General features: G+C 37.8%; 1 protein-coding gene across 2 annotated transcripts; it reads left to right on the forward strand.

Moving 5' to 3' along the window:
• Positions 1–18571: 18571 nt before the first annotated feature.
• On the forward strand, positions 18572–46640 carry SOX30 (SRY-box transcription factor 30). 2 transcript variants are annotated; one of them, XM_027604501.1, is made up of 5 exons: positions 18572–19886; positions 21882–22121; positions 23357–23536; positions 28015–28507; positions 46216–46640. In XM_027604501.1, exons 1-5 carry the CDS (start codon positions 18878–18880, stop codon positions 46595–46597), a joined length of 2304 nt encoding a protein of 767 aa, XP_027460302.1. In that variant the 5' UTR covers positions 18572–18877; the 3' UTR covers positions 46598–46640. The 2 variants fall into 2 exon arrangements, with proteins under 2 accessions (XP_027460302.1, XP_027460303.1); XM_027604502.1 differs by lacking the exon at positions 28015–28507 and having other exon boundaries at positions 46216–46334.
• The last annotated feature ends 25449 nt before the right edge of the window (positions 46641–72089 follow it).

The following is a 72089-nucleotide window of genomic DNA, read 5'->3' on the forward strand; positions in this document are numbered from 1 at the left end:
TATGGCCTTTCCCAGGTGTGTTCTCAAAGACGGTAGGGAAGAGGAGAGAGCTCTCTGGTGTCTCTTCTCAAAAAGACACTAATCCTACTGGATCAAGGCCCCATCCTTATGGCCTCATTTAAGTTTATTTACTTCTGTAGAGACTCTATCTCCAAATATAGCTATACTGGGAGTTAGGGCTTCAGTATATGAATTTGGGGGGGAGGAGGTCACAAATATACAGTCTATAATACTGTTTTAGTGGATTCATTTTAAGTAAACTTCTTAAGGGACATTTGTGACCTTAGACAGTTTTGTTATTATTTTAAAATTTCTGTTTAAAAGGTAAGCTGTATAAGGGAAGAGAAATTGTTTTATCCCGTTATATTCCTAGTACCTAGCACAGAGCTTAACACATTTTAGGGGTTCATTAAATATTTGCTGAATGAATAAATTAATTAATCAGTGATTGGAAACTCTCCTCTAGGCTTTCAGTCAATGGATAGTAGCAGTCACAGAAAATGACCAATCCCAGAATTTTCTGTTGCACATTCTCTATTAAGAAAAGAGAGAGAAGAAAAGAGAATACATTAGTTTTCAAGGCTGCTGTAACAAAGTACCACAACCTGGGTGGCTTAAAACAAAGAAATTTGTTCTCTCCTGATTCTGGAAACTAGTACTTTGAAATCAAGATGGAGGCAGATTGATTCCTTCTGGAGGCTCTGAGGAAAAATCAGTCCAATGCCTCTTCCTAGCTTCTGGTGGTTCCCAGGAATCCTTGGCATCCCTTGGCTTATAAGAGGCATCTCTCATCCATCTCTGCCTCCTTACATAATCTCCATCTGTCTCTGTGTCCTCTCCTCTTTTTATAAGGACACCAGTCACTGGATTTAAGGTTCACCCAAAAACAGTATGATTTAATCTCAATCCTTAAGAAATTACATCTTCAAAGAACTTATTTCCAAATAAGGTCACATTCTGAGGTTCTGGACATGAATTTTTGGATACACTACTTAACCCACAACAAGGATCTGATTGAAACAGTCACTGCAGACAGATTTCCATCATTAAGTAAATAAATAACACCTCCCGCTATACCTTACATAAATTGTCAAAAAAACAACTATGGAAGTCCATATATTATTTGACAATTACTGATACCCTTTCACGAAAGATGAGAAATGAGAGCAAAAATCTATCAGGCCCACTAGCAAATCAAAAGATAGCTTTTTTGTGAATAGAAATTTACTGTGAAGGGGGTCCAAATGTTGGATTTCACAGACAAAAACTTCAAAGAAAGTATTATAAATATGTTCAAAGAATTAAATATATGATAATAACAAACACATTGGAAATATTAATAAGTAAAAATTATTAAAAATTAAAATATGAGAGTTGAAAAGTACAATTGAAATGAAAATTTCACTAGATAAGATCAACATTAGAATTGAGATGGTAGAATAATCAGTAAGCTTCATGACAGATCAAAAGAAATGATTGAATCCAAAGACTAGATATAGATAAAAAGGATGAAGGAAAATGAACAGAGCATCAGAGACTTGCAGGATAATAGTAAGGATCCAAACATGTGTTAATGGGAGTCCCTGAAGGAAAAGAGAAAGAAAAGGAGTAGGAAAAATATTTGAAGAAATAACGGCTGAAACCTTCCTAAATTTGATTTAAGAGAAACAAACAAAAAACTTACAGAGAATCTCAACAAACCCCAAATAAGATAAACATAAAGAGAACCACACCTAAACTCATGATAGCCAAACTCCTGAAAGCCAAAAACAAGGAAAAAATTATGAAAGCTTCAGAAGAAAAATGACTCATTATGTATGGGGGAAATAAAAATGTAACTACTGGCTGACTTCTCAGAAACAAAAGAGGGTAGTAGAATGACAGATTCAAGGTGCTGAAAGAAAAAACAAAAGAGATCAACTATGAATTCTATATCCAATGAAACTAGTCTTCAAAGATGAAGGTAAAATAAAGACATTTACAGAGAAACAAAAACTGAGACAAGTTGTTGCTAGCAGACCTGTCTTCCAAGACATACTAAAGGAAATGATGCTTGACAATAACTTGATCTGCAGGAAGGAAAAAAGGGCATGGGAAATAGTACATATGTGGGTAAGCATAAAAGACCATGTAATTTTTCTCTCTTTTCTTAGAAAAACATGTTTGTTCAATGCAATAAATATATTATTGTATTATTCCATTTATAACATATATAGGTATAATATATATGATAATAATAGCATAAAGCAAAGAGGAGGAAATGGAGTTCTCCTGGTGAAATATATTTTATCAGAATTAGGCAGTATTAACCTATCTTTGGGAAACCTATTAACCATGTTACACCTAAAGGAACTAGAACAAGAAAAACGAACAAAACCTAAAACCAACAAAGGAAGGAAATAATAAAGATTAGAGCAGAAATAAATGACACAGAAACTAAACAAATAGAACAGATCAATGAAACCAGAGCTGGTTCTTTGACAAGATCAACAAAATGATAAACCTCTAGCCAGACTCAAAGAGAGAGAGAGAGAACTCAAAATCACAAATGAAAGAGGAGAAATAACAACCAACACCACATAAAGGCAAACAGTTGTAAGAAAATATTATTAAAAACTAGATGCCAACAAATTGGACAATCTAGAAAAATTGTATAAATTCTTAGAAACATATAACCTACCAAACTGAAGCAGGAAGAAACAGAAGATTTGAACAGACTAATTACCAGCACGGAGATTGAATTGGTAATCAAAGAACTCCCAACAAACAAAAGTCCAGAACTAGATGGCTTCACAGGTGAATTCTACCAAACACTTAAAGAAGAGTTAATACTTATTCTTCTCAAACTGTTCCAAAAAATACAAGCGGAGGGAAAACTTCCAAATTCATTCTATGAAGCCAGCATTACCCTGATACCAAAGCCAGATAAAGACACCACAAAAAAAGAGAACAAAAGGCCAGTATCTGTGATGAACACAGATGCAAAAATCCTCAACAAAATAAAACCAAATCCAATAACGCATTAAAAAAATAATTCACCACAATCAAGCGGGATTTACTCCCAGGATGCAAGGCTGGTTTACAAATCAATCAACATGATACATCACATCAATAAAAGGATAAAAATCATATGATCATTTCAATAGATGCAGAAAAGGCACTTGACAAAGTATAACATCTATTCATGATAAAAGCCCTCCACAAAGTAGGTTTAGAGATAACATACCTCAACAAAATAAAGGCCATATGAAAAACCCACAGTGAACATCATACTCAACGGGGAAAAACTGAGAACTTTACCCCTAAGGACAGGAACAAGGCAAGGATATCCACTCTCACCACTTTTATTCAACATAGTACTGGAAGTCCCAGCCACAACAATCAAACAACAAAAAGAAATAAAAGGCATCCAGATCAGGAAGGAAGAAGTAAAACTTTCACTATTTGCAGATGACATGATACTATATATAGAAAACACAAAGGACTCCACCAAAAAACTACTAGAACTGATAAATGAATTCAGCAAAGTTGCAAGATACAAAAATCAATGTGCAGAAATCTGTTGCATTTCTATACTCTAACTATGAAGTAGCAGAAAGAGAAATTCAAAAACAAGTCCATTTGCAACTGCACCAAAAATAGTAAGATACTTAAACCTAACCAAAGAGGTGAAAGACCTGTACTCTGAAAACTATAAAACATTGATAAAAGAAATTGAAGAGGATGCAAAGAAATGGAAAAACATGCCATGCTCACGGATTGGAAGATAAATATTGTTAAAATGTCTATACTACCCAAAGTAATCTACACATTCAATGCAATCTCTACTACAATACCAACAGCATTTTTCACAGAACTAGAACAAAGAATCCTAAAAGCTGTATGTAAACACAAAAGACCCTGAATAGCCAGAGCAATCTTGAAAAAGAAAAGCAAAACTGGAGGCATCACAATTCTGGACTTTAGGTTATATTACAAAGCTACAGTAATCAAAACAGTATGGTACTGGCATAAAAGTAGACACATAGATCTATAGAACAGAAATAACCCACAATTATATGGTCAATTAATCTTTGACAAAGCAGGAAAGACTATCCAATGGGAAAAGACAATCTTTTCAACAAATTGTCTTGGTCTCAAAAAGCTGAACAAATGAAAACTGTTCAGCTACATGCAGAAGAATGAAATTGGACTACTTTTTTTTTCCCAGAAAAATCACTTTATTAATGACATATTTTTTCAAATTGTTATGTGTGACTATTCCACTTTGATGTACCTTGATTGGAAGGATAATTGATTAGCAGCTTTTAAAATTGAAATATAATTAACATACAGTGTTATATTAGTTTCAGGTGTACAACATAATAATTTGACAATTCCATACATTACTCAGCACTCACCACAATAAGCATAGTGACCATCTGTCACCAAACAATGTTATTACAATCTTATTGACTATATTCCCTCTGCTGTAGTTTTCATCTCTGTGACTTATTTATTTTGTAACAGGAATTTTGTACCTCTTAATCCCCTTTATCTATTTCGCCCCATCCCCCTCCCCCTACCTCCCCTCTGGCAACCACCAGTTTGTTCTCTGTATTTAAAAGTCTGGTTTTTGTTGTTGTTGTTGTTTATCTCTTTCTTTCTTTGCTTGTTTATTCATTTTGTTTTTTAGATTCCATATATGAGTGAAATCATATGGTATTTGTCTTTTTTTGTCTGACTTATTTCACTTAGCATCATACCCTCTAGGTCCATCCATGTTGTTGCAAATGGCAAGATTTCATTCTTTTTATGGCTGAGTAATATTCCATTGTATATATAACACATGTTCTTTATCCATTCATCTGTTGACGGACACAGGTTGTTTCCATCACTTGGCTACTGGAAATAACGCTGCAGTAAAGATAGGTGTGCATATATCTTTTTAAATAAGTGTTTTTGTTTTCTTTGGGTAAATACCCAGTAGTGGAATTACTGGATTATAAGGTATTCCTATTTTTTGATTTTTTGAGAAACCTCCATAATGTTTTCCACAGTGGCTGCACCAACTTGCATTTCCACCAACAGTGCACCATATTTTCGCCAATACTTTGTTATCTCTTGTCTTTTTGATTCTAGCCATTCTGACAGGTGTAAAATGATATCTCACTGCATTTTCATTTGCATTTCCCTGATGATGAGTGATGTTGAGCATCTTTTCATGTGTTTGGCATCTGTATGTCGTCTTTGTCTATTTAGGTCATCTGCCCATTTTTTAATTAAACAAAACAGTATGGTACTGGCACAAAATTGACACACAGATCAGTGGAATAAAATAAATTGCCCAGAAATAAACCCATACTTATATGGTCAATTAACCTATGACAAAGGAGGTGAGAATATATATAGGAAAAAGGCAGTCTCTTTAACAAATGGTGCTGGGAAAATGGGACAGTTACATGCAAAAGAGTGAAACTTGACCACTTTCTTCTACCATACACAAAAACAAACTCAGAATTGATTAAAGATCTAAACGTGAAACCATAAAACTCCCAGAAAAAAACACAAGCAGCAATTTCTTTGACATCAGCCATAGAAACATTTTTCTAGATACATCTTCTCAGGCAAGCAAAACAAAAGCAAAAATAAACTATTGATACCACACTAAAATATAAAGCTTTTACATCAATGAAAGGATAGGGGCCCATCATAGCTCTTCTTTTGCTATAAAATGGGATCCTTGGCCCAGGGTAACATTATGCAGGACCTCATGTCAGTTTATCAACTAATCTCATAAGCTCATAGATGGTGGTACTAATGGAGTCCCGACAGCGGGCCACCTGGTGACCCAGGTAAGAATCTCCGTCCTTGGACCATTCCTGGCACCAGTGGTTCGCTATGCTTCTCTGGAGCACAAACTGAGATGGAGATCTACACGCAAGGCTTTCACTGGGGCGTGCTCTCAGGATCTCTACCTATAAGGAAGTAAGAGAAAAGGGGGTCCAAGGAGGGAGAAGCTGACCTACAATGCAGTCGTGATAAAGGCCTCAGGCCATCCTGTGGAGCATTCCGGAGCTGGGAAAGCCATCAGAGTCATCCTCACCAAGCCAGACGGGTGAGCTGCTGAAGGCAGGGACGGTGTGGCTGTGGGCAGGGCAGCAACCTTCCCCTAAGGGCCATTCTCAGAGACTGACTCCTGGCCAGACCCCAAAGATCAGCGCTCCTGGCAGCGGGGTAGCGAGGGCCTCCGTCCTGAGGCAGGGATCTGGGCTGCTTAACTCTGCACCCACTCTCGGCACCCACTGAGTGCCTGCATCCCTGGTACCGAGATCAGAGAGGCACCCCGAGTTTGGCTTTTACCATCACACACTCATTACTAGGGATCTTGGAGAAGCCCTGGGTCCAGTTACCTGTTGCGATTGTCATTGTTTTTCTGAAAGGAATTCTAGATAATGAAAGCAGAAAAGTAGCAATGGTTTACTGTCTATAGAAACCTTAAAATCCACTTTTCACAGGTAAAACAACAGGAAGGAAGGAAGGGAAGGAGGGAGGGTGAGAGGGAGGGAGGGAGGAAGGGAGGAAGGAAGGAAGGAAGCGAAATTGGACTACTTTCTTATACCATACACAAAAAATAAACTCAAAATGGATTAAAAATCTAGATGTGAAACCTGAAACTATAAAAATCTTAGAAGAGAGCACAGGCAATAATGTCTCTGACATAGGCTGTAGCAACATTTTTCTAGATATGTCTCCTGAGGCAAGAGAAATAAAAGCAAAAATAAACTATTGAGAGTATATCAAAATAAAAATTTCCTGTACAGTGAAGGAAAGTCAACAAAACAAAAAGGCAACCTATGGAATGGGAGAAGATATTTACAAATGGCATATCCAATAAAGGGTTAGTATCCAAAATACATGAAGGACTCATATAACTCAACACCCCAAAAAACCTCCAATAATCCAATTAAAAAGGGGGCAGACGACATGAATAGACATTTCTCCAAAGAAGACGTAGCGATGGACAATAGACACATGAAAAGATGCTCAACATCACTGATCATCAGGGAAACACAAATCAAAACTACAATGAAATATCACCTCACACCTGTCAGAATGGCTAAAATCAAAAACACAAGAAACAACAAGTGTTGGCAAGGATGTGGAGAAAAAGGAACCCTCCTGCAGTATCAGTGGGAATGTAAACTGATGCAGCCACTGTGGAACCAGTATGGAGGTTCCTCAAAAAGTAAAAAATAGAACTACCATTTCATCCAGTAATTGCACTACTAGGTATTTAGCTAACAAATACAAAAACACTAATTCAAAGAGATACATGTGCCCTTATGTTCATTGCAGCATTATTTATCTTAGCCACATTATGGAAGCAGCCTGTGTCCATCAACAGATGAATGGATAAAGAAAATATGGTATACATACACAAGGGAATATTATTCAGCCATAGAAAAGAATGAAATCTTGCCATTTGTAACAAGGATGGGGCTAGAGAGTATAGTGCTAAGAGAAGTCAGAGAAAGATAAATACCATATGATTTCACTCATATGTGGAGTTTAAGAAACAAAACAAATGAGCAAAGAGAAAGAGAGAAACCAAGAAACAGACTCTTAACTGTAGAGAACAAACTGATGGTTACCAGAGTGGAGGTGGGAGGGGAATGGGTGAAATAGGTGATGGGGGTTAAGGTGATGCACTTGTCGTGATGAGCACTGGGTGATGTATGGAATTGTTGAGTCACTATATTGTACACCTGAAACTAATATAATGCTGTATGTTAACTACACTGGAATTAAAACAATAACAATTTAAAAATGATAAAATAAAAATTTTAGAAATTGACTAATCTCGGGTGCCTGGGTGGCTCAGTTGGTTAAGCAACTGCCTTCGGCTCAGGTCATGATCCTGGAGTCCCGGGATCGAGGCCCGCATCGGGCTCCCTGCTCAGCAGGGAGTCTGCTTCTCCCTCTGACCCTCTTCCCTCTCATGCTCTCTGTCTCTCATTCTCTCTCTCTCAAACAAATAAAATCTTTAAAAAAAATTAAAAAAAAAGAAATTGACTAATCTCTATATTAAGTATGCATGATTTCAGACAAATTTGTAAGTTTGTAAGTGTGCAGATACATATTCAAAAGGAGCTGAGATGACATTTTATAAAAATGTAATAAAATGAATTAAATGCAAGTTCACTGAAACTATAAGGAGGACAAACTGGAGCAACTGCTGAATTTCAAATACATATTTCCTTTGTCCCAAGATGTACCATTCCTTTAAGGTTAAGAAAAAATTATTAAATAGGATGGAACCATTAAAAAATACAATAGATTGAAAGTAATAGGATGGGAAAAGGTATACCAAGAAAACACTAGTCACAAGAAAGCTGGAGAGGCTATATTAAAATAGACTTTAAGAAAATCACTAGAGGGGCGCTTGGGTGGCTCAGTCAGTTAAACGGCTGCCTTTGGCTCAGGTCATGATCCCAGGGTCCTGGGATCGAGCCCCATGTCGGGATCCCTGCTCAGCGAGAGTCCACTTCTCCCTCTGCCTGCCGCTCCACCTGCTTGCGTTCTCTGTATCTGTTCAAATAAATAAAATCTTAAAAAAAAAAAAACTTAAAAAAAAGAAAATCACTAGAGACAGAGGAACATTTCATAATGATAACAGGGTCAATTCATCAAAAAGATAGAGCAATTCCAAATATACTTGCATGTAACAAGAGAACCCCAAAATATGTGAAGCAAAAATTGATACCTTTGAAAGGAGAAACAGACTATTCAGCAATTGCAGTTGGATATTTCAATATTTCTCTCTCACTAACTGATAATAGTAATTGGTAATAAACTAGACAGCAAATCAGAAAGGATATAGAATACCTGAGCAATACTATTAAACAACTAGAACACTCCACCCAACAACAGTAGAATATACATTCTTTCTAGTACACATGAAAGATTCTCTAGAATATACCATATACTAGGTGATAGAACAAGTCACAATACATTTATACAGATTGAAATCATACAAAGTATGTTCTCTCACCATAGTGGAATTAAATTAGAAACCAATAATAGAAGAAAATCTGGAAAATCTCTATCTAGTTGGAAATTAAACAATATGCTTCTAAGTAATTCATGGATCAAAGAAGAAATCACAAGGGAAATTCAAAAATATCTCTACTGCAATTTTGGGGTGGAGTCTTTTGGGTTTTCCACATAGAATATCATGTCATCTGCAAAGAGTGAGAGTTTGACTTCTTCTTTGACGATTTGGATACCTTTTATTTCTTTTTGTTGTCTGACTGCTGAGGCTAGGACTTCTAGTACTATGTTGAACAACAGTGGTGATAGTGGACATCCCTGTTGTGTTCCTGACCTTAGGGGAAAAGCTCTCAGTTTTTCCCCATTGAGAATGACATTTGCTATGGGCTTTTCATATATGGCTTTTATGATATTGAGGTATGTTCCCTCTATCCCTACACTATGAAGAGTTTTAATCAAGAAAGGATGATGTACTTTGTCAAATGCTTTCTCTGCATCTATTGAGAGAATCATATGGTTCTTGTCATTTATTTATGTAGTGTATCACATTAATTGATTTGCGATGTTGAACCATCCTTGCAGCCCAGGAATAAATTCCATTTGGTCGTGGTGAATAATCCTTTTAATGTATTGTTGGATCCTATTGGCTAGTATCTTGGTGAGAATTTTTGCCTCCATGTTCGTCAGGGATATTGGTCTGTAATTCTCCTTTTTTAGTGGGGTCTTTGTGTGGCTTTGGGAGCAAAGTAATGCTAGCCTCATAGAAAGAGTTTGGAAGTTTTCCTTCCATTTCTATTTTTTGAAACAGCTGCGGAAGAATAGGTATTAATTCTTCTTTAAATGTTTGGTAGAATTCCCCTGGGAAGCCATCTGGCCCTGGGCTCTTATTTGTTGGGAGATTTTTTATTACCACTTCAGTATCCTTGCTTATTATGGGTCTGTTCAGGTTTTCTATCTCTTCCTGTTTCAGGTTTGGTAGTTTACACGTATCTAGGAATGCTTCCATTTCTTCCAGATTGCCTAATTTGTTGGCATATAGTTGTTTATAATATGTTCTTATAATTGTTTGTATTTCACCAGTGTTAGTTGTGATCTCTCCTCTTTCATTCATGATTTTATTTATTTGGGGCCTTCCTTTCTCTTTTCTTTTTGATAAGTCTGGCCAGGGGTTTATCAATCTTACTACTTCTTTCAAAGAAGCAGCTCCTAGCTTCATTGATCTGTTCTACTGTTCTTTTGGTTTCTATTTCACTAATTCCTGCTCTAATCTTTATTAAATATCTCCTCCTGCTGGGTTTAGGCTTTTTTGCTGTTCTTTCTCCAGCTCCTTTAGATGTTAGGTTAGGTCGTGTATTTGAGACCTTTCTTGTTTCTTGAAAAAGGCTTGTATTGCTATATACTTCCCTCTTAGGACTGCCTTTACTGCATCTCAAAGGTTTTGAACAGTTGTGTTTTCATTTTCCTTTGTTTCCATGAATTTTTAAATTCTTCTTTAATTTCTTGGTTGACCCATTCATTCTTTAGTAGAATGCTCTTTAGCCTCCATGTGTTTGAGTTCTTTCTAAAGTTCCTCTTATGATTGAGTTCAAGTTTCAAATCACTGTGGTCTGAAAATATGCAGGGAATGATCCCAATCTTTTGGTACCAGTTGAAACCTGATTTGTGACCCAGTATGTGATCTATTCTGGAGAATGTTCCATATGCACTCAAGAAGAATGTGTATTCTGTTTCTTTGAAGGAATGTTCTGAATATATCTGTGAAGTCCATTTGGTCCAGTATGTCATTCAAAGTCCTTGTTTCCTTGTTGATCTTCTGCTTAGATGAGTCCATTGCAGTGAGGGGGGTGTTAAATCCCCTACTATTATTATATTATTATCAATGTGTTTTTTAATTTTGTTATTAATTGGTTTATATAATTGGCTCCTCCCCTATTAGGGGCATAAATGTTTACAATTGTTAGGTATTCTTGTTGGATAGTCCCTTTAATTATTATATAGTGTCCTTTCTCATCTCTTATTACAGTCTTTGGGCTAGAACTCAAACAGGAATTCGGCAAAGTAGCAGGATATAAAATCAATGCACAGAAATCAGTTGCATTTCTATACACTAACAATGATACAGAAGAAAGAAAAATTAAGGAGTCAATCCCATTTATAATTGCATCCAAAACCATAAGATACCTAGGAATAAACCCAACCAAAGAAGCAAAGGATCTGTACTCAGAAAACTATAGAACATTCATGAAAGGAATTGAGGAAGACACAAAGAAATGGAAAAACATTCCACGCTCATGGATTGGAAGAACAAATATTGTTAAAATGTCTATGCTACCTAGAGCAATCTATACATTCAATGCAATCCCTACCAAAATACCATCAACTTTTTTCATAGAGCTGGAACAAATAGTCCTAAAATTTGTATGGAACAAGAAATGACCCTGAATAGCCAAATGAATGTTGAAAAAGAAAACCAAAGCTGGGGGCATTGCAATTCTGGACTTCAAGCTATATTACAAAAGCTATAATCATCAAGACAGTATGGTACCGGCACAAAAACAGACACACAGATCAATGGAACAGAATAAAGAGCCCAGAAATGGACCCCAACTCTGTGGTCAACTGATCTTTGACAAAGCAGGAAAGAATATCCAATGGAAAAAGGACAGTCTCTTCAACAAATGGTGTTGCGATAACTGGACAGCCACATGCAGAAGAATGAAACTGGACCATTTCCTTACACCATACACAAAAATAGACTCAAAATAGATGAAAGACCTAAATGTCAGACAGGAATCCATCAAAATCCTAGAGGAGAACACAGGCAGCAACCTCTGTGACCTTGGCCACAGCAACTTCTTGCTAGACACATCTCCAAAGGCAAGGGAAACAAAGGCAAAAATGAACTATTGGGACTTCATCAAGATAAAAAGCTTCTGCACAGCAAGGGAAACAGTCGACAAAACCAAAAGACAACTGACAGAATAGGAAAAGATATTTGCAAATGTCTTATCAAATAAAAGGCTAGTATCCAAAATCTTTAAAGAACTTACCAACTCAATATCCAAAGAACAAATAATCCAATCAAGAAATGGGCAGAAGACGTGAGCACACATTTCTCCAAAGAAGACTTCCAAATGGCCAACAGACACATGAAAAAATGCTCAACATCACTCAGCACCAGGGAAATATAAATCAAAACCACAATGAGATACCACCTCACACCAGTCAGAATGGCTAAAATTAAGAAGTCAGAAAACGACAGATGTTGATGAGGATGTGGAAAAAGGGGAACCCTCCTACACTGTTGGTAGGAATGCAACTTGTGCAGCCACTCTGGAAAACAGTATAGAGGTTCCTCAAAAAGTTGAAAATAGAGCTACCCTACGACCCGGCAATTGCACTACTGGGTATTTACCCCAAAGACAGAAATGTAGTGATCCAAAGGGGCACCTGCACCTCAACGTTTATAGCAGCAATGTCTACAATAGCCAAACTATGGAAAGAGCCTAGATGTCCATCAACAGATGAATGGATAAAGAAGATGTGGTATATATATACAATGGAATATTACTCAGCCATCAAAAAATGAAATCTTGCCATTTGCACTGATGTGAATGGAACTAGATTATAAATACGTCAATCAGAGAAAGACAATTATATGATCTCACTGATATGTGGAATTTAAGAAACAGAACAGAGGATCATAGGGGAAGGGAGGGAAAAATAAAACAAGATGAAACCAGAGAGGGAGACAAACCATAAGAGACTCTTAATCATAGGAAACAAACTGAGGGTTGCTGGAGGGGAGGAGGGTGGAGGGATGGGGTAACTGGGTGATGGACATTAAGGAGGGCACGTGATGTAATGAGCACTGGGTATTATATAAGACTGATGAATCACTGACCTCTCCCTGTGAAACCAATAATACATTATATGTTAATTAATTGAATTAAATAAAAAGAAACAAAAGAAACAAAAAAGGAATCACTGAATTCTACCTCTGAAACTAATAATACACTATGTTAATTAACTGAATTTAAATAAAAATACAATTAAATAAACAAGAAAAAATATTTACTGTATGAACATAAAATCATGACATATCAAAACTAATGGTATATGGGTAAAGCAGTACATAGCAGGAAATCTATAGCCTTAAATGCTTGTATTAGGAAGGAAACAAGATTTAAAATCAATAATCTAAAAAAATTCAATTAACTAAGTTCTCAACTTAAGAAATTAGAAAAGAAGAGCAAATCAAACCCAAAGTAAGTAGAATGAAGGAAATAATAAAGATCATAGCAGAAATCAATTTTTTAAAAAACAGCAAAACAATAGACAAAATCAATGAAAGTGTTAGTTCTTTGAAAAAAACCTATGGAATTGATCAAATTTTAGTAAAATAGCAAGAAAAAAAGAGAAAAGGTACGAATTACCAAAATTAGAAATGAAAGAGGAAACATTCTGAACCCTACAGAAATTAAAAATGATAAATGAATACCATAAACAGCTTTATGCCAATAATTTAACAACTTAGTTGAAATGGGCAAATTTGCAGACAGAAATGACCAAATTGACTCAAGATGAAATACAAAATCTGAACGGGCCAATATCAAGTAAAGACATTAAATTATTTAATTGAGTTACTGAAAAATAAAGGCAAGTTGAGGCCCAGATGGCTTTCTTTACAGGTTAATTCTTTTTTTTTTTTTTTAAAGATCCACTTATTTGTTTGAGAGAGAGAGACAGTGAGAAAGAGAGAGAGGGAGTATGCAGGGGGAGGAGCAGAGGGAGAGGGAGAGAAATCCTCAGGCAGACTCCCCACTGAGTGCTGAGTCTGATGTGGGGCCCAATCCCAGGAGCCTGAGACCATGACCTGAGTCGAAATCAAGAGTTGGACACCCAACTGACAGAGCCACCCAGATGCCCCTTTACTGGTGAATTCTATCAACATTTAAGGAATTAATAATAGCAATTAAATACAAACCCTTTAAAAAAGAGAAGGGAACACTTTCCAGCTCATTTTACCCTGACATCAAAGCTGCAAAGATATCATAAGAAAAGTACAGACCAATACCCTTCATGTATATAAATGTTAAAATTCTTAAAAGAAAAGTATTTGGATCCAGTAATGTATAAAAAGGATTACATATTTTGATCAAGTAAGGTTTACCCAGATTAGCTTAACATCTAAATATCACTTAATGCAATGCATATATTAATAGAATAAAGTAGGAGTCAGCAAACTACCATCCACAGACCAAATTTGGTATGTCTTTTGTTTCTGAAAATAAAGTTTTATTGGAATATAATTATGCCCATTCATTCATATGTTGTCTATAATTGCTTTCATGCTACAAGAGCAAAGTTGATTGATTGCAACAGAGATCATATAGCTCACAAAACCAAAAATATTTACTATATGGTCCTTTCTGAAAAATGTTGCTGACCCCTGAAATAAAGGATAAAGTCATATGATCATTTCAATAGATGTAGAAAATTCATTTGATAAAATCCAACAAATATAATAAAGCTCTTCACAAACTAGGAATAGAGTAAAACTTCAATTTGATAAAAGGCAGCTATATAAAACCTACAATTAACATCATGCTTAAAGATGAAAGACAATGTTTTCCCTCAATATTAGGTACAAAACAAGGATATCCACTCTTGCCACTTCTCTTCAACATTGGACTGGAGCTTCTAGCCAGTGCAATAGGCAAGAAAATATAATATCAATATTCAACCAACTAGAAATGAAATTAAGAAAAATTACATTTACAACAGTATAAAAATATTCAGGAATAAATTTAACAAAAGAAGTGCAGACTGTATACTGAAAATTACAGGACAGTATCAAGAAAAATTAAAGACCAAAATAAATGCAGATATGCCCCAAGTCTGCAAATCAGAAGACTCAATATTGTTAAGATATCTCTTTTCCCCAAATTGATCCACAGATTTAATGTAGTTCTTATGTAAATACCGATAGATTTTTTTTTTTGGTGAAAACTGATAATCTAACGCTAAAATTTATGTGGAAATCCAAAAGACCAAAAACAGCTAATATGGTTTTGAAAAAGAACTAAGTTTGAGGACTTACTTGACCTAATTGCAAAATTTACCATAAAGCTGTAGTAATCAAGACAGTGCGACATAACACTTCCAGAGAAAAACCTGAGAGAAAAACCTTTTTAACCTTAGGTTAGGCAAAGATTTCCTAGATATGATGACAGGCATATTGATAAACTAGACTCCATTAAAGTTAAAAACTTTTGCTCTTCAAAAGACACCATTAAGAATGAAAAATAAAAAGAATGAAAAAAAGCAAAGGACTGGAAGAAAATATTTGCAAACATATATCTAATAAAGAACCTGTATCCAGAACATATTAAGAAACCCTAAAAAAAATAATCCCTAAAAATCAAAATTAAGAAAACCAACAACCCTATCTAAAAAAATGGGCAAAAAGACTTTAATAGACACTAGGCAATGAAAATATATGAATAGCAACTAAGCAGATGAAAAGACAGTGTCATTATTCATTGTGAAACCTTATTTTTTAAATTATTTATTTATTTGAGAGAGAGAGCAGAGAGCAAGCATGAGCTGGGGAAGGGGCAGAAGGAGAAGCAGACTCCCTGCTAAGCAGGGAGTCTGACATGGGGCTCAATCCCAGGACCCAGGGATCACGACTTGAGCCAAAGGCAGGTGCTTAACTGACTGAGCCACCGAGGCACCCTGTGAAAATATAATTTTAAATCACAATTATTTACTACTACATACACTACATACCCACTAGAATGGCTAAAATTCAAATGACTTATGATACTAAATGTTGGAGAAGAAGCAGAGAAACTGGGACCCTCATATATTGTGAGTGGAAATGTAAAATGGTAAATACATTTTGCAAAACAGTTTGACAGTTTTGTAAAATGTTATACATATATTTACCATATAACCTAGCAATTCTGTTCCTAGGTACCACCAATATTTGTATATGAATGGACATTATGTTCACAGCAGCCAAAACCTGGAAATAATCCAAATACCCATCAGCTAGTGAGTGGATAAACAAGATGAGTGACAGACATCTTACAACAAAATATTTATGTACAATTTGGTATTTCCATACAATGGAATACTACTCTATAATAAAAAAAGAATGAATTACTAATACATTCAACTTGGGTGAACTTCAAAAACATTATGCTAAGTTAAAGAAGCCAACAGTTAAGCTTACATGATTCTCTTTGAATGAAATTTCTAGAAAAGAGAAAATTACAGAGACAGAAAGCACCTGGGGTTGGAGGTGGGGGCAAGAGTTTTACTGCAAATGGAAACAAGAGAGTTTTTTGGGTTTCATTTTTGACCTTTTTTGAGTTGATGGAAATGTTCTCAAATAAGATTGTAGTGATGGTTATACAACTTTATAATTTATTAAAACTTACCAAATTGTACATTTAATTGTAAACCTACAGAAATCAAACCTCAAAGAAGCTATTTTTTGTTAAAAAAAATTGCTTTCTGCTTAAAATATACTCCCCGTATACTATTTGCATTGCTGTTACACAGGACTGTCATATCACCTTTTAAAATTACTAATTCAGATTGGAATATGAACTATTCCTGCACAAAATCAACACTAACTTAATTTATTTCTCTGCCTCTTTTATCATTCTTTGTGCACATACTTGGCTCTTCTATTTAAAACCTAGCTGGTTCAGGGGTTAAAAAGGTGGTTCAGGGGCCAATTCTTTCTGAAAGTCTGCTAGGTTAATACTATTTTCATAATAATTCTAAGACAATATTTGCCTTTTTCACTTCATTCTCTCATGAATGCACCATGAAGCTTTCCATATGACATGTGAATCACAACAGACTGCATGAAGCAGACATGAGAATCCAACTGTTTTCTTTTTCTTTCTTTCTTTCAATTTTTTTTAAATTAACCCAGACTAGATTTACATTGCCACTCCTCTAATTTTGGGGAAAACACAGTTTTGGCATAAAAATGTATTATGTTAATATGTAATGGGTTTCTTATTGATATTTTAAGTGAATTGATAACTATTTTTTAAAGTCCTTAGTTTTTATTTATAATATGGCAAATATTTATAGATAAAACCATATTGATAGATAAAACTACAAATATTGATAAATAAAAGCTCTTTGGAATCTTCAATCATTTTGGTGGGTGTAAATGGTTCCAAGATAAAAAAGTTTGAGAACCACCAATGCCCTTGTCTCCCTGCCAGGTATAAGAACTCCTGTTTACCACATTTGACAACAGGGGATTAGAGAATTGGGCAGATCTTCTTTGAAAGATAACTTGTCTTGGTTGCAAAAATCATTTGCTTCAAGATAAATCTAAAGCTTTTAGTCAGGACATCATTTAGAAATGGAGCAAATGTTAATACAGGATTTCTTTTTCTTGATGAAAATAGCACAGTCCTAGAAAAGGAGAAGCATAGTCATGGAAATGACTTGGAGTAGTGCCTAGTATAAAAGTAAGCCCTTAAAATAGGTAGTAATTACTATGTTATTATTAGACTATGGCAGTCCTTATTTATCTAACAAATATTTATTGAATGCCTACTAAAGCCAGGCTCTAAGGGTCAGCATTGAGGATTCAATAATGAGCAAAACACTGCCTGTCCTCAAGGAGATTACAGTCAAGTAGTGGATTCAGTAGAATAATGACTTAAATACATAATTACGAATTGTGGTAAAAGTTTTTAAAGAAGTGATGGACATATGAGTGCATAAAGGAGATTTGACCTGATTTTCAGAATCAGATAATAAGACTTCTCTGAGAAAGTGACAGTTGAACTGCAATTTAAAAAATGAGCAGGAGGAGGTAAGGAGACACAAGAAAGAAACAGCATTCAAAACCCCTTAAGGTAGAATGATGAGAGGCCAGTGCGGCTGGAGTCCACAGAGCCCAAGCCAAATTGGGGCTTTATATGCTTTGCAAGTATATTAGACCTTTATCATGTGGTCAGTGGGGAGCCATGGGAATATTTAGGATAGTGGGGTGTGACAGAACTAGATTTGCACTTTTACAAAGATCTCTGGCAGTTGGAACATAGTGGAACAAGGGAGAAAAATGGAGACTATTCACACAAGGACGGCAGTATCCAGGTGAAAGATGATGGAAGCTTGGAACAGAGTAATGGTGGTGGAAGCCCAAAGAAGTGGACGAATTTGGGATGTATTTTTGCAAGTAGGGCCCAAAGAACCTGGTGATTAATTGAAAGTTTAACTAGTACAGTTATTGTACAAAAGGGGTAGTTGCAGCCTCCCCCCTTTTCCCTTGACACAGATCCAAAGGCCCAAAGTGATGCCCGGGGCCTTTCTTGTATTAGCCAGGGCAAATCGCACATACAAAGCCTGGGGACTCACTTGACTTTATCCTCTGGAGGTCAGTGGCATGGAACCACACCGTTTCCTGGGCAACACCATTGTCGGGCTCTCTGGGCGGGGGAGGGGTAACTAAGACAACGGCCGGATGAGAACTCCGGAAGAGAAGCAAAGTCAGAAGGGGAAAATGGGCAGCACGTGTCACAGCCCAGGCCATCGCGGGTGATTCGAGGGCTCAACACGAGGAGACAGCGGAGGGCGGAAGGGCCGGAGAATGCGCCTGTGATTGGAGGGCCGGGGGTATCGGGACGCTTGTGATTGGGCGAGGCCAAGACGGAGGGCCGCTTTTTGAACCGCGTAGGGTTCTGGGTAGCAAGGGCCTTGGAAGGGTCTTAACCGAAAGGGGGAGGGGGAAGGTCGCCAACAAACGGCTGAGCTCACAATCCCGGCTGGGACCAGGCCCGGGCGTCCCCCTCCCCCCATGGAGAGAGCCAGGCCAGAGCCGCAGCCTCAGCCGCGCCAACTGCCACGGGCAACCCCGCCGCGCCCGCTCCGCCCTGCTCCGCCCCAGCTGCCGGTCGAAGGCGCCTCCTTTAGGGCTGCGGCCGCGGAGCTCCCGCCGTCGCCGCCCACCCCGTGCGCGGCCGCCATTGCGACCGTGGCCTCGTCGTGCGGGGAGGCCCAGGCGTCGGGTGTACAACTCGCGGCATCGCGGCTGCTGCAGGTGAAGCCGGAGCAAGTGTTGCTGCTGCCGCCTGGGCCACCACTGGCTCAGGCCCGGGACGAAGGCGTCGTCGCCTCGCCCGCGCAAGCACAGCTGCTGCAGCTGAGGCCCGAGCTGTTGCTGCTGCCACCGCCGCTGCCCGCGTCCGACGGCGCCCCCTGCAGACCCGAGTTGCACCCAGTGCAGCCCCGGGCGCTGCACATCAAGGCCGAGAAGCAGGAACAGGGGCCCGGCTTGGATCCGTCGGCGGGGACGCGAAGGCCTGTGGAGGCGGGCCCTAGAGCCTCCAGGGCGGCCAAGGTGGAAGGCCCGGGACCAGCTCTCGACTGCCGCCGAGGGGACGAGAAGAAGGGCAGGTTGGAGGCGGAGGAGGTCATGAGGGACGTGGAGAAAGGCGGGGAAGGCAAAAACCTGGCGACCATCAGAGAAGGAGTCATCAAAACGGAGGAGCCCGAGAGACTCCGCGAGGACTGCAGGCTGGGCACGGAGCCCGCGTCCAATGGCCTCGTCCATGGCAGCAAGGAAATCCTAGCCCAGCCATCCAGTGCCTTTGGGCCACACCAGCAAGACCTCAGGATCCCTTTGACTCTCCACACGGTCCCCCCTGGGGCCCGGATCCAATTTCAGGGACCTCCAGCTTCAGAGCTGATACAATTGACCAAGGTCCCCTTGACACCAGTGCCTATTAAAATGCAATCTTTACTGGAGCCTTCTGTAAAAATTGAAACCAAAGATGTCCCGCTGACCGTGCTTCCCTCAGATGCAGGTATTAGACGGCAGGGGAATCTGGTTTTCAAACTTCGTCTATGTTGCCCCGTAGCTGACATGTTAGCAGTTCAGAAGCCTAAACTAGAAAAATAAAATCATGGAACTGATTCATTACAGGGCAAAGTCTGCACAGGTATCACTTCCAATTGACTTGTACATATACCGGTAAAATACACTAACATGTTCCAAGATTCCCATTTTTTAAAAAAATCTATTTTAAGGTCCAGTGAATGATGAGATTTAGAGGCGACTAATGTTTATACACAAAATAGAAATATTGTCACTATAAACAGTTATTTCAGCCATCAGTTTCTATGCTACACTTTATTATAGTAGTTCAATATTTTTACGTGTATCAAGAAGAAAAAAATTTTTTAAAGATTTTATTTGAGAGAGAGAGTGAGCAAGAGAGAAAGCACAAATGGGGAGAGGGGCAAAGGGAGAGGGGGAAGCAGACTCCCCTCTGAGCTGGGAGCCAGACCTGAGATCCCGACCTGAGCCAAAGGCAGACGCTTAAACGTCTAAGCTACCCAGGAGCCCCAAGAAGAAAATTTTAAGTGTTGTTTAATGAAAAAATGTTTATAATCAAACAGGAAAGTTTATACTGAATTTGGAGGTAATTTGTCTTCTTTAAAAATGAATAGTAAACATTTTTATAAGAGAAAACAGTACATGATTAAATGTAACACTTTAGTATTCTAAAAGCTAAGGATTTATAGAAATATAGAAAATGAAAATAGAATAAGCTAGAAATTGTTTTAAAAAATGTAACAACTACATTTTTTTAGTAACAACTACAAGTATTTTATTGCTATCCATTATTTATGAATATATAGTTAGAAAATTCTTATTTTAAGATTTAATTCAGATAATTTTATGCCAATGAATGTCATGGAAAATCATATCATCAGTTCATTTTTTTCATTAACTTTTATATTTACTGTTTTCTTATTTTCCTTACTGACCCTTTCTCTCCATCTCACCCTCTTGCTTTTATAAACTTCATTTTCTAAAGGAAAGGGAAAGCTTTCTATATAATACTTATTTAATCCTTTGTGCATTTTAAAAACTTTCATATATCAAGTAACTAAAATAAAGAGAAACAATAGAAGAGGTTTATAGACAGTTGTTTTTGATGAATTAGGTAAGAGATGTGAATTTAGCTACCTTTATTGTAATTTCAACTTGTTCTGGGACTCTCAAAAAGTCACTTTTATTATTTTTCTTTTATTTTTTCTCCCAGGACATAGGGTTAGTGTCAATGACCCACCTTGGCAAGAGCTTCACCTTCATAATGAAATAGAATATAGTATTATAAATATTTTTACTTGAACGGACGCTACAGGGGCGTGTAAATGAGTTTCTTTAAACGTTTAGGGAACACCTAGCTAGTGCTAGGATTATAGTCATGAATAAGTTGTAGTTCCTGTCCCCCAGTAATAGAATATTTTATTGGGAAAGAAACTAAATTAATTATTGGTAGAGGTATTACCAAAGCCCAAAGAAGTAATAAGCCAACAGTTTACTGTGTCTTCAACATTATTACTCCTACAATATCTTCAACAATATTATTCTTTTTGAGGAAAAGAAGAGGCATTCTAAGCTATAGTTTAGAATGCTGAGTTCAGGGGTTATGAGGCATTCGGGAATACTGGCAGTTCTTTGACTATATTTTTCCAGTTAAAAAATAAATACAGGGGCGCCTGGGTGGCTCAGTCGTTGAGCGTCTGCCTTCGGCTCAGGTCGATTCCAGGGTCCTGGGATCGGGCCCTGCATCGGGCTCCCTGCTCCTCCGGGGGCTTGCTTCTCCCTCTCCCGCTCCCCCTGCTTGTGTTCTCTCTCGTGCTGTGTCTCTCTCTGTCAAATAAATAAACAAAATCTTTAAAATATATATATATAGAGGAAGGTGCACTTCACTTTGACATTATGTGCGTGTGTGGGTGGGTGCGTGTGTGTGGGACATTAATTCAGTCTCTTAATTTTTGTCATGTAGGAATACCAGATACTCCCTTCAGTAAGGACAGAAATGGTCATGTGAAGCGACCCATGAATGCATTTATGGTTTGGGCAAGGATTCACCGGCCAGCACTAGCCAAAGCTAACCCAGCAGCCAACAATGCAGAAATCAGTGTCCAGCTCGGGTTAGAGTGGAACAAACTTAGTGAAGAACAAAAGAAACCCTATTATGATGAAGCACAAAAGATTAAAGAAAAGCACAGAGAGGAATTTCCTGGTAATCAAATGAAATAAACAAAACTTCTTTCTAATTTCTTTTAAATTTATTTAGGTAAAGATTAGGTTAGGTTGAGAATGAAAGACAAAAATGCGTATTTTTTTCTACTCTGATATGTACAATAAAGAGAATAATGGCTAATATTATAGTAATGATTGAGTTGATACATGGCATACGTTTTCTTAAATAGAACCAAGTAGAGGAATATCTGGTCTCATATTTGCCAACTAATAACAAACCAGGGGACATAATTTTAGTGTGGTTTTGATTAAATATACAGATATGAACTTAATAAAGGTGAAACTCCAAAGTTCCAGGCTACAATTTTGCAAATATACTAGAAAATGAAGAGTTAAAATCATAGCAACAGAAACAAATATGCATCATACACTTAAAGACAATGAGAATGCAGGGATTGACACCATGCTCCATTTTAATGTTATATGGTTATGAGAACATAGTTATGTCTTCTAACTGCCAAATTTATCCTCATCATGATGTAGTTTGAAACAATTTCTGATTTACTCCCCAGCCATGAGGACATTTAGATTAAGCTTGGGTAAAAGCAAAGTGTATGGCCAATATGATCATGCATGATGGGAAAAGAGTTATTTTTTTCTAAAATATGAGCAGAAATGTTTTGGGTGTCAGAGGCAACAGTTACAGAGAACCAGTGATTCCCCTGGTTAGGGGAATAACAGTGGCTGCAAACTGTTAAACTCCACTCTTCTGACTTTGGAAGGAAATTGGGTTGTTTGTGGACTTGCAATTGCCGAGTTTAAGAGAGTGATTCTTCCTAAGCTAGGTATAAAAATAGGGACTGGTCATTAGTGACCATTCCATTGTAAGATAGAGACAGTTATATCTCATAGAAAGTGAGGGAACAGGAGATGAATAATATAGGGGCATTATTTTATAAGTAAAGGAAAAGCTTTGGGATTCAAACTCAATGTCTTTAATGTTGATTTTACAGCAGATTCAATATGTGTCTCTGGTTATAAGACATTTGCCCTAACTCTTCCTTTGAATCATGGGTTACAATATTGACCACTAGTTAGGAGCTATATGGGTATTAAAAAGCACAGAAATCACATAAGTTAGAAAAGACACTTTAGACAATAACTTATTTTTTTAAATTTAGAAGTATTTTGGATTCTTTATTGTGAAAAAGAACTATTTAAAGGCTAAATAGGGTCTTTATGTTGAAATTAAAAATCGCTTATCTTCTTCTGTAGGTTGGGTTTATCAACCTCGTCCAGGGAAGCGAAAACGCTTCCCTCTAAGTGTTTCCAATGTATTTTCTGGTACCACACAGAATATCATCTCTACAAATCCTACAACAATATATCCTTATCGCTCACCTACCTACTCTGTGGTAATTCCCAGCCTACAGAACACCATCACTCAACCAGTTGGTGAGTTTGTTTTATTGTAGATTATGAATTTTTAATAGGTGTATGAAAATTTTACCTTAAGTTGAAATGTTGTTTCTGTTAGCTTAAGAATTTTTAGAACAACAATATTAAGGAAAAAAAATCAAGAAGAAAGTAAAAACATGAAATTGGAGAAGGAAAAATTTCAGAGATTGCCATGTACTGTATTATCCTAGCACATTTTTATCTCATTAAGTCAATCTAGCAATGTAGTTTGGTATTCTCCCTTGTTTTGGTGAATATTTCCATCTCATATGTTTTCGCAGTGTATAGTATATTCCACTGCCATATTTGCATCCCTACCTACCTACCCCCATTACCTAATGTTTATTAAGTACCAAATATAGGTCAAACTCTGTGTTTGAGACAGAATACAAAGGTATCCTTACAGTCTCCTATCAAAGAGCTTATATGGTAGTTTAGAAAGGATAGATACCAATACAAATAATTTTACTATTTCTTTGATAAAATCTATAGTACTTTGTCTGTTATTATTTCTACAACCAATGCATTATGTTCACTCTGTCTTTCACATTTAATGCCACATCCCAAGCTCTTCTCCTGTTTCTTGTTTCCAAAAGTGATTACAGCATGATAGTCCAGAATTCTTTTTAGATATCTTTCTTTTATCAAATGTCTTTGATGCTGGTTATGCCAGCATTTTCATTTTATATTAAATATCAAATTTGTTTATTTTAAAGTCTTCTAGAACTCTGGTGGAAGCTATATTTATTTTAGTCTGGCTTTTAAATGTCACTTTATACATATATGAATTTTCTGGTGAATAATTTTGTTCTCTACATTTTATCTCTAAAGCCTGAAATTGGTTTGCCTTATTATACTGTTACTCAGTTGACATCTTTCATTCTTCTGAATTCATACATTTTCTCTAAATTTTTAATTAAAAAAGTTTACTACTATTTCAGTTGTTTGGTAGTAGACACATGGTGCCTCTTCAGTTTACCCACCTCTTCTTGTTTAACTGAAACAGACAGAAAACGTCCATTTTTCTGATACTATTATAATCCAAAAAAAGCTGCTCTTTGCCTTAAGATCCATTCCAGCAAAGTATCATGTCCATGAGAAACACAAATCCGGCTCAAAAATTCCTTGAAAAGTGATATAGCTCTTTATTGTAGGTTTTCTTGAGGGGCCAGGGAAGGAAGAATCACATGGTTCAACATATAGTAAGTCATCTTGGGGCTCCTCATTACCGTCTTCTCTCTCCAAAGTCCCACTTTTTTTTTTTTTTAATCAGTTGCCTGTTTGTCCCAATTCTCCATTTCCCATCTCCGTCTCTATGTCTCTGCCTGTTACTCTATTTCTCTCTCCTCTCCTTCTGTCTCTGCCTCTTTTTCTCTTTGTTCAGCCACATGCTGTTCCTTCTCTCCTTACTACCTCCATATAGCTTTTTCTTGTAGAGAAATTTGGTCTGTCCTCAGTTTCTGCCATTCTTCACTCCTTCACTATTTATCCCAGTCACACAACAAAAGCCTCGGTGCACCCTCTGTCCAGTCAGCACAGGCAGTGAATTCTTTCCCTTTGGGAGAGGTGGTGGGAGAGTATTGAAAATTAATAACTTTTTTTGTTCCTGTAATACTATACTATACATCTAGAATTCTCTTTATCTCATGTAATGATTAGATTATGCTAGCTGCTTTATAAGCACCTAAACATAATGGTTTAAACAGAATTATGGTTTATTTAAAGTCTAAAATAGGTATTTCTAGTCAGTGTATGGCTCTCTTTGAAGGGGTGACTCATGGGCACAGACTTCTTCCACCCTGTGGCACTGCCATCTTTAATATGTGGCATCCAAGGCCACTGGACTAATGTGCATGAACTTGCAGAAGGGGAAAGAGCTTAGAAGATAATGAATGAAAGGTTTTCAGGGGCCAGTCGCCAAAGTGGTGCACATCTCTTGTAACTTCCATTGGGTAGCTCTTGGACCCATGGCAACTCCTCTGACTGCAAGGGAGGCTGGGAAAGGTAATTTAGCTATGTGCTAGAAGAAGAGAAAACAGGTGACTGGCTAGTCTTTTCCATACCTTATCTAAAGTTTGATACATTAGAGCTCTGCCCTTCCCACAAGTCTTCTCTCTTCACTTACAGTTTATGGAGATGACTGGATGTTGCAGACTTTAACTTCCTGCTTAGCAACCAGAATTTTGACATTTAGGACATCTTCCTTATACTTCTATATAACTCTCTATGCATGCATTTTATTTTTAACCTCAGACCAAAACAGTGCCTGACATATGTTAGTTACTTGGTGAATATTGAATTAAAGGAATGCATGATTTATCATATCATGCCTCATACTGCTTTTTTTTATAGAAGTATCTTTGGTTAAAAAGAACATTTCATGTCAGCTAAAAGATGAGTCCCTTCCTTCTTCAGTAACTGAAATAATATCAGTTGGTCTGTATAGCTCCTTTACTTTGCCTGGGAAGATCATACTTCTTTACTGAGGACTAAGAGCTTCTTGAACTAGCTATAGGGAAGCAAAACCTGTGTCAGAGGAAGATGTTAGGAGCAGATGTCTTGAGTGCAGTGATAATTCAATTACAAATCAGCCTGGCTTCATAGTTGTTTAGAGAAGGGAGTTTTCTTTATATCAGAGTGGTAAAAGTGCTATCAGATATAGATTTATTTGTTAGGGTTTTTTTTTTTTCCATCTAGTCAAAGCTTTCTTAACTATTATTAGCCAAGTTCTGCACCAAAAACTGGGATGCAGACAGGAATGAAAGTGTTCCTGCTCTCAAGCTTCCAGTTTTGTGATTGTGGTAGGGGTGGCAGACAAGCAAATAACAGATATTTATAATATTTCATGATAAGATATAGATTTACATGTTCTGAGGGAACATGGAAGAGGGAAATTACTTTATGCCTGATCAATCAGGAAAGGCCTAGGGCCTGTGCCTCACAGATGGGAGGGCACATAACCCTATCAACTACGAGTCAGGACTGCTTCACTTACACCCTCTCCCTGTGTTATCTGTGCTTCACTGGGTCAGGGGCCATCTTTGAAACAGATAGATTAACAGATAATTACCAGATAATTAGTAACAGATAAGTACCTACCTGCAGGTTTAAGAGGAGTATTATATGCCTTATCTGGAGAGAAAGAAGAAAGGAAAGGCCTTCACTGGGCAAGGCTAAGAGAAGATCCACATTCCTTTCAGCCTCTCACAGAGACATATTTCTAATCATAGAGTCTGTTCTTGGACTGCATCTTCTATATTAACAGAGATCTAACTGCACTGGAATAAACCAGATCATGACTCTCTTGCCATGGCTTCTCTCTGTATTTTTTGGAAAATTTTAATTAAGTTTAGGCTAAATGTGTCATTTGAATAACTTGCTAACTCAATTAGTAGTCCTCTCTTGTTCAAGAACATGATTGTTACACCTCCCTATAAAATTCTGCCATATTTGTTATGCCTCGCTGCAATAATACTACTTTCATATCTGTCAGAAATTGTTGACCTGTGGCAAGTCCTCTTCTCACCTGGGAATTTCGTTCTGTAATCACATTGACACTGAATGCAATAAAGCAAAATAATTTTACTGATTGTTTATTTTTTCAATCAAAAAACTAAATGTCATTTTAATGTCAGATTAATATAGAGAAGTATGTGGGATAGTAGTAAAATGACCCACACACTTCCCTGAAACCTCAAAGTAAGGTTAATATGTTTACACAATAGAAAATTTAAACAGTACCAATAGATGTATAATAAAAGTCTAGCTTTTCTTTTTGCCACATTGCCCTGTCCCTTCTCCCAGATGATTGTTCCTTAAAAGTAACCACTATCTGTAGTTTCATATTATTTTTTAAAGAAACATTTATATATACGCATTAGCATCTGTATGTATTCATCTTTCACTCAGTCACTCAATTTTATTCATTTATTTATCCATTCAGAAATATTTGTTGGGTGCCTGGGTGGCTCAGTCGTTAAGCATCTGCCTTTGGCTCAGGTCATGATCCTGGGGTCCTGGGATCGAGTTCCACATTGGGCTCCCTGCTCTGTGGGAAGCCTGCTTCTCCCTGTCTCACTCCCTCTGCTTGTGTTCCTGCTCTCACTGTCTCTGTCTCTGTCAAATACATAAATAAAATCTTTAAAAAAAAAAGAAATATTTGTTGAGGGCCTATTCTGTGCCATACAGAATTTTGAGCCCTGGAGATACAGCAGGGAGCAAAACAGAATAGGTCTCTCCTCTCATGTCACTTAAAATCTAGATGGGAAAGAGAGACAAAAAATGTAAAATAGGTAAACAAAATGATTTTGATTTGTTCAAATACTATAAAGGAAATAGAGTGGTGTGATGTAGTAATGTTAGTAGGTGAGGTGGTTAGTGAAGGCTTCTGGTTGTACAGCTTATTAAATTCTGAAAAAAGAAAAACATGGAGCAACTCAATTAATGTCAGACCTATGCTATTTTTATTTCTAAAGGTGATGCCCCACCTGCCATCCAGCTGCCCACACCTGCAGTCCAGCGCCCAAGCCCCATCTCACTTTTCCAGCCCAGCGTCTCCAGTACTGCCCAGGTGGCCGTCCAGGCTCCAAGTCTGCCCCTCCGCCCGGCACTCCCACCCCAGCGCTTTGCTGGGCCCTCCCAAACAGACACTCATCAGCTTCATTCCGGAGCCAGTCACTCTGTGAAGAGACCCACTCCGGTCTCTCTGGAGAACACCAACAGGATTCCAACTAGTGCAAGTACTGCCCAGGCCAGATTTGCGGCCTCAACCATCCAACCTCCCAAGGAGTATCCCAGTGTTTCCACTTGTCCCAGAAGTGCTCCAGTCCCCCAGGCTCCTCCTATTCCACACTCACATGTCTACCAGGCTCCTCCCCTTGGCTATCCAGCCATGTTGTTTGGGACACCACCACGATTTTCTTTTCATCACCCTTACTTCCTACCTGGACCTCACTACTTCCCATCAAGGTAAATGAACATTTTTTTCTTTCAACTAAAGACACATATAGCTAATGCATTTTTACCTATGAAGGTACCCATCTTTTTATTTTAAAAGGGACTTCCTCAATTCTGATTGGAATCTGATTTAAATTAGAGGCTGAATTAGGGGCCAAGCAGTTAACATAAAAACATGAAGGAGGCTAGATGAGGACTGGGAGGGCCAAAGAGAAGTTCATGCCCCATCTAATGGGGTAGCTGCTACTGAGCTATAGCTGATTGTTGCCACAAGATAATACAGGGTCTAATGTTATCAGATCTGATTTTTCAGAAAAATCAGTTAGTGAAGGCTTCTGGTTGTACAGCTATAAGGGTCTTTAAAATTATTTAGTTACCCCCCCACCAATACCTTATTGTATAGAGTTGTGTTTCTCAGACTTACTTTTATATGTATATCATTCATATGTGATCTTGTTACAATGCAGGTTCTGAGTCAGTAGGTCTGGGGTAGAGCAGTATCCTATACCAGGGTATAGTAGGCCTGATATTCTGCATTTCTAACAAGTTCCCAAGTGATGCCAGTTCTGTTGGTTTATAGACCAAACTTTGAATAGCAACAGTATAGAGGAGAGTATTTGGTCTCGGAGGTTTAATGACTTGTTCAAAGTTACACAGTGGTCTTTTTAACAACAACAACAAAAAAATCCCGTATAAATTATCAGTAAAAGAATTGATTTTTATAGGAAGGAATCTAGAGAAAACAAATTTGTAACTTTTCACTTTGGAGTGATAGAATTTAGCTTCCTTGCAAGCATTCTAATAGAGTATAACTTCTACTTTTCAATTGCTGGTAAGTGTATAAACAGAGATAGTTTCTACTGAGATTGGAATGTTACATGTCTAATACCAATCTTCTATTGTTACTTATTTAGGAAAGTAAAATTACTTCTCACTTAGGCATACCAACAGCTCAAAGAACTTTTCAGGTATATATTATGTTACTTCAGTTCATAATAGGATTGCTTGTTTTAAAGTCCTTAGCCCAGTTTGCCACAACCATTCCCCATTTTATAGCTTAGTGATGGTCAAGGGGATGGTGGCTAATGTTCTGGTGTGACTTTTTGCTGTTGGAGGAGGCATTATAGACCTTTTATTCCTCAAAGCATTATGGTTGTGCATTTTGACTTAATTTGGTGGCTTCCTGAAGAATTGGTTCAAGGGCTTGCCTTTGTTTCACTCACCTCAAAACACTCGCAGGGTTTGAGTTGTCTTTCAAGTGGTGTTTGTGAAAAATATTCAAAGGCATATACTACCCTCAGCTTTCTGGTGTAAGGGACAACAGATGGGGCAAGCAGCAGGCGACTGAAAAGCCTAGAAGAGACTGGGAAAGGAGGTACATGGGGGAATAAAGGCTTTGAAAAACTCCCATGTATACTGGGAAATATAGAATGGCACACACATGTCCAGGGCTAGACACATATTCAGCAAACACCTGAGAAGACTGTAAGCTTTCACCTCTGACTGATCTTTAGGCTCTGTGTAAATAGGAAACCAAGTCTAAGAAAGAACTGTAAACAGCCTGGCTAAGCACTGAAGGAGTGCCCCAACTCAGAACCAATCTGCAAAGACTGGGAGGGTGTTTTTTGCTCTCGTTTGTTTTGTTTGGCTCTACATGTTTAAGGAAAGCTCTGCCAAATCACTAAATTAATGGAACAGAGACTTAAATAATCACAAAAGGCAAAGAATGAAGTCTTTACAAAAATAATTTAGAAAAGTCACCAATGAAACACACAAGTACAACTCAAAAGAAGCAACCATATCATACCCTGGGGAGGGGCAGAAATCTGATTTTTAGAAATACTACATTATAATACTCAAAATATCCAGTTTTCAACAAAAAATTACTAAGCATGTAAGGAAACAAGAAGGTATGGTATTTACAAGAAAAAAATTAACAGAAACTATCCCTGAGGAAGCCCAGACATTGGATTTACTAGACAAAGGCTTTAAATCAACTGTCTTGAGCTAAAGGGAGCTGAAGGAAACCATGGACAGAGAACTAAATGAAACCAGGAGAACAGAGTACCATCAAATAGAGAAGAACATCAATAAAAATACAGAAATTATTAAAAGGAACCAAATAGAAATCCTGGAACTTAAAATTACAGTAACTGAAATGAAAAATCACTATGGAGATCCAGCGCATATTTGAGCAGGCAGAAGAATTAGTGAATATGAAGATAAGTCAGTTGAAATCATCCAATCTGAGAAGCAGAAGAAAAATAGTTAAGAAAAGTGAACAGAATCTAAGGGACCTGTGGGACATCATCAGATGTACCAACATAATCATCAGAGATCCTGGAGAAGAGGTGAGAAAGGAAAGGGCAGAAAGAATATTTAAAGAAATAGTGGCCAAAAATGATCCAGATTTGAAGGAAGATGTGAATCCAAGAAGTTCAATGAATACTAACTAGGATAAATTCAAAGAGATCCACACTAAGATACATTATAATCAAACTGTTAAATACCAAAGATGAAGAAATAATCTTGAGTGCAGCAAGAGGAAAGTGACTTATCTTGTTCAGGAGATTCTCAGTAAGACTAACAGCCAATTTTGCATCAGAAGCCATGGAGGACAGAAGGCAGTGGGATACATAGTGCTGAAAAAAAAAAAAAACAATCCATCAATCAGGAATTCTATAATTGACAAAGTATCCTTCAAAAATGAGAAATAAAAACCTTCTCAGATAACAAAAGTTGAGGAAGTTCATAACTAGTAGATATGTCCTACAAGAAATGCTAAAGGGACTACTTCAGACTGAAATGAAAAGACACTAGACAGTAACTCAAAGCCAAACAAAGAAATAAAGAACTCCGGTGAAGTTTACTATATAGGTAGATATAAAACCCAGCATTATTGTATTTTTGGTTAGTAACTTCTCTTTTTTTTCCTGTATTATTTAAAAGGAGAATACATAAAACAATTATTATAAATCTATGTCAATGGATACAAAATGCATAAATATGTAACTTATGACAACATAAAGTGGGGATGGTGTTTTATAGAGAGTTTTCATATGCTAATGAAGGTAAATACCAATTTAAATTAGATTGTTATAAATTTAGGATTTTAACTGTAATCCCCAAGGTAACCATTTAAGAAAATAACTTTAAAAATATGCAGAAAGGAAATAGGGAAACAAAATAGAACACTAGAAAAATCCATTAAACATAAAAGAAGACCTTAATGGAAAAACTAAGGAATAACAAAAGAATGACATAAAGAAAGCAAATAGCAAAATGGCAAAATAAGTCCTTCCTTATCAGTAATCAATTTAAATGTAAGTGGATTAAACTATCTAATTAAAAGCAGAAATTGGCAGAATGTATTAAAAATAGGATCAAAATATATCCTGCCTGCAAAAGACTCACTTTAGATCCAAAGACACAAATAGGTTGAAAGAGGGGAAAAAGTAAAAGAAGATATTCCATGCAAAGAGAGATGGGGTGCCTATAATAATATAAGCAAAATAGACTTTATGTCAAAAATTGTTACAGTAGACAAAGAAGGATATTACATATTGATAAGAGTTAATACATTAAGAAGATAAAGTGATTATAATCATATACGTATGCAACAAAGGGCCCCAAAATTGCAGAATTAAATGGAGAAATAGATAAATTTACAATAATAGTTGAAGACTTAAGGATTTTTTTGAGATATAACAACTGATATATAACATTATATTAGTTTCATGTGTACAACATACATTTTTTTTTTTTTGCTTGTGTTGAGAACTTTTAAGATTTACTCTCTCAGCAACTTTCAAATATACAACATGGTATTAACTATAGTCACAACGTTGTACATTATATCTCCAGGACTTATTTATCTTATAACTGGAAGTTTGTAATTTTTGACCACCTTCGCCCATTTTTGCCTATTTCCCACCCCATCCCCCTTCTGGCAACCACCAATCTGTTCTCTATGAATTCATTTTTTTTAAGTTCCACATGTAAGTGAGATCATACCAAATTTGTCTTTCTGTGACTTATTTTACTTAGCATAATGTCCTCAAGGTTCATCCGTATTGTTACAGGATTTCTTCCTTTTTCTATAGCTGAATAATATTCCATTGTGTGTATGGAACTTCTTCTGCAGTGAACATGGGAATACAGTTACTTTTTCAAGTTAGTGTTTTCATTTCCTTCAAATAAATACCCAGAAGTGGAATTGCTGGATCATATGGCAGGTCTATTTTCAATTTTTTGAGGAATGTTCATACTATTTCTCATAGTGGCTATACCAATTTACTTTCCCACCAACAGTACACAAGGGTTCCCTTTTCTCCACATCCTCACCAACACTTGTTATTTCTTGTCCTTCTGATAAAACCAATTTAGCAGGTGTGAGGTGATGTCTCATTGTGGTTTTTATGTGCATTTCCCTGATAATTAGTGATGTTGAGTACTTATCATGTACCTGTTGGCCATCTGTATGTCTTCTTTGGAAAAATGTCTATTCAGATCCTGTGCCCATTTTTTAACTGGATTGTTGTTGTTGCTATTGACTTGTATGAGTTGTTTATATATTTTGGATATTAATGCCTTATCAGATATATGAGATGCAAATATTTTCTCCCATTTGGTAGCTTGCTCTTTCATTTTGTTGCTGGTTTCCTTTGCTGTGCAGAAGCTTTTTATTTTGATGTGGTCCCACTTGTTTATTTTCGCTTTTATTGCCTTTTGGTGTCAAGCCCAAAATATCATCAGCAAGACCAATGTCAAGGAGCTTACTGCTTATGTTTTCTTCTAGGAATTTTATGATTTGGGGTCTTATGTTTAAGTCTTTACTTTTTAATTTTGGGTTGATTTTTATATATGGTGTAAGATAGGGGTTTCATTATTTCCATGTGGCTGTTCAGTTTTCTTAACACCATTTATTGAAGAGACTATCCTTTCCTGATTGTATATTCTTGACTCCTTTGTAAATTAATTGACCATGTATGTGTGAGTTTATTTCTGGTCTCTCTATTCTTTTCAATTGATCTATATGTCTGCTTTTATGCCAATACCATATTGTTTTATTATAGCTTTATAATATAGTTTGAAATCAGGGAGTGTAATGCCCCTAGCTTTGTTCTTTCTCAAGATTGCTTTGACTATATGTGGTCTTTTTTTTTTTTTTTAATGTTATGTTAGTCACCATACAGTACATCACGTAATGTTCCATGATTCATTGTTTGCTTATAACACCCAGTGCTCCATGCAATATGTGCCCTCCTTAATACCCATCACTGGGCTAACCCATTCCCCCACCCCCCCCCCCCTAAAACTCTCACTTTGTTTCTCGGAGTCCATAGACTCATGGTTTGTCTCCCCGTCCGATTTCCCCCCCTTCATTTTTTCCTTCCTTCTCCTTATATCCTCCATGCTATTCCTTATGTTCCACAAATAAGTGAAACCATATGATAATTGACTTTCTGTGCTTAACTTACTTCACTTAGCATCGTCTCCTCCAGTCCCATCCATGTTGCTGCAAAAGTTGGGTAGTCATTCTTTCTGATGGCTGAGTACTATTCCATTGTATATATGGACCACATCTTTATCCATTCGTCTGTTGAAGGTCATCTCAGCTCTTTCCACAGTTTGGCTAGTTTGGACATTGCTGCTATGAACATTGGGGCGCATATAGCCCTTCTTTTCACTACATCTGTGTCTTTGGGGTAAATACCCAGTAGTGCAATTGCTGGGTCATAGGGTAGCTCTATTTTTAATTTTTTGAGGAACATCTACAGTTTTCCAAAGTGGCTGTACCAACTTGCATTCCCACCAACAGTATAAGAGGGTTCCCCTTTCTCCACAACCTCTCCAACATTTGTTGTTTCTTGCCTTGTCAATTATTTGGGGTCTTTTGTGGTTCTGTACAAATTTTAGGATTGTTTGTTCTATTTCTGTGAAAAATGCCATTGGAATTTTCATAGGGGTTGCATTGAATGGATCCATGGGCACAGAATATCTTTCCATTTATTTGTGTTTTCTTCATTTTCTTTTATCAACGTCTTATATTTTTCAGCATACAAATCTTTTACCTTTCTGGTTAAATTTATTTTTAGGTATTTTATTCTTTTTGAAGCAGTTGTAAATGGAACTGTTTTCTTAATTCCTTTTTATAATAATTTATTGTTAGTGTATAGAAATACAAATGATTTTTGTATTTTGATTTTCTATCCTTGAACTTTACTGAATTTGTTGATTAGTTCTAACATTTTTTTCAATGGAATCTTTAGGGTTTTCTATGTATAATATCATGCCAGTCCAATAGAAATAGTTTTACTTCTTCTTTTCCAATTTGGATGCCTTTTATTTCTTTTTCTTGCCTGATAGCTCTGGCTTGGAGTTCCAATACTATGTTGAATGGAAGTGGCAAGTGTGAGCATCCCTGTCTTACTTTCTTTTTTTTTTTAAGATATTATTTATTCAGAGAGAGAGAGCGTGAGGGGGGGAGGGCCAGAAGGAGAGGTAGAGAAAGAATCATAAGAAGGCTCCTTGCTCAGCATGGAGCCTGATGTAGGGCTCAACCCCACGACCCTGAGATCATGACCTGAACAGAAATCAAGAGTTGGTTGCTTAACTGACTGAGCCCACCAGGTGCCCCTCTTAATCTTGATCTTAGAGAAAAAGCTTTTAGCTTTTCACCATTGAGTATGATGTTAGCTGTGAATACTTTAAATAATGGATAGATCATTCCTCCAAAATGAAGGAAGATTATAAGGAAATAGAAGACTGTACAACACTGTAAACCAACTACATAACAGGCATATATAATGCTTCACCCAATGACGGAATATAGATTCTTCACAATTGCACATAGGAAAGACCATATGTTAGATCACAAAGCAAGTCTCAAAAATGCTTTAAAAAATTTGATCATACAAAATTTCTTCTCCAACCATGATAGAATAACAGAAAAATTATAGCTGCAATGACCTACATTCAAAAAGGAAGATCTCAAATCGACAACAACTTTACACCTTAAGGAACTAGAAAAAGAAGAGCAAACAAAGCCTAAAACCTGCAGAAGGAAATGATTAGAGGTAAGTAAAGAATAGAAAAACAAGAGAGTTTAATGAAATAAAAGAAAATCAACAAAAGTTAGCTTTTTAAAAAGATCAATTGAATTGATGAAACTTTAGCTAGACTGACAGAAAAAAAGAGAAGACATAAATTATTAAAATGAGATGTGAAAGTTGGTTACATTGCTACCAACTTTACAGAAATAAAAATGATTATTGGAGAATATAGTGAATAATTGTACACCAGCCAGTTAGATACCTGGATAAAGTGGACAAATAAGTGAATTACCAAAACTGACTCAAGTACAAATAGCAAATCTGAACAGACCTATATTAAGAGATTGAATCAGTAATCAGAAACCTCCCAGCAAAGAAAAGCCCTGGGCTAGATAGCTTCATTGGTGAATTTTACCAAATATTTAAAGAGGAATTAATACCGATTCTCAAATTCTTCCAAAAAATATGAAGGAACACTTCTAGAACCAGCATTACTCTGCTACCAAAGCCAGACAAAGATATCACAAGAAAGAATATTACAGACCAATATATCATATGAATATAGTTGTAAAGTATGCTCAATAAAATACTAGCAAACTGAATCCAGCAGCATATTAAGAGGATTATATACCAAGACCAAGTGAGATTTACCGCAGGAATGTGCACGTGGTTCAACATCTGAAAATCAATGAGTGTAATACACCTTATAAATAGAATGAAGGAACAAAACCACCTGATCATCTCAATTGATGCAGAAAAAAAAGCTTTTGATAAAATCCAACACCTTTTTTATTATTAAAAACAATTCCTGATTTCAAAATTGAATTGTCAAACTAGGAATAGAAGAGAACTTCCTCAACATGATAAAGGGCATCTCTGAACAAAACCCACAGTTAATATCATCTTCACTGATGAAGGACGAAAGGCTTTCCCCCTGAGATTGGGAACCAGAAAAGGATGTCTGCTTTCACAATTGCTATTCAACATTGTACTAGAAGTTCTAGCCAGAGAAATTAAGCAAGAAAAAAAAGACATCCCAAACAAAAGAGATTTATCTCTTTTTGTACATGATCCTATGTATAGAAAATCCTATATATAGAAAATCCTAAAGAATCCGCAGAAGTTTATTAGAGCTAATGATAAGTTGCAGGGTATAAGATAAATATACATAAAACACTTGAATTTTCTATACACTAGCAATGAGCAATCCAAAAAGGAAATTAAGAAAACAGTTCTATTGGATCATAGCAGAAGAGAGGAATAAATGAAACAAGACAAAACCAGAGAGAGAGACAAACCATAAGAGACTCAATCTCAGGAACCAAACTGAGGGTTGTTGGAGTAGAGGGGGATGAGAGGGATGGGGTGGCTGGGTGATGGACATTGGGGAGGGTATGTGCTATGGTGAGCGCTGTGAATTGTTTAAGACTGATGAATCACAGACCTGTACCCCTGAAACAAATTAATACATTACATGTTAATAAAAATTTTTAAAAAAAGTAAAAATTTTAAAATTTTTAAAAAAAGAGTAAAATACCTAGGAATAAATCTAACCAAGCAGAGGTACAAGACTCATAAACTGAAAACTACAAATCATTACTGAAAGAAATTAAAGACCTAAATAAATGTAAATGTATTTATGTTCATGCATTAGAAGACTTAATATTGTTAAGAAGACAATACTTCATAAAGTGATTTGCAGAATCAATACAATCCCTCTCAAAAATCCCAATGACTTTTTTTCACAAAAATGGAAAAGCTGACCTTAAAGTTTATATGGAATTATAAGTGACCCAGAATAGTTTTAAAACACTCTTGAGAAAGGGGAACAAATTTGAGGACTCACAATTCCTGACTTCAAACTTACTACAAAGCTACTATATCAAACAATGTGGTATCAAGAGAATGAAAGACAAGTCACAGACTGGGAGAAGATATTTGCAAAAGATGTATCTGATTGAGGACTGTTATACAAAATGTGCAAGATATTGAATTCTTAAAACTCAACAATAGAAAACAACCTATTAAAAATGGACAAAATACCTGAACAGACACCTCACCAAAGAACATATACAGATGGCATTTAAGCACGTGAAAAGATGCTTCACATTATATATCTTTAGGGAAATACAAATTTAAATGGAATACCACTACAAACCTATCAGAATTGCCAAAATCCAAATTATGGACAACACCAAATACTAGTCAGGATGTGGAGTAAAGGAAATTCTAATTCATTGCTAGTGGGAATGCATAATGGTACAGTCACTTTGGAAGACAGTTTGGCAATTCCTTATAAAACTAAAAATACTCTTACCGTATGATCCAGCAATCATACTCCTTGGTATTTACCACACATACAAAAAAAGAAAACTGTGTTTACACAGAAACCTGCACACAAATGCTTATAGCAATTTTATTCATAGTTGCCAAAACAGAAGCAGTCAAGATATCCTTCAGTAGGTGAATAGATAAACTGTGGTACGTATAAACAGTGGAATAGCATTATATTAATATAATATAATTAAAATTAATATATATTAAAAAGTAATGAACTATCAAGCCATGAAAAGACATGGAGGAGACTTACATGCATACTACTAAGTGAGAGAAGCAATGGATAGCATTATAGTTTTGCCTTAGTTACCATCTTGTTACAAAAATTTTTATATGCAAAGCAGAATAGCATATTGAATCTCCATGTACCCATCACTCAACAATTATCAGCAATTTAGCTATTCTTAGTTCATTTATTTCTTTTACTTTTTTGGGAGAAGTATTTTAAGTATTTTAATGTGAATCACAGATGCATATATAATTGCATATAATTTCATACATACATCAGTATGTGTATTTACTAGTTAGGGACTTGAAAAAATGACCAATGATTTTCATACCTGAAAAATTAATAATACCTTATTATCATCTAACCACTAACTGGCTTGTTGAATTTTCCTCCCTTGTCTCAGTCTTTTCACAATCAGTTTGCATAAAACAGGATCTAAGCAAGATATACACATTGGATGTGATTATGTTTAAGCCTCTTTCATGCTTAAACATTTCACATTTCAATATAGTACTCTATCGTCTTTAATTGTTTTTTAATGCCATGTATTCATTGAAGAAACACATTATCCTCATCCTGGATTTTGCTTATTTTATCCTTGGATTTTATTTACGTGTTATCTTTTTTTTTTTTAAGATTTTATTTATTTATTTGAGAGAGTGAGAATGAGAGAGAGAGAGAGCACATGAGAGGGGGGAGGGTCAGAGGGAGAAGCAGACTCCCCGCTGAGCAGGGAGCCCGATGCGGGACTCGATCCGGGGACTCCAGGATCATGACCTGAGTTGAAGGCAGTCGCTTAACCAACTGAGCCACCCAGGCGCCCCTACGTGTTATCTTATTACCCTTTTTTTCCCTGTAAAATGATAGATCTTGCAACTTTATTAGATTCAGTTTCAAATTTTTTTCTTTTACTCTCCCCCCCCCCTTTTCTTTCTTTTTCTTTACTCTCTCTCTTTTTTTGGCAATGATACCTCATGGGTGGTGCTGTGTAATTTGTATTGTATCACATCAAGAAGTACACAAAGTCTGTTTTTCTCTAATAGTGATGTTAAGAATGATCTATAGGTTCACGTATTATCACCGTAAGTGATACTTCTCAATTATTGGCTGCAAAGTAGCATCATTTGAAGAGTTCAGACCAGATAAATTAGAATTGTTGTGGATGTAGGACCTGGGCAGCAGTATTCTTTAAAAGTTTCTCCAGGTGATTGTAATGGTCAACTAAGGTTGAGAAATACCAGGTAATTTTAGTAGCTATGGGGATTGTTCCCTAGAACCATGGGATTGCAAAATGGTGATTTTCTGATTCAGTATTCCTTCACTCATTAACTAGAATGCTTTTTTGAAGGAAAACTTACCCTCATCAATTGGTTACTCTGAAATATAGAAGGGTAGGATAAATTCTTGATTTTTCCCCTCATATCACTGAGTCTTGTTTGGTTTTAGGAATACCATCATGAACAAGTAGATTTTTGTATATTTGCTATGCTTTGATAGATTGCAGTCATTATTATATCTTTTGATGCTCAAATTATCCTTTTATTTGTCTTTTATTTGTCTAGTTGGCTACAAGTTGGGTCCTGTGTTCTTAATCTTTGATAGCTTTTTGTCCTCTGGCACAATATGTCCTAGGCTTATCTTGTGCATTTTGTACATACCAGACCTGGAATAAGCCATTTTACCCAGAAATCCAGGTTCCTTTTACTGAAACCACAATTTGGGCAATAGGGATGCTTATTGCTACTGAACTAATAAAGTATCTAGGGATTTTCAGTGGAAAATATGAGTGTATTTTTTTGAATGAGAAAAAATAATTCATGAATATATATTGATATTTCCAAAATAAATTTAATATTGTAGTTTCAAATGAAGTTCTTTGATTTTATGTGCTAGTATCTTTTCCCCCTAAAAATCTTGTTTCCTAATGATAATATTTGCTTTATCCTACTAAACATGTTTTTTTCCTGATACATATGTGTGTGTGTGCATATATAGAGAATAGCCTCAAAACAATTATATCAGTAGTTTCAAAGCAGCAATATCACAAACAATAAAATTACCAAATGCAGTTTAAGATTTGTTTGTAATTCTTTCTTTAGCGTGTATCTTACCAGGAAGGCACAATAAAAATATCAGATTTAGATTACCTTGAAATAATGTTTCTCTGGGTAGTTAAGGCAACTACAACTTGATATAACTGGGGTTCACTTGTTTTCATTTGCTTTTAATTTTTAGGGATCACTTTTTAAAATACTACATTTGTTTTAAAATCATGTAAAGTAATTACATGGTTTCAAAGTCAAACCCATAATACGAAGTCCATTCTGAAAAGTCTAGCTTCTTTGCTTGTCTCCTCCCCTCTTCCATCTTGCCTCCTACATGCCACCATTTCAGTTAGATTTTGTTCTATCTTTGCATTCTTTCTTTTTGAAAATCAATGTAAGACATACATTTATGTGTGTGTTTATGAATATATTATTACATGTAACTTCTTGTAAGACTAAATCATATTACATTAAAAGTGTTTCAAGTTTCTAAAGTACTCACAGATATCCTCTCTCAAGCTCCTCCTGACATCTTTTAAGTTGGCAGAACAGGTGATATTATCTCTGTTTTTTTATAGAAGGAGCCCAAAGCTCAGAAGAATTTAGGTTTATTTCAGGTTACCAGGTTTTTAAGTGGCAGAGCTAGAACTAGTATGCAGATAATGTGGCATGGTAATTAGGAGAACGAGTTCTAGAGTTAGCTTGCCTCATTCTATTTCACTACTTGCTAATTATATGACTTTGGGCAAGTCACTCAATCTCTTTAAGGTTCTCTTCCCTCATCTGTAAAATGGAGATTTAGTATCTGTCTCATATGGTTGTTCTAAAGAATAATTGAGATAACACATAAACTCCTTAGCTAATGCCTAGAGAATATAGTAAATCCTTATTACATGTTGGCTAATATTATCATTCTAATAATTCTAATTGATGCTTTTCCCACTACACCACAGTGCTCCTAAACGTATTCATTTTCATCCATGCAGTCCTCTAGGATTACTCTTATCTTAACTGATCTGTTTTCTGAATATAACGTGTTTTTAACATATCTATATAGCCATGAAATGTTTGCATTTTACATTATAGACTTTAGCACATGTCTAGTATATACCTAGATTCTAGATCTTTTTTTAAAATTAAATTCTCCACCAAGTCTTGTGTAGTGTCTTGCCTACATTGAGTCCTGAAAACAGATAGTGAGTACAAGGTTTCTAGCTGAAGTGAGGGCTTTGTGGAGGAGAGCTATCTGTATAATTCAGTGGGTGGAGGACCTGAGGGTAAAAGAACTGCAGGAGAAAAGTCATACTAGCTAAAAGTATAATGTGTTCCGGATGTATGTGTTATATTAAAAATGCCTCAAGGAAGATGTGGCAATAGGAAAGGAAACCTGAGACATTTTGGAACTTTAGCCTCATTATTGGGACATTTAACATGGGCAAGGCCCCCAGCACTTGGGATATTTGGGGATGGGTTGCCAAACCACTTAAGATAACCCATATTTTAAAAGAGTTTGAGATGACAGTCTAGTATGTCAATCGTACTTATGTTTTTAAAGGGAAGATAACAAAGTTGACCTTTTTAAAAAAAAATGTGGGAGCATGAAGTGAAACCCTCAACTTGTAGGTTTTGCTGAATGTGGTTATTATATTTATGTTATCTGTCACTAGATGGAGTCCGTGAGCCCAGGGATCTCTTGCTTGGACTTTTGTGTACCCCTTCCTATGATTCCCATTCTGTGCCTTTGAAAGGGAGAATACTCGAAAAAAAACCTAACAAATGGGCTTGGATGGTAGAATTTTTAGATTTTCTTTAAAAAAGCAGTTTGTTAAACAGCAAAATAATCTTTTCAATTGTTCACATTGCAAAAACTTTATTTGGAAAAGATCTTTAAAACCACAGTTTAATATCCATTCTAAATCTTTCTGAAAGGAAGAAAGTTTCTAATTTAACTTATTATGGAGCATCAATTAAAAAGTTAAGTTGTTATCCTCTGTTCCAGTGCCACAGCCCCCCTGCCCAGGAACTCTTTTTTTTTTAGTATAGTTTACAGACAATGTTATATTAGTTTCAGATGTACAACATAGGGATTTGATAAGTTTATACATTATGCTATGTTCATTATAAGTGTAGCTACCATCTGTCCCCGTACATTGTTATTACAGTATCATTCACTATATTCCTTATGCTATACCTTTTGTTCCTGTGACTTATTTACTTTATAATTAGAAGACTATATCTCCCACTCCCCTTCACTCATTTTACCCAACCTCCCACCCCTGTCTCTTCTGGCAAACATCAGTTTGTTCTCTGTATTTATAGTTCTGATTCTGTTTTTTCTTGATTTTTTTAGATTCCACTTACAAGTGAAATCATATAGTATTTGTCTTTCTCAGTCTGACTTATTTCACTTAGCATGATGCCCTCTAGGTCTATTTATGTTGTCACAAATGGCAGGATCTCATCCTTTTTTATGGCTGCATAAATTTCCTGTGTGTGTGTGTGTGTGTGTGTATAAAACACATCTTTTTTTAATTAACATATAATGTATTATTGGTTTCAGAGGTACAGGTCTCTGATTCATCAGTCTTATATAGTAACCAGTGCTCATTACAACACATGCCCTCCTTAATGTCCATCACCCAATTACCCCATCCCTCCACCCTCCTCCCCTCCAGCAACCCTTAGTTTGTTTCCTATGATTAAGAGTGTCTTATAGTGTGTCTTCCTCTCTTGTTTCATCTTATTTTATTTTTCCCTCCCTTCCCCTATGATCCTCTGTTTTGTTTCTTAAATTCCACATATCAGTGAGATCATATAATTGTCTTTCTCTGATTGACTTATTTTGCTTAGCATAATACCCTCTAGCTCCATTCACATCATTGCAAATGGCAAGATTTCATTTTTTGATGGCTGAATAATATTCCATTGTATATATACACCACATCTTCTTTATCCATTCATCTGTTGATGGACATCTAGGCTCTTTCCATAGTTTGGCTATTGTGGACATTGCTGCTATAAACATTGGGGTGCAGGTGCCCCTTTGGATCACTACATTTGTGTCTTTGGGGTAAATTCCCAGTAGCGCAGTTGCCGGGACATAGGGTAGCTCTATTTTCAACTTTTTGAGGAACCTCCGTACTGTTTTCCAGAGTGGCTGCGCAAGCTTGCATTCCCGCCAACAGTGTAGGAGGGTTCCCCTTTTTCTGCATCCTCACCAACATCTGTCGTTTCCTGACTTGTTAATTTTAGCCATTCTGACTGGTGTGAGGTGGTATCTCATTGTGATTTTGATTTGTATTTCCCTGGTGCTGAGTGATGTTGAGTACTTTTTCATGTGTCTGTTGGCCATTTGGATGTCTTCTTTGCAGAAATGTCTGTTCATGTCTTCTGCCCATTTCTTGATTGGATTATTTGTTCTTTGGGTGTTGAGTTTGGTAAGTTCTTTATAGATTTTTGGATACTAGCCCTTTATTTGATAAGACATTTGCAAATATCTTTTCCCATTCTTTCAGTTGTCTTTTGGTTTTGTTGACTGTTTCCTTTGTTGTGCAAAAGTTTTTATCTTGATGAAATCCCAATAGTTCATTTTTGCCTTTGTTTCCCTTGCCTTTGGAGACGTGTCTAGCAAGAAGTTGCTGTGGACATCCCTGTTGTGTTTCTGACCTTAGGGGAAAAGCTTTCAGTTTTTCCCCATTGAGAATGACATTTGCTGTGGGCTTTTCATCTATGGCTTTTATGATATTGAGGTATGTTCCCTCTATCCCTACACTGTGAAGAGTTTTAATCAAGAAACGATGTTGGACTTTGTCAAATGCTTTTTCTGCATCTATTGAGAAAATCATATGGTTCTGGTCCTTTCTTTTATTTATGTAGTGTATCACATTATTTGATTTACAGATGGTGAACCACCCAGGAGTAAATCCCATTTGGTCATGGTGAATAATCCTTTTAATGTACTGCTGGATCCTGTTGGCTAGTATCTTGGTGAGAAGTTTTGCATCCATGTTTGTTAGGGATTATTGGTCTTTAATTCTTCTTTTTGGTGGGGTCTTTGTCTGGCTTTGGGAGCAAGGAAATGCTAGCCTCATAGAAAGATTTTGGAAGTTTTCCTTCCATTTCTATTTTTCGAAACAGCTTCAGAAGAATAGGTATTAATTCTTCTTTAAATGTTTGGTGGAATTCCCCTGGAAAACCATCTGGCCCTGGGCTCTTGTTGGTTGGGAGATTTTTGATTACTGCTTCAGTATCCTTGCTTGTTATGGGTCTGTTCAGGTTTTCTATTTCTTCCTCTTTCAGTTTTGGTAGTTTATATGTTTCTAGGAATGCTTCCATTTCTTCCAGATTGCCTAATTTGTTGACATATAGTTGCTTATAATATGTTCTTATAATTGTTTGTATTTCGCCAGTGTTGGTTGTGATCTCTCCTCTTTCTTTCATGATAGAACACATCTTCTTTATCCATTCATCTATTGATGGACACTTAAGTTGTTTCCATTTCTTGGCTATTATAAATAATACTATAATAAACATAGGGGTGTGTATATCTTTTTAAATTGGTGTCTTCATTTTCTTTGGGTAAATACCCCATACTGGAATTATTGGATCATATGGTATTTCTATTTTTAATTTTTTGAGGCACCTCCATGCTGTTTTCCATGGTGGCTGTATCAATTTACATTCCTACCAACAGTATATGAGGTTCCCTTTTCTCCACATCCCTGTCAACACTTGTTATTTTTTTGTCTTTTTGACTTTAACCATTCTCACAGGTGTAAGATGATACCTCATTTTGGTTTTGATTTGCATTTCCCTGATTATGAGTGATGTTGAGCCTCTTTTCATAGATGGTCTGTTGACCATCTGTATATCTTCTTTGGAAAAATACCTATTCAGGTCCTCTGCCCATTTTTTAATCAGATTGTTTTTTGGTGTTGAGTTGTAGAAGTTCTTTTTATATTTTGGATACTATTGGATATGTCATTTGCAAATATCTTCTCCCATTTAGTAGGCTGTCTTTTAGTTTTGTTGATTATTTCCTTTGCTGTGCAGAAGCTTTTTATTTTGATATAGTATCAATCATTTATTTTTGCTTTTGTTTCTCTTGCCTTAGGAGACATATCTAGAAAAATGTTGTTATGACCGATGGCAAAGAAATTACTGATTGTGTTCTCTTCTAGGATTTTTATGGTTTCAGGTCTCACATTTAGGTCTTTAATCCATTTTCAGTTTATTTTTGTGTATGGTGTTCAAAGGTAGCCCAGTTTCATTCTCTTTACATGTAGCTGTTCAGTTTTCCTAGCACCATTTATTGAAGACAGTCTTTTCCCCATTGTATATTCTTGCCTCTTTTGTCATAAATTAATTGACCATATAATTATGGATTCATTTCTGGGCTCTCTGTTCTATTGATCTATATGTCTATTTTTGCACAAGTGCCATACTGTTTTGATTACTATAGCTTTGTAGTATATCTTGAAACATGAAATTGTGATACCTCCAGCTTTTTTTTTTTTTTCTCAAGTTTGTGTTAGCTTTTCAGGGTCTTTCATGATTCCACACAAATTTTAGGAATTAATTATTCTAGTTTTATGAAAAATGCAGTTGATGAGTAGCTATTAATTCCAACCCAACTATATATCCCTCCCCTGGTAAGTTTTGTTTCAAATACTAGTAAAAACAATTGTTGCACTCCTTACTAAGCATTGATTTTTAACACAATATAACACACACCTGCATTTCCAAAACCTTAAATGGTATCCTGCAGAAAAGCCCAGATTAGCAATTTTTCTTTATCAAGGTTGTCAAAGGTAAGAAGCTCTGGTGAATCACAAGCTTACTTTGCCATTTATTTTATGTTGGGACTTGGTTGTAGTAAAAGAGCAGATGAATACATGAAGTGGTCGCAGAAAGTTATCTTGGGAACTTTCCAGGCCCCAAAGAGGATGCAGTTAAACTTGCTCAATTAGTCTGTATGCAAGGCAGCATGGGGACAAGGTATGATCTAACTGTCTTTTTGTTTTTGTTTTTGTTTTTTTTGTCTTTCTGCTACAGCACGTGCCCTTATAGTCGGCCTCCCTTTGGCTATGGAAATTTTCCAAGTTCAATGCCAGAATGCCTTGGTTATTATGAAGACAGGTACCAAAAACATGAGGCTATGTTTTCAGCTTTAAACAGAGACTATCCTTTTAGAGACTACCCAGATGAACGTACACACAGCCAAGATTCTCGGAGTTGTGAGAGCATAGATGGGACCTCTTACTATAACAGTCATAGCCACAGTGGGGAAGAATACTTAAATCCCATGCCTCAGCTGGACATTGGAGCCTTGGAGAACGTCTTCACAGCCCCAACATCAACTCCCTCTAGCATCCAGCAAGTCAATGTCACTGACAGTGATGAGGAGGAAGAAGAAAAAGTGCTCAGGAATTTATAATTTTAAAACAAATATGCACAGAAAATAAACATTTCTTAAAATATATTCTGGGTCAGTTGGTATGAGGAAAAAAAGCCTAGAATGCTTTGCTGAGAGTTTTCAGCCATGATTTGAGGAGTCAGACCAAACGTAATTTATACCTTCATAAAGTTTTGATTAGTGAAACTAGAGTCTTGATGTTTCATCGTAGGAATATTTAAGATATGAAGTAGTTTATTTTTGTGGCTGAAATTTGTATCAACATATATTATCATTACCTTATCTTGGAATATGCAAAATACTGAATCCTCACAATTATATTGAGGGGATAGGGAGTATATATCTGGCATGACAAGTGTGATTTGTATTTTATCTCGGGATACATTTATATATTTTTCTCATATGATTTTTTTGTTTGGTGTTTATGTAATACTTATGGATATTGTCTGTTTTTATGTAACAGTTTGAAAATATTTTGATAATTTTTAGTAGTGAATTGAGACTCAGTTACTAAATTTAATTTATGTTAATAACCAATTATAAGTTGCAAATGTGTTTTCATGGCACTTGGGTAATTCCTTCAGCTAAATTAGTCATTTCTGTTCCTAAACATTTTCATCATCTTTTTTGGATTTCTTTTTCCATTTGGTATGCATTGTTCTACTTTTGTTATAATTAAATAAACATAGATAAAATTGTTCTTGTTGGATGTTTTCTGTTTGGGGGCTAGAAATAAACAAAACGAGTACTGTTCAAATGAGGATGGTTTCCATACCACGTGCAGATACTTATTTTTACTTAATAGTCTCCAGAATTGCACAGATCCTATTGGCTTACATGAGACTTTAAACTGTATCAACAAAGATGTTGTGCACATACTCTGATGCCATTTTCAAACTCTTTACACATGTTGTACATGTGACTTAACCACCCCACCCCACCCCAAATGGAAGAGCTCCTCCAGATTTGGTGCAAGCAGCTGTCTCTAAAACCATGGAGTTCATGTAAGAGCACATGGAATTTGTTTAATTCACAGTGAGCAATAAAAATCATTCTTGTGATGTGTCCTTATGGTAAGTGTCCACTATGGATGGAGAGAACTTATTTAGAACAGGATCAGGACCAACAGAATTGGGATCATGGTAGAAGAAATCTACAAGGCACCTGAACTGAGGATTGGAAATAGCCACAAACCAATACACTTTTCCCTCAATGATCTGTATAATTTATGCAAATTGAGATTTTTGTTACTTAAAACTACTTGGAAATTTTGTATGGAAACCTGTTCTAAGCTTCCAACTTCTTCCTTTACTAAGTCTGTATATTTGTTCCTTAAGGAAAGGTTGTTAATACATTTCATCAGCCCTATACTTAATTGTATGTAAGATTTCCTCTTCCCAATAAAAATTTTATTTTCATATTTTATATTCTTTATTACTCTGTGCAATGTCATTTCAATGTGGTTAAAGAGCACAAAACTTGAATATCTTGGTGGAGATAGCAAACATGTAACCTCATGTTGGAACTAAAGCAACAGATGGTTGTCTTCACAATTGATGTTTATACACATGAAGGAAAAATGTGTGTGACAGTTTGACCCATTTTATCACATCTCATTTTAATAACACCATAGTAACTAAACTGGGTTTTGATGACAGACCTTATTCTTATAGACAAATTGAATGTTATAGGGCATAGTTTAGGGTTTCCTAACTACCTGTCCTCAGGCTAGCCCTGCACCACTAATTCCTTCCTTTCTTCTCCTTAATGATTGTTGAGGATGGGCAACAGTGCTGGGATCAGAAGTCAGGAGTTTAGATTCTATAAAGATCCACAATATAATTTGAACTGGAAAATATGGGTAGCTTTTATGTAGAAAAGTAACCCAATTGCAAATAAGCACGCCTAGCTACAAATGCCCATATCTGCTCATTTCTAGCTCTTTAAATCACAGTTGGCTCTGACTAGAGATCTACAGACTAAACAAAGCCCTGCCCTATTGGCACTAATTCATCTGCCTCTCCAAGTCATCAGAGTGAAATTCTCTAAGCTTAGAGCCGCAAGCACTTTCTAATAGGTCATTGCCTTGTTTGTCCTTATTACAAATCAGAGGTAATAAGAATAGCCTTCTTTATTTTATTTATTTATTTATTTATTTATTTATTTATTTTAAAGATTTGATTTATTTATTTGACAGAGGGAGACACAGCAAGAGAGGGAACACAAGCAGCGGGGAGTGGGAGAGGGAGAAGCACGCTTCCCGCGGAGCAGGGAATCCAATGAGGGGCTTGATCCCAGGACCCTGGGACCATGACCTGAGCCGAAGGCAGATGCTTAACAAGTGAGCCACCCAGGAGCCCCAAGAATAGCCTTCTTTAAAGTGTGTTGAGATGTCAATAGGTTTAAAATGTTAAACTTTTCTATGCTTTGGACAAAGCTGCTCTGGCTAGTTGCAAATTAAGAAAACTGCTCTCAGTTAAAATAAAACAGAAATAAATATAATCCCAATTTAGAGCAGTGTTTCTCTAAATATGTTAGTTGGAACCCATGCCTTTTAGAGATTCTGACAATATTTAAGTTTGGGAAACACATGCTATTCCCCACCCTGGGGAGTGTGAATGCCCATTATCATTGTAAAGATTCTCAAAAGTCTTGCAGTGAAGAATCATGTTTAACAGTTTATCTCAATGCTACCCAAACTTACTGGCTTGAGACTCCCTTTTTTGTTTTAACAATCTCTGCTAACATCTCAGAGAATCCACTTTGGAAAATGTTAATACATTTATAGCTGGTGGCTTTGGTTTTCAGTTGTTGACTTCACATACGGTTTCCTGCACTGATCACCTTAAATCCTTTATTGAAAGAAGGCAGTGGCTAAATAAGCTGGGTTTTGTTTTGTTTTGTTTTTGCACTATTTGATGATCTTAAAAGGGTGAAGAACTGAAACTTAAAGTTGTAAGTTGCCTTTTTCTACTAAACTGGCTCTTTAATGGAAGTTGATATTGCGTCTAAGAATTCAAGTGGGCAAATGTGCTAAATTCCCACACAAGTATATTTTCCACAGTGTAAACCAGCTGTCGGTAGGATTATTCCTGAGCCAAAAGTATAAGCTACATTTGAAAGTTGTAGTTAGGTTAGAAGTTGAAATTCTGGGGAATCTATGAACTACTTGTAATATTTTAAAGTAGTATAATTTTGATGTGGGCAGGGTAATTCTGAAAAACTTCTGGCCTACATTTTGGAACAGACTGCTGAAGCACATCATATTTTTAGCTTTCTGAATCATTTAAACTTTTTGAATTTTAGAAAAATTCCAAAAGCTTCATAATAAAATCAGCTTTCTAAAAACAAGTGTATAAGGAGTTACATTCTAATTCTTCTTGATAAAAAATTCCACATCCTCTAGACAGATATGTACCCTTTGTCACTACATTCTGCATTCTAACTACCTGATGCAACCTTACCTGTCTCCTTTCTGATGATTTTAACATAAACAAATTTTTTCACTAAGTGATGAATGCTTGTAGAGAAGTTGGAGGTTCTGCTTGCTAGACCCTTGTAACTCTGGCTCCTTTTCTGAAACCAGGGAAATGTTTTATTTCTAAAAATAATGAACAGCATCTTACATGTATTCTTTTTCAAGGGAATATTTTCAAAAAGCTAAGCATTTGCCTGTGTTCCCCGAGACACTGTCTGTGGAGGCTGACAAACCCCTCCTGGAGAATCTTTTCAGCTATTGCTAAGTATGTAGGTCATAGACAATGGAAAGGTGTAAAGTGACCAACAATCCCAGTTTGCCCAGTACTGTGGGGTAGGGAGTCCCAGAACATGGGACTTTCAATGCTACAACCAGGAAATTCCTTGGCAAACTGAGATAAGCTAGTCACCCAATTGACTAAAATGAATATAGAATCATCCAGAGGGCTGGCTTATGCAGACCGTACTATCCAAATGTAGAGTTTGAAATCATATCGCTTCTCTCACAAAAGCAGAGTACAGTCGAACTTGTGTCAGGTTTAATAGAAAGGTGTGGGGTGGGGGTAAGTTACAGGATGTGTAGGGTCTGTGAGAGAACTGGAGATATGTAACTATTAATACCTGTGGTGCTTTAATCAGACAGCTCCACGTTTACTTGGAAGACTAAAAGAAAAATAATCAAGGCTGTACCTTTTAGCAGTATTTCATTTTATAATCCAGATAGGGAAAGAATTTTTGTTAATATAGAGTCTTTGTTTTAAATTTTCTCACTGCTTTCCCCAACAAAGGTAGAGGAATATTGGTCATAATCTTTTTTTTTTTTTTTTAAGATTTTATTTATTTGTCAGAGAGAGAGAGAGAGAGAGCACAAGCAGGGGGAGCAGCAGGCAGAGGGAGAGGGAGAAGCAGGCTCTGCTCAGCAGGGAGCCTGATGTGGGGCTCATCCCAGGACCCTGGGATCATGACCTGAGCTGAAGGCAGATGCTTAACTAACTGAGTCACCCAGGCATACCTATTGGGCATAGTCTTTAGCCCAACACAAAGCTGAGCTACTTTGGCACAGATAATGTCTCAACTCTGTACTTTTTTAGGTATCTCTGAAACACTAGCCAGGACAGAGTTTTTCAAATGTGGACAGTGCACCACTTCCCACAAAATGATCTGGGATGCTTGTTAAGAATGCAGTCATTCCCCAGACCTATAGAATCACAGTCTCTCTGGCTAGAATCCAGAAATCTGCACTTTTAATAAGCTCCTCAGGTAATTCTTAAGCACACCTACCTTTGACAGCAAGTAAAGGTTGTGAGACTTCTTTCAAACTGTATCTGCTATAAAGGTAATGTAACCACACTGGTTTTCAGAAAAGAAAAACCTTTCATCCACCCAATAATTTCTTTTGTTTTATGATGTGTTTTCTAATATTTGTCCATATACACATTCTTTCACATAATTATAATCACGACACATGCACACACTATTGTGTACTTCCTCAGTGTTTTATCATGAGCTATTTTTCATGCTCTTTGATTTTATAATTGATTACCTTCCATGTTTGCACAATATTGCTTCAGGCAGATGTGCCATAATTAACCACATGAAAGAGTTAGGGTTGTAGTTTTTCCAAATTGTTTTCAGTAATCTGTCCTGGTAATTTCAGTGATGTGATTTCAAAGTGAGCTCTCTTACAGACCAGAAGGAGTGGGGGGGTACCTTTGAGCAGCCATTATGCCAGTGACATGAGGGGTTTTGATATCATTTTAGAGGTCATTTTAGAACAGAACACTGAATGGCCAGAGTAGGTAGCCTTATTCTAGGTGGACTTCGGGTCCCAGGATGAAAGATGATAAACAGAGCATGTGGAAAGAAAAGTGTGGCATGGTGTCCCATCCTGCTGAAGGAGACACACTAGTCCACTCTTCTTGAGTCTACTCTGTGACTTACCCTCCCTAATGGCTAATCATTCTTCATATCTCAGCTTAGAGATCTTCCAGTTGTCTCCCAATTCTTTCCTTTTCTTTTTTGGTAATTGAACTCTCTATTTTTATCTATGCTTCATTTCTTGAATGTACCTAAGTACTGGACTATAAGATGTCAAAGGAATTTTCATGAGCAACTTCCAGAATGTACCCTTAAATGGAGAGGTTATGCCCTTCTTTGCTCCTTTGTCCTTCTTGCTGGGGGGAAAACAGAAGTGAGGGCTGGAATCTGAGCAATCATCTTGGACCGTATAGGCCTTATGCTGAGAATGATGAAAAAACAAGAGAGGAATCTAAAACACCATACCAGCACAGGATTACTTTCCTCAAGACCTTTACATGACAGAAAAACAAATTTCTATCTAGTTTAATCCACAATAATTTTGTGTTTTCTGTCATGTGCAGCTGAACCAAATTCTAACTTATCCAGGATTCTTCCCTTCCATAAAGTTTTGTCTAACCCTCACAGACTAAGTTGTTCCTGCTTTATAGTCCCACAACACCTTTGTTCATATACCCTTCTAGATTCTAAACTCCTTGAGGGCCCATGGGGGCAAATATCCTAGAAACTAGAAACATAAACATATGGTAGCCAGCAGAGCAATAGACACAGCTCTGTATTCTCAGCCTCAGTGACTAATGGAATTCATAGACTGGCTGGCAAGAGTGCTTCTCATCTGATTGCCTATAAGAAAAAACTAAAAAAAAAAAAAAGAAAGAAAAGGAGTTTAAAAAACACCCTAGATTTGAGGATGGGAACTGGGAACTATATCTTTTTTAAAGATACATTTGAGGATGGGAACTGGGAACTGTATCTTTTAAAGCCTCCCCCAGGTGATTCTGAAGCCCACCAGGCAATGGTGGACAAAATGGCACTTGGATATCCTGTAGGAGAGCGTCAGAATTTTCCTCCCATTATCAGTCCATTTTCCTTTCCTCTTCATGTCACTTAGGAGCCAATAGCTTAATGCCTTTCCAAGCTCAAGCTTACTGTAAATGCTGAACTCTTGAGAATGCTCCCAACACATAGATAAAGGGGTGGAGAGAGATTGAACAGGAGGGTTTTAATACCAATAATAAATATAAGCATGGAAACAATTTCATTTTTTTCAAAGTAGTTATCACCATCTGTAACTATCTTGTTTGTTTCCTTGTTTATTTTTCTCCTCACCAATCCCTGCTGGGAGAAGCTCCAGGAGAGTAGAAACATTGTCTTTCTTTCTTGATTCATGATCCCTGATGCCCAGCACTGTGCCTTGCAATGTATTACATGCTCAGTAAGTATTTGTTGAATTAATTAAAAATAAGCTACACTTTGTTGAGCACCTGCTGTGTGCCACTCTATCTGCTATTTTATGTGATTATCTCAATCATCATGAGAAGCTTGTAAACAGGTGTTATCATCTTTATTTAACCAGTGAAAAATCTGGAGACTTAAGTGAAGTGACTTATTGAAGGCAACCCAGCAAGTGAGCAAAAGAGTTGACAGGTGAACTCAAGTCTCTCTACAACCAAACTCAACACTCTTCCTGCTTCACCATATTGCCCTTGCTGACAAACAATTCTGGAATAAAATCTACCTCAACTGGAACTCACAGATTGATGGAACTTTCTTCTACCACATATGGAAGCCTGAGCTAGCTTAGGGTAAAAGAAAACATGAAAGGAAGCTGTAAGATTAAAGGGGCCATCAACTCATCCCTAATTTTGTTACCACCTTCCAGAGCACAATGAGGGACTTCCACAGTTTCCCTCTTGGGAATATCACTTCCCACCTGTTCTTTTGGGGATCCTTTGAAGGCAACGGTCTCTCTCTGGTGCAGGCAATCACAGTAGTGCATTGGATGCAGTGTTGGGTCCAGGGTTGGTTGCACTATTCAACAGGCCAGTCAGAGCCTTCACAAGGATTTTTCTAAGTGGACATGGTGGGACAACTTTGCTTCCCTCATCGAAAATGATTCTCTAAGAAATGACTTTGGAGCTGCCCATGGCCATGTTTCCTCTCTGTAGGGTAAGGCTTATCTCTGGTAGGAGCAAATGACACCAACACAGAAGAAGAGGCAGGAAAACAGAGAGAATCCAGACATTGAATCTTTGTTTCCTTTCACCACAGACCTTAGCTTCATAACTACCTACACTGGTCCTTGAGCCAGTTAGTTAGTTCCAGCAGTTTCTACCCCATGGTGGTAGGTTTTTATTTCTTGCATATTAGTCGGGACAAACACAGGGACATATAAAAAGGCCCCTTCATGTGGTGCAAGGAGCCAGTCGACATCTTGAAACTCAGTGAATACTCTTCACAATGTACATTTTTTTTTTTTACCTCTAGTGATGCTGTATGGAATAGTGTTTAAGAATTTCTGACAGTTTTGGGAACAGACATAACTAGAAAAGAGTCCTGCTCTGTCACCCTGGAACTGTGTGACATTAGCAAGTAACTTTACCTCTCTGAACCTGTTATCTGAACAAAAAGAATAATATACATACCTCATAGGATTTTTTGGAGGATTAATGATGGTACACAACGTTGGGGGCATATTATGAGCAGTAGTCATGTCCCTCTTCCCTTTTAGCAACAGCACACAGCATCCCCCTCCCCACTCTATTTTATAATGTCTCGGGGACACCTCCAAGTTGCTAGAACAAGGCTAATCCTGAGAACATGATGGGGAGGGAAGTAAATTTGTCTTACTCAGGTGTCCACCTGCCCAAGTGTTGGCTTCTGTCCCTCCTTAAGATGTGATGGTATAATTATTGGGAGGGTACTAGCCACTACCACCTCCTGGCATTTGTATAAAGCCAATCAGAACGTTTTGCTTTCTCCTTTGAGTTTCATGAAAAACACAAGGTGAAGAAACTGAGACCCAGAGAACGGCCATTGACTTGTCTCACATCAAGCAGTTCCTCCTTGTTGGAAGAGCAGAACTCAGGTCTGCCAGGGAGAAGTTCAACTTTGTACAAAGAATCATAAACTGCTAGTTATAAAGTATTGAGACATTTTCTTAAAATGCCTTAATATGAAGCTGAAGTTTACTTGTTCTAAATTTCTTTTTACAACAAACTGTACTCTTTGCATGAATTAGGAAAACACAGAAAACCCCCAAATTCATTCATAAGTACTATCCTTCTGTAACTTCTGTGCAAATATATTTATGCATATATTTTTTTCTAATTGTAAATAGATTTATTGTTGTTTTCTGCTTATAAGAGTAACAGTGATTATTGGAAAAAAAACACGGTAGTAAATACCATAAAAAAGTATGAATTACTCTAATCCGGTCATTCATAATTAATCATAGTTCATTTATCATTTTGGTTCATGTATTTCTGCAGATTCTTTCATATGTATACCCACACAGTTATAAAAACAAGATCATCATGGAACTTAAGATACAACCCCCTTGTAGATTCTTTTTTTTTATGTAATATGTCATAAACAATTTTCTGTGACACTAGATTTTCCTCTACACCATGCTTTCTAAAAATTTTTATTATGATAATTTTAAACTATACAAAAATAGCATTAACATTATAATAAACTTACTGTACCTATTACCTACATTTAACAATTACCAATTGTATACCCCCTACTGCCTTTACTCAATGGATTTTTTAAAAGCAAATTGCAAATATTATATTGTTTTATCCATAAATATTTCAGTATATCTCTATAAAAGACCCTTTAAAAAAAAAAAGGATTTATTTATTTGAGAAAGAGAGCACAAGTGGGAGGGGCAGAGGGAGAGAGAATCCGAAGCAGACTCCATACTGACCTCAGAGCAGGATATAGGGCTCGATCTCAGAACCTTGAGATCACGACCTGAGCCAAAACCAAGAGTCAGATGCTCAACCAACTGTGCCACCCAGGTGCCCCAAGATTAGGACTCTTAACTAATTGCAATCATTCATTAGTAGCATCAAATATCCAGTGTTCAACTTTCCCAATTGTCTCGTAAATGACTTTTATTTTATAATTACGTGTTTCAAACAGGATTTAAGCAAGGTCTACTTACTGCATTTGTTTCAGATATATACTAAGTCTCCCTTTCTTTATGTATTCCTAGTGTCATTTTGTTTTGTTTTAATTTTTTATTGTTATGTTAATCACCATATATTACATCATTAGTTTTTGATGTAGTGTTCCATGATTCATTGTTTGTGCATAACACCCAGTGCTCCACGCAGAACGTGCCCTCTTTAATACCCATCACCAGGCTAACCCATCCCCCTACCCTCGTCCCCTCTAGAACCCTCAGTTTGTTTTTCAGAGTCCATCGTCTCTCGTGGTTCGTCTCCCCCTCCGACTTACTCCCCTTCATTCTTCCCCTCCTGCTATCTTCTTCTTTTTCTTTTTTCTTAACATATGTGCATTATTTGTTTCAGAGGTACAGATCTGTGATTCAACAGTCTTGCACAATTCACAGCACTCACCATAGCACATACCCTACCCAATGTCTATCACCCAGCCACCCCATCCCTCCCACCCCCCACCACTCCAGCAACACTCAGTTTGTTTCCTGAGATTAAGAATTCCTCATATCAGTGAGGTCATAGGATACATGTCTTTCTCTGATTGACTTATTTCACTCAGCATAACACCCTCCAGTTCCGTCCACGTCGTTGCAAATGGCAAGATCTCATTCCTTTTGATGGCTGCATAATATTCCATTGTGTATATATACCTTCTTCTTTATCCATTCATCTGTCGATGGACATCTTGGCTCTTTCCACAGTTTGGCTATTGTGGACATTGCTGCTATAAACATCGGGGTGCACGTACCCCTTCGGATCCCTACATTTGTATCTTTGTGGTAAATACCCAGTAGTGCAATTGCTGGGTCATACGGTAGCTCTATTTTCAACTGTTTGAGGAACCTCCATACTGTTTTCCAGAGGGGTTGCACCAGCTTGCATTCCCACCAACAGTGTAGGAGGGTTCCCCTTTCTCCACATCCCCGCCAACATCTGTCGTTTGCTGACTTGTTAATTTTAGCCATTCTGACGGGTGTGAGGTGGTATCTCATTGAGGTTTTGATTTGGATTTCCCTGATGCCGAGCGATGTTGAACACTTTTTCATGTGTCTGTTGGCCATTTGGATGTCTTCTTTGGAAAAATGTCTGTTCATGTCTTCTGCCCATTTCTTGATTGGATTATTTGTTCTTTGGGTGTTGAGTTTGATAAGTTCTTTATAGATTTTGGATACTAGCCCTTTATCTGATAGGTCATTTGCAAATATTTTCTCCCATTCTGTCGGTTGTCTTTTGGTTTTGTGGACTGTTTGCTTTGCTGTGCAAAAGCTTTTTATCTTGATGAAATCCCAATAGTTCATTTTTGCCCTGGCTTCCCTTGCGTTTGGCAATGTTTCTAGGAAGAGGTTGCTGCGGCTGAGGTCCAAGAGGTTGCTGCCTGTGTTCTCCTTTAGGATTTGGATGGACTCCTGTCTCACGTTTAGGTCTTTCAACCATTTGGAGTCTATTTTTGTGTGTGGTGTAAGGAAATGGTCCAGTTTCATTCTTCTGCATGTGGCTGTCCAATTTTCCCAACACCATTTGTTGAAGAGACTGTCTTTTTGCCACTGAACATTCTTTCCTGCTTTGTCAAAGATGAGTTGACCATAGAGTTGAGGGTCCATTTCTGGGCTCTCGATTCTGTTCCATTGATCTATGTGTCTGTTTTTGTGCCAGTACCATACTGTCTTGATGATGACAGCTTTGTAATAGAGCTGGAAGTCCGGAATTGTGATGCTGCCAGCTTTGCTTTTCTTTTTCAATATTCCTCTGGCTATTCGGGGTCTCTTCTGGTTCCATGCAAATTTTAGGATTATTTGTTCCATTTCTTTGAAAAAAGTGGATGGTATTTTGATGGGGATTGCATTGAACGTGTAGATTGCTCTAGGTAGCATTGACATCTTCACAATGTTGGTTCTCCCAATCCATGAGCATGGAACATTTTTCCATTTCTTTGTGTCTTCTTCAATTTCTTTCATGAGTATTTTATAGTTTTCTGAGTACAGATCCTTTGCCTCTTTGGTTAAATTTATTCCTAGGTATCTTATGGTTTTGGGTGCAGTTGTAAATGGGATCGACTCCTTGATTTGTCTCTCTTCTGTCTTGTTGTTGGTGTATAGGAATGCCACTGATTTCTGTGCATTGATTTTATAGCCTGCTACTTTACTGAATTCCTGTATGAGTTCTAGCAGTTTTGGGGTGGAGTCTTTTGGGTTTTCCACATACAGTATCATATCATCTGCAAAGAGTGAGAGTTTGACTTCCTCTTTGCCGATTTGGATGCCTTTGATTTCTTTTTGTTGTCTGATTGCTGTGGTTAGGACTTCTAATACTATGTTGAATAGCAGTGGTGAGAGTGGACCTGGAACCAGGTCCCTGGAACCAGGAACCCTGCCGCATTCCTGACCTTAGGGGAAAAGCTCTCAGCTTTTCCCCATTGAGAATGATATTCACTGTAGGTTTTTCATAGATGGCTTTTATGATATTGAGGTATGTACCCTCTATCCCTATACTCTGAAGAGTTTTGATCAAGAAAGGATGCTGTACTTTGTCAAATGCTTTTTCTGCATCTATTGAGAGGACCATATGATTCTTGTTCTTTCTTTTGTTAATGTATTGTATCACGTTGATTGATTTGCGGATGTTGAACCATCCTTGCAGCCCAGGGATAAATCCCACTTGGTCATGGTGAATAATCCCTTTAATGTACTGTTGGATCCTATTGGCTAGTATTTTGGTGAGAATTTTTGCATCCATGTTCATCAAGGATATTGGTCTGTAATTCTCCTTTTTGATGGGGTCTTTGTCTGGTTTTGGGATCAAGGGAATCCTGGCCTCATAAAATGAGTTTGGAAGTTTTCCTTCCATTTCTATTTTTTGGAACAGTTTCAGGAGAATAGGTATTAATTCTTCTTGAAATGTTTGATAGAATTCCCCTGGGAAGCCATCTGGCCCTGGGCTTTTGTTTCTTGGGAGATTTTTGATGACTGCTTCAATTTCCTTAGTGGCTATAGGTCTGTTCAGGTTTTCTCTTTCTTCCTGGTTCAATTTTGGTAGTTGATACATCTCTAGGAATGCACCCATTTCTTCCAGGTTATCTAATTTGCTGGCGTAGAGTTGCTCATAATATGTTCTTATAATTGTTTGTATTTCTTTGGTGTTGGTTGTGATCTCTCCTCTTTCATTCATGATTTTGTTGATTTGGGTCATTTCTCTTTTCTTTTTGATAAGTCTGGCCAGGGTTTTATCACTCTTGTTAATTCTTTCAAAGAACCAGCTCCTAGTTTCGTTGATCTGTTCTACTGTTCTTTTGGTTTCTAGTTCATTGATTTCTGCTCTGATCTTTATGATTTCTCTTCTCCTGCTGGGTTTAGGCTTTATGTGCTGTTCTTTCTCCAGCTCCTTTAGGTGTAGGGTTAGGTTGTGTATTTGAGACCTTTCTTGTTTCTTGGGAAAGGCTTGTATTGCTATAGACTTTCCTCTCAGGACTGCCTTTGCTGTATCCCAAAGATTTTGAACAGTTGTGTTTTCATTTTCATTGGTTTCCATGAATTTTTTTAATTCTTCTTTAATTTCCTGGTTGACCCATTCATTCTTTAGTAGGATGCTCTTTAGCCTCCATGTATTTGAGTTCTTTCCGACTTTCCTCTTGTGATTGAGTTCTAGTTTCAAAGCACTGTGGTCTGAAAATATGCAGGGAATAATCCCAATCTTCTGGTACCGGTTGAGACCTGATTTGTGACCTAGGATGTGATCAATTCTGGAGAATGTTCCATGGGCACTAGAGAAGAATGTGTATTCTGTTTTTTGGGGATGCAATGTTCTGAATATGTCTGTGAAGACCATTTGGTCCAGTGTGTCATTTAAAGTCTTTATTTCCTTGTTGATCTTTTGCTTAGATGATCTGTCCATTTTAGTGAGGGGGGTGTTAAAGTCCCCCACTATTACTGTATTGTTGTCAATGTGTTTCTTCGCTTTTGTTATTCATTGCCTTATATAATTGGCTGCTCCCACGTTAGGGGCATAGATATTTACAATTGTTAGATCTTCTTGCTGGATAGACCCTTTAAGTAGGATATAGTGTCCTTCCTCATCTCTTATTACAGTCTTTGGTTTAAAATCTAATTTGTCTGATATGAGGATTGCCACCCCAGCTTTCTTTTGGTGTCCATTAGCATGGTAAATGGTTTTCCACCCCCTCACTTTCAATCTGGGGGTGTCTTTGGATCTAAAATGGGTCTCCTGCAGACAGCATATTGATGGGTCTTGTTTTTTAATCCAATCTGATAGCCTGTGTCTTTTGATTGGAGCATTTAGCCCATTTACATTCAGGGTAACTATTGAAAGGTATGAATTTAGTGCCATTGTATTGCCTGTAAGGTGACTGTTACTGTATATTGTCTGTGTTCCTTTCTGATCTATGCTGCTTTTAGGCTCTCTCTTTGCTTAAGGACCCCTTTCAATATTTCTTGGAGGGCTGGTTTCGTGTTTGCAAATTCCTTTAGTTTTTGTTTGTCCTGGAAGCTTTTTATCTCTCCTTCTATTTTCAGTGACAGCCTAGCTGGATATAGTATTCTTGGCTGCATATTTTTCTCGTTTAGTGCTTTGAAGATATCTTGCCAGTCCTTTCTGGCCTGCCAGGTCTCTGTGGATAGGTCTGTTGCCAATCTAATAATTCTACCATTGTAGGTTACATATCTCTTCTCCCGAGCTGCTTTCAGGATTTTCTCTTTGTCTCTGAGACTCATAAGTTTTACTATTAGATGTCGGGGTGTTGACCTATTATTATTGATTTTGAGAGGAGTTCTCTGTGCCTCCTGGATTTTGATGCCTGTTTCCTTCCTCACATTAGGGAAGTTCTCTGCTATTATTTGCTCCAATATACCTTTGCCCCTCTCTCTTTCTTCTTCTTCTGGGATCCCAATTACTCTAATGTTGTTTCATCTTATCGTATCATTTATCTCTCGAATTCTGCCCTTGTGATCCTGTAGTTGTTTATCTCTCTTTTTCTCGGCCTCTTTATTTTCCATCATTTGGTCTTTTATGTCGCTGATTCTCTCTTCTGCCTCATTTATCCTAGCAGTTAGTGTCCCCAATTTTGATTGCACCTCATCAATAGCCTTTTTGATTTCGACTTGGTTAGATTTTAGTTCTTTTATTTCTCCAGAAAGGGTTTCTCTAATAACTTCCACACTTTTTTCAAGCCCAGCTAGTATCTTTAAAGTCATGATTCTGAACTCTAGGTCCGACATCATACTAATGTCCATATTGAGTAGGTCCCTGGCTGACGGTACTACCTCTTGTTCTTTTTGCTGAGGTGATTGTTTTCATCTTGTCATTTTGTCCAGAGGAGAATAGATGAATGAGAGAACAAAATGCTAACAGGTTAACAACATCCCCAGCAAATATACTGTATACGAATCAGAAAAGACCTGAAACCAGGGGAAAAGAAAGGGAAGGAAAGAAAAAAGAAAGAGAAAAAAACAAAAAAAACAGAACAATACAGAAAAAGCAGAATATGATCCAATATGATCAGCCTAGTGCATAGATCAGTGCCACACACTAGATTTTGGGCGTATTTTGGTCTGTTAGAAAAAAGTGCCTCCTAAAATTTTAAAGGAACGATGACATATATGTACAAAATAAGGGTTGATACAATGAAGGGATAGAAGATGACTGTAAAGATGAAAATTATAAAAGATTTTATAAAAGGAATTGATAAGTTGTTTGAAAAAAGAAAGATTTAAAAAAAAAGGAAAAGGGAGAGAATGTGATCAGGCAGGAGACTAGAACAAAGCCATTCACTAGTGATTTAGGGTATATTTTGATCTGTTAGAAGAAACTGTATCTCAAAATTTTAAAGAGAGAACAACTTATATATATATATGCCAGAAATAAGGGTAACTACTATGAAGGGATAAAATATGACTCTAAAAATGAAAAATAAAAAGTTTTTTTTATAAAAGGGATTGATAAGATGTTGGTTGAAAAAGGGAAAAAGAAAAATTAAAAAAAAACAGTTAAAAAAATTAACTTTGATGAACTAATGAATCATGGTAAAAAAAAGCCATGAATTCTATGTGCAGTATTCCCCTAGCGCTGGAGTTCTCCCGTTCTCCTTGATCGGTAAACTTGGTCTTGGCTTGCTGGCTGTTCGCGCTGATCTTCTGGGGGAGGGGCCTGTTGCGGTGGTTCCCAAATGTCTTTGCCGGAGGCTGAATTGCCCCGCCCTTGTTGGTCCGGGCTAAGCAAGCTGCTCGGGTTTGCTCTCAGGAGCTTTTGTTCCCTGCAAGCTCTCGGTACAGCTTTGGAGGACCAGGGCGAAAATGGTGGCCTCCCAATCTCCACCCGGAGGAGCTGAGAACTCGGGGCCCTGCTCCTCAGTGCGCCCCCAGAGAAAAGCAGTCACTCCTGTCTCCCCGGTCTCCGGCCGCACTGCGTGCTCACCCGGCCTATGACCGAGCGTTTGTATCTCTGGCACCCGACCCCGTGTGGAGTCTCCAAACCCAGCAGATCCCTGCGGTGTGCTCCCGTGCCGCTCCTCCCCGGGGAGGAAGAGGAGTCTCCCCGGCTCTGCCACTTGTTGGGTCCCTGCTGGAGGAGCGGTGGCCCGACTGCGCCACGGATCACAGTTTATGGCAACCCCGAACTGAGAGCCCGCGCCTCGGCTCCGTCTCTGCAGCCGGCTTCCCCGCTCCGATACCTGGGAGCTCTGCCGCACTCAGGCACCCCCGGTCTTTCTGTGACCCCTAGGGTCCTGAGACCACACTGTCCCGGGAGGATTCCACCCCCCGCTTAGCCACTGGAGCGACGTCCCTCAGCGGAGCTGACTTCTAAAAGGTCCGATTTTGTGCTCTGCGGCTCTAGCACTTGCCAGAAGCGGCCGATGGAGGCCCCCTCCCCCGCCGTCTATCCTCCCGAATATTGCCTTGGATTCACTTCTCCGCACGTCCTACCTTCCAGTAAGTGGTCGCTTCTCTCTTCAGAGAGTTGTTGCTACTCTCCTCTTCGATCTCCTGTTGAGTTCATAGGTGTTCAGAATGGTTTGATCCCTCTTCAGCTGAATTCCTGAGACCAGACGAAATCTAGGTCTCCTACTCCTCTGCCATCTTGCTCCGCCCCTTGTTTTGTTTTTTTTTTAAAGAAGAAGCTAGGTTTGTTTTGTAGAGTGCTTACATTCTGAATTTTGCAGATTGTATCCTCTTGATGTCATTTAACATGTTCCTTTGTCCCCTAAATTTTCTATCAGTTAATAGGTAGATCTAGAGTTTTGATCAGAATATTTCCTAGGTGGTGGGTTGTACTTAACACCAGGAGGTACCAATCTAGAATACAACTTTTAATGGTATACTCATATAGATAGACTATAATTTCTTTAACCAATCACTTACTATTGGAATTTAAATTGTTTCTTACATGTATTGTAATTACCAGCACTGAGACAACAGCCTTTTAGCCAAAACAAGTTCCTTTCTTTAAACTCGATTCTTACAAGTAAATGCAGAGCCAGAGCTCAAAATATATGACCTTTGAGAAGGTTCCAAGGAGATAAACTTTCTAAGAGGCTCTCTTGATAACTCTGAACTAGGCCACATCATAAAGGCTGCCTGGGTTTAAGGGTAAGTGAAAGTATATCTCACTCTAGTGAGGTTGCTCTTTGCTTTACTGTGGCCTAAGCCAGTGACCAGTGCAAAGGCCTCCTATAGAATCCGGGGTCCATGATGGCAGATGCAGCCACCCTCCATCCTCACCCCAGGCACCCATTCCTCATGGGGGAGCTGCCCAAACATCAGTCTCAGCACCCACATGGAGTAAAGGGCTGCCAGGCCAGAGGAGACTGTCTAGGATCATTTCCTTGGATCCTTTGTTAGGATTATAATGCCTGGATTCTGAGTTCATAACTTCTTGTGAGACTTGTACTTAGCTTAGCTCCTCCCGTGTGCTATCCTTGTCATACTCAAGGAGTCAGTGTACCAGGCTGGCCCGAGTTCCCTTCACAACTTTGGTTGGGAGCCAGGATGTTTGAATCATTCTGAAATCTTTAGTAGCTCCTTCTCCACTCTAATTTGAAGGAGAAGGGAGGGGTGACACTCCAGCCTGAGAGTGTTGAAATTTCTCATAGAATGGTGCAGGCCCATGACAAGTAGGAGTACAGCAGGTCAACTTCGGACTCCCCTTGCCCTGAGAAGACAATCCAGAGCACTGATAAATTCAGAAGCACTGTGTACTTGCAATATGTCTTACTACAAAGGCAACAAGACCCAGCAGATGACTTTATGGAGCTGAGTAGAAGCAACCTGAGCACAGGCCCTGTGCTCCCGATGCCCCCGTCTTGGGCAGAACCACACTTGCAACAAGCGGGTAAATGTCAGAGAAGACCCAGAAGTAGGTAAAGACACTGAATATAAATGAAGTTGATGATAGAGGCCACTGATTCAGGACACTGAATTCTGCTGCCCTGAGGGGAACACTGAAGTCAGCCTTTGTAACAGTCCAGCCTTGTTTAGCTTATCAAATCTGGCTGGAGCAAAAGCCCCAGGATCCACCCACTTCATCAGAAACAAGTCTGAACAAGCCAGGCACTGTCCATCAGATACCCAGGCATTTTGACAGTTCGGTTCTGACCACCAGCCAAATGTAAATTGAGAATGCCAAGTCATCCATCATGGGTTAGCCACGTGTGAGGTTAATGCCCCATCTTCTAGAAGCACACAAAGGGCCATTTGAGTAGGAAAGTCCCACCAACTCCTGCTGAAACACATAGCCTACATTCAGATCATCTTTCTGAACAGCATCTTGGTTTGGAAGGCACAGCTGTTGCTGAGATCCCTGAATATAGCCTGCTGTTCTCTGTGGAAGCTAGGGTAGATTAGTGTGGTTAACTTGAGATGCAGGAAAGCCCTCCAGCCTGCCCCCTCCTCCAAATAGCCAACCTGCTGGCAGCCAGATGCTGATGTTTGCCAAATTACCCATGGCTGCTTGCTAGTGGGAAAATCTGGGTGGTAGTTGAACCCATCGTTTGACTTTAGGAACATCAGCACCCCTCTCAGGAGCTTGGTTCCACTGAATCAGGACAGGAGCGGGCTCTGCTTCATACTAGAAAGTCCCCCTGGGAATGAGCACTCAACACTTCTGATCCTGGGAGGGTGATGATTGCCAGAAGTGGCCTTCTCTGACTCAACTCCCAGAGGTGTGGCTTTTAGAGAATTCCATGAAACATGAGACATGGACCAAGGACAAAGCCAGAGTCAGGTTTATGCCTCTAACAGCTGTGGTTTTCACATTGTTTCAGATTGAAGAAGTTGAAACAACAGCTGCAGATTTATTCCTTATTCTTGGGATGAGAGTGATGGATGCAAATACAATGGAGGCACAAAGGCCATGACTATTTTCTTCCTCAATAAACCCCAAATTATGTCTTGGGTCCCATAAAATAAGATGGAAAGTGAATACATGGTGTTAGGTACCTCCAATCCCTGTGACTTCCCAAATTCAGATTAATATTTTTGCTGGAAGATGCCCCAGGCGCATAGAGTTCTAAGAAAACTTGAAGTTACCTAGTCTATGTATAGGAACTGCATGGTACTCCTGTGTCATTCCTCATGCTTATGTCCATGACAGACATTGTTAGTCACAGAGCTCTAGCCTACTTTCAAACATTCTCTCTCATCCCAGAGGTGGTCCACGCAGTCTCTAGCAATGATACGGAGCTGACACTCAAGATAAAAGTCATTTGCCATCCTTGATCTAGCCCAACTCATGCATTTTGCACGTGGAAAACTGAAGGCCAGAAAAGGGAAGAACCTGCCCAAAGTCACACAGTGAAACAGTGTTATTTGTGGAAAGCTAACTAAAGGGCCTAGAATTCTTAGAAATGTCAACAAAATACAGGTCACTGCTTATTTACCTATTGTGCTGTATTTGTTCTGTTTTCCTAGATTCATCAAACTGTTTCTCTAAATTTTGAGGGCTTTTTTTTTCTAACATAAAAGCAATATATCTCTATAGAAATACAAATAAACAAAACAAAAAACCCACTCAAAAGCAATACCCACACATAAAACTATTGTGTTAAGCCATGGTCTATAGATCTTTTCTACATGTATGTATACATTTACCCATATATCTATATTTTTATATAGGAGTAAATCAAGTTTCCTTTTTAGAGTTCCTGGTCACAAGAAATTCTTAACGAAAGCAATGTTTCAGGTCATACTTTTGGACCCATATTGTATGTACTGTTTTGTGACCTGGTTTGAGTAAATGCTCATCAATTGTAATGTCTAAATATTCATGGAACTTCCGTTGTTACACATTTAGACTATTACCAGTTTTTTGCTACTCTAAATCTTCACTCACAAGCTTAATTGTTTTCTTAAGGGCAAACACCTTTTAAAGGCTCTTGACACACATTGACAAACTGCTCTCCAATGGAGCTGGAAGCAGGAGGCCTGCAGTGTCTCTGAAGTACGTTTTTTTAAAGCAACTTTACCAACACAAGATCTCATTATTTCTGTTGTTCTTTTATTCTCCCATCAGTTTGCTTTGTGTATCAAGAAAGAGTGTAGACTTTCCAAAGGTAAAACCACATTTCTGCAGTTCCCAGAGTAAGAGACATGACTGAACACAGAATAATGAATTAACATTTACTGAAAATTCACCAAGTGCTGGGCGTCCGGCATTAACTTATGGGGTTGACAACAACCCATCTTTAGGGGAAGTTCAGAAGGGTTGAGTAACTTGCCTGATGCTCCATGGGACCAAGCTTGGTTAAGTCTGACCTGCATACCAACCCCTTTGCCGTGCTGCCTCTACAGAGTCACTATAAGTAAATATTTGTATGTGGGCTGATGGATTATTTTCCTCTGGAAGGACAGACCTAGCAGCTCAGAAGGGAGCAGCCATAAAACTAGGCTAAAAACAAAATCTTAGTACCCCTAGTCAGTCCTGACTGGAATAGCCCCAACGGATTTCAACAATGTTTAAACTGGGTTTGAGGGTATGACCTGAGGTAATATTTTTATTAAGGATTTCTTATGACTGGGAACTCAAAGAAGGAAACTTGAATTATCCCATATAAAAATATAGCCACCCAAGATTATCAGTGGCATTTCCTTTTTATAGTGTTTGGTGCTAATAATATCCCCAAACTTCTCAACCCAACTTTCCAGCTTTTTAAAAGAACAGTACTTACAAGAATGTCTGGATATTTGTGACTGGCAGGATTTATTCCACCCAGTGTTTCCTGTGGTTCCTCTGGAGAAAGCAAAGGGCTTGGGAGTTGGTGGCTACGTGCAGTCTCTGTGCTGCCACATGGACCTGGTGAGTGAGAGCCAGAGAGCTTCCTAAGGAAGCAAGACAGGGATGTGAGGTAAGAGGAGGAGAGAGGCATGAGGGTTTTAGGGAGAACTCAGAACAAGTCAGATTATCTGTCTTAGGTTCCAGGGAGCCAAGTAGGAAAAATGGGCTCCTTTCTCCCTATTGTTGTTCTCTGGACAGCCCTGTTCCTATCAGGCCAGCACTTGGTGTCTGATAGGACCTGAGAAGGGATTGCAACCTCTGAGAGCATGAAAGGTCTTGGCAAAGCAGAGAGTGATTTTATTTTATTATTTTTTACTTTTTTATTATGTTAATCACCATACATTACATCATTAGTTTTTGATCAGAGAGTGATTTTATAAACCAAATGTTCTCTGAAGGTTTCTGGCCCTTGTCTACTTCAATGTCTTCCACAGCATGTCTACTGGTGGAGGCCCTCTCCCTGCCACCGCACCTGTGGAACAATTCACCATGTTTCAAGGCTCTCTCCTTTTGAAAAATTTATTTTTGGAGATATAATTTATATTTAATAAAATGTACTCATTTTAAGAGCACATACAACTTGATAAATTTTGACGAACGTGGACACCCATACAACCACCACCACAATCAAGATGTAAAACACCCCCATCACCTCAAAAAAATTCTTATCTGCTCCTTCCAGCCAATCCTCTCCCCCACCCCCACTCTAGGCCACCACTGATCTACTTTCTGTCACTGCAACTGAGTTTTGCCATTTCCAGAATTTCACATAAATTGGATCATAGAGTATGTACTATCTTGGTCATGACTTCCTTCACTAGGCATAAAATTTTTGAGATTCATCAGTGTTATTGCATATGTCAACATTTCTTCTGCACTGCTGAGTAATATACTATTGCGTGGTTGTATCACAATCTGTCTAGCCATTTGAGTTTGCTTCTTTTGATTATCATGAATGAAGTTGTTATACACATCCATGTAAAAATCTTTTTGTGGGTATATGCATTCATTTCTCTTGGGCAAATATCTTAGAGTGGAATTGCTGGGTCATAGAATAAGTGTGTGTTTAACTTAACAAAAACCTGCCAAACTGTTTTCCAAAGTGGAATATCTGAAAGTTCCAGTTGCTTCACATCCTCACCAATGTTTGGTATTGTCAGTACTTTTAAGTTTAGTCATTCTCAGTCATATCAAGTAGCATCTCATGGTGCTTTTAATTTGCATTTCCCTTCTAACTAATCATGTTGAATATCTTTTCATGTGCTTGTTGGCCATTCATATATCACCTTTTTTGAAGGGTCTGTCCAACTCTTCTGTCCATTTTTCTTTAATTGAATTACCTCTCTTTATTGACTTTTCAGAGTTCTTTTTATATTCTGGTTACAAGTCCTTTATCTGACATTTGCTTTGCAAATATTTTCTCTCATACTGTGGCTTGCCACTTCAGTTTCTTAGTAGTGTCTTTCAAAGTGCAGTAGTGTTTTATTTTGCTTTGTTTGGTAAAGTCTAATTTATCAGTTTTTCCTTTTATGGTTTAAACTTTTGTGTCCTGTCCATGAAATCTTTGCCTACCAAGGTTGTGAATATTTTCTCCTATGATTTCTCCTAGAAGTTTGTAGTTTTAGCTTTTGCTTTTAGCTCTATGATTTATTTCAAAGTAATATCTGTATATAATGCGAGGTAAAAGCCAAAATTCCTTTTTTTATATATAGATATCCGGTTGTTACATAAATGTGAGTTGACTTCTGGTCCTGCTACTCACTAGCTTCATGACCTTGGACAAAGACTTAACCTCTCTGAGGCTCCCTTTATCTGTAAAATGGGATAATAGTACCTACTTCTAGGGCACTTTATTTTCCTTCAAAGAATATGTATATAAGATTTGTCATTGTGCTTGGCACAGTAGGTCATAACTGTGAACTGTTATTCCTGGTCTGAATACAAACATCAATTATATTTACATTTTCCATTTATAAAGCACCCTATTCCTCCATGTCAGGCTTTAAGACCTCTGAGAGAAAAAAACTGCTGGAGGGTCATCCTTACACTTCATCTGTACTCAGTAGAAGTTGTAGGTGGAACTGTGACTTCCTGAAGGGCAGAGGTTGTGTTTACTCTTCTTCGCATTCTCCCCAGTACCTAGATTGTGCTGGTTACATACACTAGGGACTCAATGGTAGTGTGATTTCATTTAGTGGGACAAGAATTTATCTAAGTTCTTCTTGAAATCAGTCATGTTTCCAGTCTTTTCTATCATCTCTCTTTCCCTCCACAGAGATCTCAGGGGTTCTGAACCACCTTTGATGATCAACCCATGACTTCCACATCCTACCTTCTGCTTGGCTTGCTTCAGTACTCCTGTTTCCAACACCCTCACCCTAAAAAGTTTAAAACCACATTCATTGGTGGTATCCTAATTGAAGCTCTTTTGGTTGCAGATGCAGAAATTCACTCAAGTTATTTCAAGTAGAAAGGAGTGTTTATTGAAAGGCTACAGGGGGACAATCACACAAGTGAAGGGTAGGGGAGACAGGGGAGTTTATAGGACAGCTTGCTTGACTTGAGTGACCAAGGAGAGACCCTCTATTTCATTCTATGTAGAAGCATTTGAAATAGTGTTTGAAAAGGTGAACATGGTGTGAGAAGTCTTTTCTAGTAGATGAAACAGCTTGCATAAAGGCAGGAAGATAGAAATGTGCTAGCTAGTTATTCTTAAATACTGCTTGGCACTGTGTTTATTTGGGAATACAACTCATCTTCCCAACTGAATTCTGAATATGAACTTGATATTCTATTTCTTCACATTACTTTAAAACAATAATAATAACAAAGATTACCACCATCATCACCACCATCATCATCATCACCACCTCAAGAACGATTTATTTAACAGTTACATGCTAGGTGCTGTGCTAGATGCTTTCCCATATTTTTTTCCTAATCCTCAAATGGCTTTGAAATTTTATAGCTGAGGAATCTGAGGATCAGGGAAGGTGTGTTCTTTAACTTGACCAAAATGATTACTTAAAAGACACAGACAGGGGAAAGGCAAATCCAACACAGGTCTGCCGGTTCCCAAACTCCCTTAATCTTGAAGCTTAAGGCCTCTTAAGAACGTGGTTTCAACTCTTGACTGGCTTGTTGAATGAAAAAGCTTCCCTGTGATTGGTATTGGAAACCCTCCCCCCACCCCTTCCCAGTTGTCTATAACTATTAAGCTGTTAGTGCAGTCCTGAACTAAAGATCTTTAATGATGACTTTGTCCATCATGAAGGTTTCTGGCTCTTTGAAAAAGACAGAAAATCATTATTTCTTCTGACAAGCCCTTCTTCAAATGGGATCTTAATCCTCAAACCTGTGGGAATATTGACAGTGGGAGGAAGTCATTGCTCAGCCCCAGTTAGCACTGCTAATCTTTGGCCAAACTGCTTCTTTTAAAGTCATTTCCTTGGCTTGGTTTTCTATGTACAGAACTTGGTTACAGAGAACGCATAGGAAGGCCTTTGCAACTGATACTGATCAATAAGCTTCAAGGGGCAGGGAGGAAATGACAGGCTTGAGTGGCCCCTGGCGACCCGCCTGAGCCAAATGCACTTTCAAGCTATCTACAACAGTGGCTTTTTAAACCCAGGTCCCTATTCAGAGAAAAATATTAACTTGTTCATTTGTTGCACTCTCTTTGAGATAGAATCCTTAGGCCAGCGAAGGAAACGCTCTCATCTCCATTCTCTGAATCATGGTCCCCATATACCACTGAAATTACTCACAGTCTGTAAGAGAGGAAGCAGGGCTGTGGGGAAGGACCCTGGCCCAGGAAGTAGTATGAATCACTCCAGTGTGGTACATAGGGCAACACCCACAGTTGGCATTAAATTCCAACTCTGCCCTGCCCTCAGCATCCCCTTCCACCGCCTGCTCTGGTGATTTGTCTAACCCACAGTCTCATAAACATAACTCCAAGTTGGTTGCTAATTGTTTGCATCCATATAACTCTTTGTAGTTAGCAAGGCATTTTGAATCATTTATCAATCCACCCATCCATTCATTCAGTGAAAACGTACTTGGTAATAACAGTAATATTACGGGCCCACCATGGGACAAGCATTATGCCAGACATAGAAGGTATAGTGATAATCAAAGAGTCATACAGTCATGGTCACTGCCATCATGGAGTTGGTAGTCCAGGGCAGTGTTTTTTGTTTGTTTAAACAATTCAGTGAAATTCAGTTGAATTGTGATATAAACGGTATTTCTTACTGAGGGTCATGGTCAAAAACATGGAAACACACTGGTTTAGTGGAGGCTATTGTCAGAGGTTCCTCTAACTATCCTCCTCACAGTCACTGGAGGGTTCATGGAGTCTCATGCAGGAGACAGAAAATATTATTACTATTCTTGCTGGTAATAGTATTCGTCAGGCATTGTACCTTGCAGGGAAAACAAAGGTTATCAAACACATCTATCCTTGGCTTCAATCATTTTGGGGTTCCGCATTACCCTCAGGATGAAGGCTCAACATCTTAGCCTGGAGGATCTGGTTTCTATCTCTCTGTCTCCCTTTACCACTGTTCATACCACTTCCTTCCATCCTCCTCAAATGCCCTCCTGACCCCAGCTGCCTGGAAGTACCTCCTCACCTTTGAACACTCAGGTTAGGTGTCACTTCCTCTGTGCCTTTGCTCCTTATTTGGTCTTTCAATGTCACATCTCACTTTTTCTTCTGGTTATGGCACCCTCTTTTCGTTAAGAAG

This window comes from Zalophus californianus, chromosome 5 (genome assembly GCF_009762305.2).
Source record: "Zalophus californianus isolate mZalCal1 chromosome 5, mZalCal1.pri.v2, whole genome shotgun sequence".
Taxonomy (NCBI): domain Eukaryota; kingdom Metazoa; phylum Chordata; class Mammalia; order Carnivora; family Otariidae; genus Zalophus; species Zalophus californianus.

What these genes read in the sequence shown, in the direction of transcription:
- SOX30 (XM_027604501.1), top strand. Translation starts at nt 18,878, where the DNA reads ATGGAGAGAGCCAGGCCAGAGCCGCAGCCTCAGCCGCGCCAACTGCCA. An exon ending in CACCATCACTCAACCAGTTG is followed by an intron (nt 23,537 to 28,014) that starts GTGAGTTTGTTT and finishes TTATTTCTAAAG; the next exon opens with GTGATGCCCCACCTGCCATC. An exon ending in CCTCACTACTTCCCATCAAG is followed by an intron (nt 28,508 to 46,215) that starts GTAAATGAACAT and finishes TTTCTGCTACAG; the next exon opens with CACGTGCCCTTATAGTCGGC.